Source organism: Ammodytes marinus (genome assembly GCF_949987685.1).
Source record: "Ammodytes marinus genome assembly, chromosome: 7".
Lineage (NCBI taxonomy): Eukaryota > Metazoa > Chordata > Actinopteri > Uranoscopiformes > Ammodytidae > Ammodytes > Ammodytes marinus.
The window spans coordinates 21,873,425-21,944,724 of NC_137211.1; the positions used below are offsets into that span (position 1 = coordinate 21,873,425).

Sequence of the window (71,300 nt, forward strand, 5' to 3'; positions counted from 1 at the left end):
CCATGCTGTTCTTTATCTATGCTGTAATTGGAATGCAGGTAATATGGTCTAAAAAAAACGTGGAAAAAAAACAGAATCAGATTATATGGCCGAAACATGTTAGACAACTTGCAGGATATGTGTTGCATTCAGGGACCGTTTTCTATCTTGAAACACATATTTTCACAATTATCGCAGAATTTGAGTTGAGGTTGCTTGATTCTTTGGACGATATTTTTCTTTTGCTTTTAGGTGTTTGGGAAAATAGCCATGGTGGATGAAACACAAATCAACCGCAACAACAACTTTCAAACCTTTCCTCAAGCTGTCTTGATGCTCTTCAGGTGATTGCATCAGTTGAACTTAAATTGTTTTCTCCAAGCCAGTTGTCATCCTACCTAATACCATCCCTCATTGTGCTTCTGTGTTAATGTTCTATGTTAGGTGTGCCACTGGTGAGGCCTGGCAGGAGATCATGCTGGGCTGTCTGCCAGGGAAGCTGTGTGATCCAGAGTCAGACTACAACCCCGGAGAGGAGAGAACCTGTGGAAGCAGCTTTGCCATCATCTACTTCATCAGCTTCTACATGCTCTGTGCTTTCCTGGTAATCTCTTCAGACATTTTCACTGTGTGTTATTGCTAGTCATTTTTAGGGCACAGACTTGAGCTTCCATATTCCTGTACACTTTTAAATACAACTACAAATATAAGTATTTCCTGTCCCGGTACTTTCAGATCATCAACCTTTTTGTTGCTGTCATCATGGATAATTTTGACTATCTGACCCGTGATTGGTCCATTCTTGGGCCGCATCACTTGGATGAGTTTAAAAGAATCTGGTCCGAATATGACCCCGAAGCCAAGTGAGTAATCAAGATTCAATTTAAGATAGAACTATCAACAACATATTCCTTTTATCTTCCCTTTATAATGTTTACTACTGCCATTTTATTTTCAGCACTCATGGGATGGGGATTGTTTTGAAACAGCCATACTACTAGTCTTGACGGCTGTCTGAAGTACAAAACATGATTAAAAGCTGTAGTGAGGACTGCTCAGTGGTATAATGCCTTCCATTTGTACATATCTTGTCTTCAGGGGCAGGATAAAGCACCTTGATGTAGTGACTCTGCTGAGGAGGATCCAGCCCCCGCTGGGCTTCGGCAAGCTCTGTCCTCACAGAGTTGCCTGTAAGGTGGGTTTTCAAAACTCACATCTGTACAGATATAGAGAAATGCATAGCCACTGTTTTGGTGAATGTTAAGGGCATCTAGCTAAAATACATGAAAGCTTTTGTACATGGTCGATATATGAATATAAGTGAAAGGTTTCACATTTGATGTATCTCTGTTTATGTGAATTATGTTACAGCGTCTGGTGGCGATGAACATGCCCCTGAACAGTGATGGGACCGTCATGTTTAACGCCACATTGTTCGCTCTGGTCCGCACTGCTCTCAAGATTAAGACCGAGGGTGAGTCTGCAATATCAGTAAAACTGTGTTTATATAATAATTATTTAAAATATACACATAGCTATATATTTTCCATCAGAAAATTATGTTGACTCAAAAAAACACATCTGAAAGATGTCTGTGTTGGTATGGCATGAGCTATGACACTGGAACTTTGGCCTTGTCAGGGGGCCAAATGTTTTTGCTCGAGGGCCAATCTGCTTTCCCACACAAACAAAGAAAAAAATCCCCCAAAGAACATCATTCAAATACAATATGCATTGTCATTGGTGAGATAAATACACCTTATAAATAAATTCACCAGCCAGGATAGAGGCATGAAAATGAAACCTTAAAATTGTGCATTTTCATTCATCCTATGGTTTTTCTGTTTATAAGACCCTAGACATGCCTATGCGATAAATTGTACTTCATCCCATTTTATTCATTAATCAGTAGGTAATTATGTGTATTCGATATAACTATACTTAATATGTGATCTTGTGTGTCAGTGCTAAAGAGAGTTAGAATAAATGTAGTAAATTCAGCTAGATGCCACTTAATATTAGATATATATTGGAGGCTTTTGACAAACGTCTAACAGTTCACATTTTCTTTTATTCCACAGGTAATCTGGAGCAAGCCAATGAGGAGCTAAGAGCTGTGATCAAAAAGATTTGGAAGAGGACCAGCATGAAGCTACTGGACCAAGTGGTTCCCCCTGCAGGCGGTTAGTGGTCATTACACACACACGCACACGCACGCACACACACACACACACACACACACACACACACACACACTCACTCACTCACTCACTCACTCACTCACTCACTCACTCACTCACTCACTCACTCACTCACTCACTCACTCTCTCTCTCTCTCTCTCACTCACTCACTCACTCACTCACTCACTCACTCACTCACTCACTCACTCACTCACTCACTCACTCACTCACTCACTCACTCACTCACTCACTCACTCACTCACTCACTCACTCACACACACACACACACAACCTCCTTGTGTCCCTCTCCATTCTGCCATCAGTTGATTTGAATAAGCACGGTTTCTCATTTGTATTTTCCCAAGAAATAATTATGCAGCCCTTACACGTGAACTACTGTATTTTTAACCATGCTGAACCAAGCTTAATATTATGCAACATTCATTTACATCCATAAGTGCAGATTTGCATTGACTGAAAGGAGGGAATAGATCATAGTGCAAAGAGTTCTACGTCCGTGTATTAATATGAGCAGGACGGATGACAAACAATGGACATGCATCTGAATGCAAACATTGTATTCCCTTCATTTGAATTAAAAGAGGAAGTCTGTGATATTAACACACTTTTCCTTTTCTGAATTATGATCACGCTTCAGGATGCAGCCTCGTTTTGCCACTATAAAAAGTGCATTACACTTTACACTTTTTTTTCAAAATTTTATTTGATCAAATCATTCTGGTTTCGGAGACGGAGATATACTCAGAAATCTGTCGATTGTATTATTACATGTAGACATACACTAGTTTCCCAATTGTGAAATACTTTGTAAAAAAGGTGTGCATAGTGGTCGTGTTTTATACACACACACCAGATTTTTAAAGGTGTATCACTTTAAGAGACACACGTTGAGGGTTTCTCTGAGGCCTTCCTTTCTCTGCTTTCCTGGCTAAGCGAGGCCCACTCTCTGACCACAACCAATAAAACAAGATAAACAGTGGAACAAGCCTTTGACTTTTAGCGCGCAAGGCACAGAAAGTTCACAGAAACTCTCCTTATCTCTTCCAGCCACTGACAGTTAAACTGCTGTCTCTGTCATAAATGTGCAGCTTTTTTAATCATTAATCTTGCCGTCTCTGGTTCTGCATTCTCTCTTCCTCTAGCTCTTCCTCCCTGACACACAAGTCTAGATATAAGCTAAAAACACTCAAAAAGACACAAAAGTTTGAAAGTATTTTAAATAAAATGCTGATGTTTGATGTTTTTCTATGTTTTATATATGTTACATGTATGTTGACAGCATACAGGGGATCGAAATCATTTCTCAGTAATCTTTATCAGCTGATTGTTAGTTGTGATAAACTCTTAATGTAGAATTTTATTTTAATTTTTTTGGAAGTACGTGAATTTCCATTTTGTTTTGTCAGAGTGCATCGAAATTTGGATATGCACACACAACAACAACAACTTTATTTGCAAGCAGAATGTTTACCGGAATGAAGGCCAAGCTGGGACATGCCAGTAACTGTGTTGGACTTTGTCTGTGTGATCTTTCATTATTTGTTTAATCTCTACTAAACCAGTTAAGACCAGAAAGACATGAAAAAGAATTGCTGATAATGAGCATTAATTCAGAGTGTCCCCCCCAGTTCAAATATATTGTACGATCTTGCAAAGCTTTCCAAATTCCATGATTATATTTAATACTCTTGTTACTATTGCTATGTTGCAGCTGTCCCTCTCTGTGTTTCTCTCTTTCCCCTCTCACTCTTAACCCAACTGATTAACATAGACGGTATATGAGTATGGTCTACTCCGGCTATATACGTATGAAAAGTGCCATCAATCAGATAACTTCTGTTGTTTAAATGTGGTATTTGTGCTTTGTATTATGTTTTCACCTTACACAAATCATTATTATCATCAGAGGGGTGGATGATAGGTTTTTGAATGACAATGTTATATCTGATTCTTAAATAGGTATAAATATACCTTCAGTGTAGTATGTGCATACAGCTTCCTATGTATGAGTCCATGTAGCTTTTTCAGTGTCTTTGTATCCTCACAATGCTTCAGCCCTGCTATGTTTTAGAGCAGGGGTTTTCAAACTTTTGATAGCTGAGGGCCAATTTAGGAACCCAACATTGGACCGAGGGCCGCCGAAGGAAAAAAATATATAAAACTGAAATAATTTCAATGGCCAGCGTCTTTGCGTCTTTACAGTTTACATGTATTGGTCAGCATCCAATACTGTGTAATTAACACATTTAAAGTAATAAATGAAGGGCTAGGTCTCATTTCAACATTGGGGAACACACACTAAAAGCGGGGGTCTGGGGGTTGTCCCCCAGAAAAATTTGAGATTCGAACACTTCATTTTGTGCATTTTGGTTAATTTTTATGCAGTAATTTGTGTCTTCTATATTTATTTATGGTGGAAATTTTAAGGAAAAGACAACTCGCTCCCATTGACACACATCTAATGGAATATAAATCAAGGCACTGAGGCATTCTGTATTGCATTCAAATATTTATTCTACTTTATTGTTCAAAACTTTCTACACATTGAAAACGTATCACCTTTTGGAGTGTTTTTTTGTAGGACTCACTACTCATGATGCAGCAGCAGTGTTAACTATTATGACACTATACATTGGAAATAAACAGGGTGGGCTATCAGCAGTCAACTAGGCAGATAGTTCCATGGCTATCAGCAGCTAGCTAACGTTAGTTTGTTAGCTAAACTTTAGGCAAAAGAGTTAGAAACCAGATAATGTTAGCATCCATCCTTAGACACTTGACCTAATCTAATTCACCTTGAATGTGAGAAAGTGCATCGTATTGGGCTTGACAAGCTCACTATCTAACAACTTACATTGGGACCACTACACTGCCTGCTGCACTGTGGGAGGCTGACCAGCCGTCTGCAACGAGAGGCAGAGGCCAGCCGAACTTCGCAAGTTTAATAAGTGGGGAATGAATACAAACAATTAGGAGGGATATTTAAGTGTTCCGACCCCTGTACTGTTTTTACTGTTACGGGGGACGCATCCCCTCCGTGCGTTTCAAAAAAAATAAAATAATAATAATTATATATATATATATATATATTTTTTTTTAATAATTCATAATTCAATGCGGGCCGCGGGCCGCCAGATATGCTTCGGCCCGCGGGCCGCACTTTGAGAACCACTGTTTTAGAGCTTGTGAAACTGTATTGATCCGCATGTGTTTGTGTGCATTGGTTTGCTAACCCCTATCTGCTTGTCTCTTTGACCCTTTCTCTGCCAAGCCTCCCTCTTCCACAGCTTCCTGTGCTTTCAGTAGAATTCTGCTCTTCTATTTCTGCCGTCCTGAGCTCTCTGGGCCAGTTCTGTTTTAGTGTGGTGGCATGTAACTACTGATACCTCTTTCTGATAAACTTTATCAGCCTCTGTCCAAAATGAAAAACCCTGTATACTTTACAAGTGAGTCGGTTAAACGCAGTTCTAACATATACTGTAACTGCTTCTATGCAGTATCACTTGTGTAGACAAAGTTATTTTCTTTAAAGTAAAACAAATATTTCCCAATGGTGCAGATCACTTCAAAACATAAAAATCAGAGCGGTGTGCTATGAAAATAGGCCCACACATTTATGTACACATGGTAGTCTGTATTTCTTTCTGAACAAAGCCTTTTCATAGTTGTGTCTGGTGATGTAGCATAAACTTTAAAAAAAAATTGATGAAAAGATGCTTCAACTTTAAAGCCCACTGACATTCATGGCCATTCAGTAGATTCCAAAGAGGGCACACACCCATTTCCTACACACCATGACTCAGACTCCTTATTTTCTGGTGTAGCTTCTCTCCCATGTCCGCTTTAGCAACCATTCATCAGAGTGAATCAGACCTACACTCTATTACGCTCCCTGCATGACTGATAATATGTTCTGCAGAGGCTTTCTCTCTGGCTCAATGCAGTTTGCTTGTCCTCCCTCCAGATAGGAGCTGTAGATCTGACCCTCACCGCTTCTCTGACTTTTGAACTGTGCTGCCTTCTTGCCACATGTGCTTCTTGCCCCAGATCATGCTGTGTTCTGCTTGTCTGCCTCTGTATGTTAAATGAAGTCAATTCTGCAGTTGCTGTAGGATATAGCACTGGTATGTCTGGTAGAAACTGATTGAAGTTATCACCAACTTTAGTCTGGTCTTGGTACTCTATAAGGGATCATTAGGGTTCATATGCACCCGCATGCATCAGCAGTTGTACGTGTGTGTTTTTTACTGTGTGGGTGTATGTGAGTGTAGCGTTATAGAACCACACAAAATATGTATTCAGAGATTAAGCAAGATGGGAGCTGCAGGGGTAGATGTTATCTGCTCTCAGGTTAGAACCTGCTGCACAGCGCCGTGGGTGTGTAAATGTCATGGTGCAGATTATTTTCAATGCGAAACTTTGGAGACTACACAAAGCTTTGTCATTTCGAACACGAGAACCGTTGTCAAGGGCAATCAGCTCTGATATGTAAACAGTGCCGGCAATAAGGTTGAGCCGTGCCTTTTTTGCTTTACTAGCCATGATACAGTGCAATGGGTGATATAAAGTCCACAGTTTCTTGATGGTCAACTATATGATGCTTTGGTGTGTGTGCTGGACTGTTAAAATTGTGACTCCTACAATGGACAGTTGTAATGCTTAAGTAGTTATGATTTACTAGGTGTCTTTTGGTATTGTTTTCACATGGATTATTACAGAACTGTATTATCAATTTATCAAAGGTGGACCTTCATCATTATGGTGTTTTACTATCAATGGACATGAGTTATAGCGCGATGTGACCTGTCTGCCATGATGTGTGTCTGTTCTCGTAGATGGGGCGATAGCAGTGGGCAGGATCTGCATTGGGATTTAATCTCTATCAATGTTATGGTTGCATACATCATTTGTATCCCAAGGTGTTTCAGTGTTCCAGTGTTGACCTTGGTGGCTTTGTTGTGTCTGGTCTGTTCACTCAGATGACGAGGTAACAGTGGGGAAGTTCTATGCCACCTTCCTGATACAGGACTACTTCAGGAAGTTCAAGAGGCGCAAAGAGGAAGGTCTTGTAGGACGGTGCTCTTGGGAGAAGCTGAACACCACCATGGCTCTACAGGCGAGTACCGCACAGTGTGTCGTGCTTGTGTTCATGGCAGTACAAGTCAGTGTTTAAATGTTAATAAACATGTGATTAAGAGCCAGTACTGTGATTATCTGTAATCACCGTTAAAATGAAGGTACTGTAAAAAGCCTTTTAATGGCCGCCGGGTTTGGAATTACAACTCCTTTCTTTGCAGGCCGGCTTGCGCACCCTCCATGATATTGGACCAGAGATCTTTCGAGCCATATCATGTGACCTGCAGGAGGAGGGGCTAGTAGACGCTAGCGGGGAGGAAGACGAGGATATCTACAGGGTAAACCATGTGGAGACATATCTAGACATATTGTTGTTCTTGTAGGGACACTTCAGCCTGCCTGTCACAGCTGCAACACCTGACCAACACATTCTGCCATTAATAAACGACTTAGTGCATTAGCAGGGACATCGGATCAGAAGACTAAGAAATATTGTTAACATGTCGAGGCAAAACATCCACAGTTCCAGGACGACTATGATATATTGTTCAATCACCTTTGAGGTTCGATGAAGGAGCTTGAGCTCATCTGATCAGGCAGTAAGACCAGAAAAGTGTACTTTGCCTCACCATCATCATATTACTATTATTAATCCTGCATAGTCACATATAGATACATTGCCTCATCGCGATGCATCCTGTGATTTGTCTTTCACTCACATTCAAAACCAATGCACGCGCCACCGCTGCACACTCTATCAAAGATCTCTATGACAGCAGGCCCTGGTTTCCTATATAAACCCTACCGCTTTTGTTCAAAGAGGCAACTAGGATCAACAAAAACGGAGTCACTTTTACTGATGCAAGTTGCCATGTTTTTTTGGTTTTGGCCAGCATCTTTATGAGCTGCACTTTGAACTGTCTGCTATGTTTTTATGATGTTGTTTTGTCTCTGCAGCGTAACGGTTGTCTCTTTGGAAACCATGTCAACCATGTGAGTGCAGATCAGCAGGGCGACTTCCACCCGACCACTGTCACTCAAAGGCCCCTACAGATCCTGCCCCTCTTCCCCAGTGCCTCCATTCAACCTAACCAAACAGGCAGGAGAGCCGCAAACCACCAAGACGACGGAGGAGAGGACACAGAGATGGACTCTCTGCCCAACCAGTATAATCATCACTGTCACACCCGCCATCCGCACAGTCCTCCTTACTGTATTTCCACTTGCCATCAATCGCCAATACCGTCCAATGCCAACCTCAATAATGCCAACATGCCCTCACGCCAGGCGCCCGTGACCAAAGGGAGGCAGCAGAAGTGTTTGTTAAGGCGAGGCTGTTGGTCCTCCGCCAAGAATGGATCGTCAGCATCAACTCACAGCAAAGGAGTTCACGACAAGCGCCGGAAGTCCCACTCCACAAGGTCAGTGGGTTCAAACCTAAAGTGACCTTTAAAATGTGCCAAACAGAAAAAGATTTCCATTATTGCAGTGATTTGCATGTAACTAGCATGTTTCTGTCAAAATAATACTTCTCCAAGTTAGCATTGAATTAAATTGATGCAACAGGACCACATACAGGATATGGTAATAATAATAACCCACAAAAGCAACTCGACCGCTCAAAGTTTGGTTGGAGAATCAGGTGTGCTATTACCAGCAGCTAACGTAGCCCGGAGCCATGAGTAGTGGGTTACAGTGGTCTGTTAGCTCTCTTCTTTCTAACTCCAAATCTACACATTCTATTTTTTTTATTCGTAGTATTCAAACCAAACCTATGCCTACTCAAGTGACATCACTCGAGATGTATCAAATTACAAAAAGCTCCATGCAACTGTTGTACAACTGTATACATCTTTTTACATAGCCAGTCTTATTCAGCAAGACCTGTACCCACACTTTGATGTATAGTTCCCCTTTAAGTGAGAATATTGTTTTGTTGTATACCAAAGCAGCCTCAGGTGCATCTCATATGATAGTTACAGAAGTACAATCACATTTTTGATGCTCACTTTTATCCTAATGATTGAAAACTGACAGCCAAATTTCAGAGAGTAAAGAAACTATGATTGTATGCATATCGTTGAAGACTAAGAAAAGCATTACAGTTACAGCTGATATGAAGGAACTAGTTCATTCTGTGGCATGTTTGCTTGTGAAAAGCTCGGAAAATGAATACTGGAACTATCCACGATCCTCCTGTGGAGCATGAGCACATCTGATTGTTCTATGTCAAACCTTGTTCATCCCCCACTGGTGGTCTCTGCCCACACAGCTGATTGCCAAATAACTTTAGCTGTGCATGCTACCATGGCAATTGGGAGTAGAAACAATAAAGAAACTATTTGTAAAGGTCTCTTTTCCCCGTGTATGTATCTAGTCATATAGTTTTCTTATTAAATATCAACCTTGTCAGCTTGACACCAAACAGGAAGGTGGACTATGGTTCATTTTGTTTGCAGCATTCAATATGTCTAAATTACTAATTAGCAACTTCCCCTTTCAGAAACAGTGTCCCAGTTTCTCTGAATAATGCACTGGCCTTACTATCAACACCAGTTTCCATTGGAATTCCTTTTTTTCTGAAGCAAGTTTGAGAATGACACCATTAATTCAGTAAAACTGCCTTTCCCACCTCTACAAACATCTATTCTTAAAAGTCTTTTAATAGGGGCCCTCTTGTCTTTTTTCCCTGCATGCAACCATTTTCTCCTTCCTTTCCTGCTGTCCTGTCCGTCTGATCAACCCCTTCCCCTTCTCGGAGCAGAACACGCTACTATGAGGCCTACATTAGGTATGTCCATGATGTCACTACTTGACAGAGCATCATTTGCAATATGTTGCATTTGGTGCTAGGTGTGCTGTGATGATTTCTTACTTGCAAAAACAAAGAGAAATCTTTTAGCAGTATGCATGCATGTGATGGTGAATGAGCACTGTGGGGAAATGCAACCCTGACACTTCATGCTGTTTTCCTAAAATTGGTGTGATAATGTGTAGTCTAAAAGCACTGAATGATAAAACTTCTGGCCAAATTCTTCAAATATTTGTGAATAGTTGTTCAATCTCCACTGACTGATCTGTGACGTTTGGTTGGTAGGTCAGAAAGTGGCAGGGGTCTCTTCCCCACCATTCGTCGAGAAGAGCAAGGGGGCGGGGACAGTGATGACGAGCGAGGCTCAGGAGAGTACTACAGCGGGGAGGAGTTTCAAGAAGACGACATCATTATCACAAGGGACAGGTACCACGGCAAATAGCTACAACAGCAACTTGACCTGACACACCAAATTCTTTGATACAGCGGTGGCCAGTGCCACAAGTGTCCAGTTGATATGACTTTATACAAGAAGCAGTGGCAGCCACTTTTACCAACAGTTGATCTAGAATTAGTACTTGTGGTTTTATGGTGCCTCACTGGCAATATACTGTATACAACATAGTAACAGTGCACATGTTTTCAACTCGTTTCTATCCTCCAAATATTTGTTTTAATTTTAGAAATTTTTTAAGTGTAACAGTTGCTACTTTTATATCTTATATAAGTTTCAACTTTTTGTTTCACAGGTTGTCCAACAAAGACCTCCTTGATGCAGATGGAGTCTTTGACTTTGAGGTTTCCAGGGGCGACCACCAGCCAGGTGGTTACTATGACGATGACCAACAGCCGATCTGCCGAGATGGCAGGCGCTCCCCCAGGAGATGGTTTTTACCCTCGCCTCAAGGTGACATTTCTCTTGAGTTATAGAGAAGTGATTGAGATTGAATGTACAGTACGTCAACGTTACGTCATTCAGACTAAATATTACTCAGATGTTTGTTGACAGAATTCTAAAGATTTGCTGCACAAATTGATAAACTGGGCTGATTCACTCGATATTGAGCTAACGGAGTCGTGTTACTGTCATTCAAATTCAGCCTCCAACAGACCAACGTTCAATTTTGAGTGTCTTGGCAGAAGAGGTAGTCAGGATGAGGCTCCTCGCTCTCCAGCCTGCACATCTCTCCCACTACACCTAATGCAGCAACAGGTCAGGTGTATACACACACACACACACACACACACACACACACACACACACACACACACACACACACACACACACACACACACACATACACACACACACACACAATGATTACAATGATAAGAACTGCAACCGTGAGAGACCTTAATTGATTATCCTTCGTAACATTGATCTGTGATCTCTATGTTAAGGTAATGGCTGTGGCCGGCTTAGATCCCAGCAGGATTCGGCGCCCGTCTTCTGTGCGGTCGCGGAGCTCCTGGAACACGCCTCCTGCCTCCCCCATCGGCCGTGACGGCTCGCCCTGTTACACACCACTCATACAGGTCTGCTTCACCGTGTGATAAGAGCACAATAACATCAGCCAATCTGATGACAAATTAGCATGTCGATCAGCGCCTGGTGACAAAGATGTAGGTTAAAAATGTGTGTGTGTGTGTGTGTGTGTGTGTGTGTGTGTGTGTGTGTGTGTGTGTGTGTGTGTGTGTGTGTGTGTGTGTGTGTGTGTGTGTGTGTGTGTGTGTGTGTGTGTGTGTACACAGGTGGATTGGCGTTCGGGCAGTGCTGGCAGCATCCCTGGGGCAATGAAGAGGAGTTTGTGGTATACAGACGGTCAGGACGGTCCCTCCAGCCGCAGCCACTCTCCACCACGTCTGCAGTTACCAGCTGAGAGCCACTCACACTTTCTGCAGAAGAAAGGCAGCGCCCACAGTCTAGTGGAAGCCGTGAGTTTAAAAAAATAATGATATACTGTATAGGCCTTAGTACACATCTGATAACAGATCTTTTATTTCTATGTTTTTTGATATGGCTTCTTGGTCATTTTTTTTGATTGTTTAATCCATTAAACATATTTATGAAGATAAACTGAAAACGAATGCAATGCATTGGCCGTTTGAGTTTGACACACTGTCTCAGCTTTACAGAAATTAAAGTATTATTCTAGTTCCCTTTGGAGCCCTTGAGGACCCTTGGAGGTCCCTGTTGTTAGAAACACGTGTGCATAAACTGGCCCAAGCAAACACACACACACACACACCTGCATGGACACACTATTTCGAATGGCACAACTGTTTGAGATCAACAGAATCTGACACTTAACGAATTCACTGTTCGCTTCACCCTTTTTTTATTTTGATTATTTTTCCGTGTGGTTTCCCAGGTGTTGATCTCTGAGGGCCTGGGGAAATATGCCAGGGACCCCAACTTTGTGTCAGCAGCCAAACAGGAGATCGCGGAGGCCTGCGAGATGACGGTGGACGAGATGGACAGCGCTGCCAGTAACCTGCTCAACGGGAGTATGAGTAACGGCAACACAGGGGGACTGGCGAGCGTCAGTTCGGACCCGCTCCTTAGAGACCAAACTGTCTGTGACTACAGCGACGAGGATCCCTACGTGGCTGTCAAATGCGAGGAGGACCTAACAGACGAGATGATATGCATCACAACGCTATAGCAGCGGCTCACACCACATCATTTTAGGTTTTTTCAATTGATTTTCTACTACTATTTCCACAGAGAAGGGATGTCTCTGTTCTAGTGCATCCTTCAATAAACACATGTAAAGACTGGGTGGATAAGAGAACAAAGTGCCTTGTTTTCTCCTTCTGTGCGGTGGACAATGGATGGACTAATAGAGAAAGCTTAGAAACCTTCGTGAAACACACTGATCTATCTCCACCTCCCCCCCCTAAACTGCTGAAGATGGTTAGCTTGCACCCTGCGTGGTAGCCTGCTGCGTATAAGAGTTTATGTGGGATTTTTAAATGTAAAGTGCTTTGAGTCTGAGACTCTGGATACAAGCTCTATATAAATGCAGTCTATTTACATTCTTATTAACAGTGGTTTGATACCTGGCTGCCCCGCAAAGCCGGCCCACTGCGCGTGAAGTTAGTTTTTCCAATCCGAGGCTGATGTCCACCTTGGTCAATTTCAGGGAGTACATTACAGTAATGATGATGTAGTAACATTAACATTAGGTGTGTGGTCCATAGGTACTTGGTTAGTCATATATTTGTATTGTTTTGGCTCCGTAATTTGAGGATGTTTGCATCCATATTGGGTGGTCACATAGATTTCTCAAAGAGTGAAGCTGGCTTTGCAAAGCTGCAAAATGTCAGGCTGTCCTGTCCACTGATTCCAACATTCCCTGTATTCAGCTGAGCTTTATTTCATGTACTGTATATATAATGTCTGATTTTAACCTTCAGTAGTCACAACAACAGACCCAGTTTTGATTTGATCTGTTGCTTGTTGTCATTACATTCGGCAAATAACAAACAAAGAAATGTGATGCAAAATTATATATGTGATTTATTTATTTTTGTTTATTTATTTTAATCTCAGTGCAGAATTATGATCAGGCTAATTGGAAGCCATCACAGCCATTACAGTCTGAATCTGGAGACTGCTCCGGTTCACAGTCAAGGGTTTTTCAGGGTCAAACGTTGCATGTCTCAGTGCTCGACTTGAACAAAAAATCACATATCAACAGGAAAACCACTTTGTCCTCAGGCATATCCGTCTGTTTCACATGGATGCTGTGAAACAGTGAAACATACTGAAAGTCCTTCCCCATATACACCAATATTAGGGACTGTACTTCATCACTTTAAACACCTGGACATTTCACATGCTCATTTCCTTAGCACCGTTTAACTTTTTTGACAAAAAACCCTTTAAAACTTAATGGAGAAAATGTCATTGTTACAAACTCACATTCAGAATATAAAATGATTGACTTTACTCAGACCTGCTTCAGACTAATTTAATGTGAAGTTATGAGTGTTCACAATGATAAATGTTTATATTTCTGTATGAGACATAGAGTATAATGCTATGGCCCATTAGTCAATCTGGGATTGGAAACTGTTGCATGATACTTTGATAATGTTCCCTCATATGTGACCATCTGCTATTTATGTTAGCGATCGCAATGCATGTGTAGGGTTTCATTTGGGTTCCCACACCACTTTGAGTGCACAAGATGTCCAGAACAGCCACAGTCTTTTCATCAAATTCAACATTTCTCACCTGCTCTTTTTCACATTTGTCCCACTATTACCCTGTGTTCGTCTACCACTATGAACTGTAATGACGTCTTCAGCTCAACTTTTAGCCAACACTGGGTCCGGACAAGGCAATCTTGTTTTCTTATTTTCCTCAATCTAAACACTATTGTCAGGGCAATTTACATGCGTTCTTTGGAAAGGGCTCCTTCAGATTATCAACCGAAACTTGGGATCTAATGCATTTACATGCACAAAAATATTCAACTATTATTCCAGATAAGTTGTTGTTGGAGTGTGTACACACTTTCTTGTGTGCAATAATGACAAACGTTTGATGCCAGAAAAAAGACAGTTTGATGTTGTTTTTCTAAAGTAATAGATTCACGTGAGCTTGTATTGGAATACTCTTTGCATGCACTATGAATGCACTCACCACATCTTTACAAAAGATTCATATACAGGTTTTATTAGCTAGCACAGCTGATACAATGACTTTTGCATTATTTAACTGCATGAGAATTTTAGTTGAGAAGATTAGTTAATTAATAATTTCATAAAATGTCATTATTATTACCTCTTACTATCCAGGTGTTGCTTGACGTGTCAGGGAAACAAATGCTGCATTTGCACAAGATGGAAAAACGATAAGACGGTTCCGGTGTGAAACCATCATTTCCTGCTGTGATTAATCTGATCGGCCAAAATCTGTGTTTGGTTAATGGTGAACTCAGACTCACACCGCCAAAGACAACAAAGTCCTCTGAGTGTTTGACAGGTGATCACTGGAACGTGTAGCACTGAAGTCTGAACAACCAACGACAGAACAGAATCAGGAATTACCCAAAAAAATGACCACTTTAAAATTCCATTATTTTGTGTTAATACAGCCAGAGATTTGAGTTTTAGACTCCACTGACCTTTAAGCAAAATGATATGACAGTTATAAGAACACTACAAAAGCCATATTACACACATGCTGTTAGCAGAACAATTGTATATTTGCTGCAAGAGAAATTCTGAAGAACCAATAATGCAGCTTAAATCTCCTCCCACTCAAGTGTCAGCCATGTTTTCCTCAGCTCCTACAGCAGCTTCTCTCTGATGTACACTACAACCTTCAAAGTGGTGATGGAGGAGTCCTTCATCACTGTTTTAATGATATGGAATAGATTGGCTAATACTGTATGACGTTGTACAGTCCTAATTTACGTTGTGAGTTCTTGTGGCTCTCAGTCCCAAACTATTTAACCTTAACAGCAGAAAAAAATCATCGTCTTATCCTCAACTATCCAAATACAACAAAGTTTTGACTCTTAATCGAAAGAAACTGACACAACACAAGGTTTTCTTTTCTGGCAACCGACAGCTTTATTTTTTCGTACTGTTCCGCTGCTGTACAGATGTCTATGAGATGACAGCAATGTATAAAATCTGTACAGCGTTTGTAAAAAGTAAAGTGATGAACTTGGAGATTTCTGCTTTCTACCCATTTGTTGTATGGAAATGTAAAATATATAGCTTTATATACCTTGTAGCATAAGTGCTAGTACCTTATAGATTTTGTACCGATGGAAAACAAAAAACCCTGTTTTGTACATCTGAATTCTTGCTTGAAATGACATTGGACCGGCTGTGGATTTTTTGTAAAGAGACCACTGAATAAAGTCACAAGGACGAGGTGTGGACAGTTTGATTTTGTTCCCATCGATCCAAGAAAATGATAAAGACATGCAAACATAAAGACTGGAAGAATCTCACAATACATTTTTTTCCCTCTTCAAATCAAACATGACTCCATTAGGAACAACTGAAAATAAAACATGACTTCATTAGGAACAACTGAAAATATGAATTATACAACACTGCATATAATGTAAACAATAAAAGTAGGCAATAATGATACTTCATAGTGTAGTTCACAGCTTTATAATACATCTATAATTCCTTCTAGCTGTTTTTATTAAAGCTAACACCTTTTTTTTTTAAATTTGATCTAAATTAATACTTAATGTGTAATTTGAGGAAGATTTTCGTAGCAGCTGATTCTAAAATCTACATTGACTTTTAGTTCCGGCTGGACCACAAACACTTTAAATCGGTCACATACTGTACATTCAGTAACTCACATTGACATCAGGACATAATGAGCTTATAGGCACTTAATGATCAGGTAAACGCAACCAGCTTCAAGAGCCTATTTTTAAACAAAGTAAACATTTTCATTCGCAATATGGAAACTGAAGATGTGTTTAGTGTTTAATGTACAACGGTCCTGAACTGAAGGGCAACGAAAAGCTGTGAGCAATACAAAAAGGCACCTCAGGCTCTTTTATATTCTCTCCTCACTCCCATGTACTCCTGTTCTGATCCACAGTGCTCTTGCTTAGTAATTTTGGCTGTTGACCACGGTTCCTGGGAAACGAGATTATAGTGCTGTACTGAGGAAACTGTGGCGGTTCGTGCAATCTCCACTGAATCAAAACACGCTTGTGTTCCTTGGAACAATTAACTTAAAAGTGTTTTTCTCTGTACGTCATTTAAACTCTGCTGTTCTCTTGCCAACGGTGCACGAACACAAGAATCCTAGCACACCTAAACTGACTCTAGTACGCTTCAGGCACTTTAACCTGGGTTTGGAAACAATGTCTACAACCAAATTCAAATTAATTACTATAGTTTTAGGCCAACCACAATTTTTTTTCCATACATAAAAATAATTGCAAGTGGGTTACAGTTGAGTCTGACACAACATTGATGTTTGCCCCCTATCCGTTTTCATATTGGCTTAATCTCTTTTATTGCTTCTGCAGGTGACGAGATGAACTTCAACGTGCCAACCAAACCAGTATCAGACTGATGAATCTGCATGTTATCAAGATGGAAGAGACTAAAACAAAGCTGAGACTCTTTGACGTAGGCATTCTACATGACATCCTAGGGTCTCATTACCTCAGAACTGGGCTCATCTGCTTTACTTGATTTAATACCAGTTTGTTTTTACATGAGTCACAGTTTATAGCTGTTTTTGTAACTTTGCCACTGTGTCACTAGAGTATAATTACGCAATGGAATTATCACGTGAAACTTTTCTGTCGATTGTCTCATGATAATATAAGTCTGAAATGTTATATGACTAATCTATGTTTCAATGGGGGTGAGGCGGGGAGACGTTTCATATGTTGAATCACACTTTTCCATTACATTCACAGTGACTTTGCAATTGCTCAGCATCTTTCCCCAGCAATGACGTCATGCCATCAGGGAGTGCCAGCCAGTCAGTCAGGCACATATTTACATTCAGAACATTCTATAAAGTTCAGGCATCTCAGTGAACCTGTGCAAACGGTTGTTTTAGTCATTGAAAGTTCACTAACAAGGCAGAAGGGGAAACCATTATAAGGGTGCCCACATGTTTCACATTATTCACATTATTATTAAAATCGCAATGAAGACGCAAAAAAGAGCAAAATCATGTTTGAAAACATAAGTAAAATGACAGAGCCACCGTTTCCAACTGAGTAGGCACAATGGACGGCAACTTAAGTTTGTGTAAAAGATGTAAAAAAAAAATCACCTGTGTTCAACACCATAAAGACCTTGAGTAGGTCATACATTACCACTGTTATTATTGTTAATCTACTATCCATCTAACAAGGACAGAGGGTATGCTGTAAATATAGTAAGGCCCTCTGAGGCTACTTGTGAGTTTTTAATACTGTGCTTTATATAAATAAAATGTATTGACTACTAGACTACATTGTGTGCAAATCAGGTGTGTTAACATGACAACATGATCACATAATTAATATAACATTTTAAATGAGGATGACGATCAGCTCACTATATCAAACACACAATAAGCTGTTACCGATTATGATTGCAGATTGTGTGTGAACTGTACTCTCCTGTATATCCGTTTCATCTCTGCATGTCGATGCTGGGCGGCTGGTACACGGGAACCCCGGGGTCGGAGAGAGCAGGGCGACCTCTGATGATGTCAGCGGCCTTCTCTGCCAGCATGATGGTGGGCGCGTTGAGGTTGCCGCTGACGACGCTGGGCATGATGGAGGCATCGACAACGTGCAGCCCCTCCAGGCCCAGGACTCGCGTGTCAGAGTCCACCACCGCCATGGGGTCGGAGGGCGAGCCCATCTTACAGGTGCAGGACGGGTGGTACGCGCTGTCGGCTTTACGGCGGACGAAAGCGTCGATGTCTGCGTCCGACTGAACCGCAATGCCGGGCTGAACTTCTGGACCACGGAACACATCGAAAGCCTTCTGGGCGAAAATCTCTCTGGAGAGTTTGACACTTTCCCTGAACTCCCACACGTCAACGTCTGACATGAGAGAGGAGAAAAAAAGTAGTAAGGAAGATGCAAGTAGTGTATTTATTTTGCTATGTTAGCAGTATGTCAATGAAACAAAGTTCAAGCTTCATCTTCCACATCGCTGACATTCACCTGGCACTAATTGATTGACACATATACAGAGTTGTAGTAATAGAGACAGTAGCTGCACATCTGTCAAATTACAATGATGCTTCCAACTGGTGGCTCAAGCAAAGTCCAACCAGATCTGAGCAGGGAGAGAAAGATGTTTTCTAAAGTATATTGTCTTAGAAGAGAGAGTCACGTTTTTAAAACCGTTACTGCATAGGGTACTTAGTAAAGTGAGTGGATCTTACCGGTGGAGAGATAGTTGGGCTGTATAATGGGATGGTCCAGAGGGTTTGCACTCTTCAGCTTCATCCAGCCGATGCTGGTGCTTCTCATTGGTCCAACATGGACCTACAACGCAAACGGAAAGACTTAGTTCTGAGGGCTGTTTTATATTCACAGTTACATGTAATCTGTACTGGTATTATTCAAGTCACAGAGCTAATCATTGTTATTTCCTCCTCAAATACTTCAAAGTACCTGGCTTCAAAAATATTTTGTCTGCTGCATGATAAAAAAAGATTATTTTTATAGTTGCCACTGTAGTTCCTATCGAGGTAGCTAGAAATTTCATATTTTCCTTGCATCAACACACGTCATATTGTTAAGTTGAGCACAGACATCATTAGGGTCTACAATATTTGTTTGGATGAGAAAAAGGAGGCGCAACATTAGACATGGGTTAAAAAAAGTGAGAACTATATTAAGAACCTATACTTTAAACTTTTTTCCAGAGAAATACCCCATGTGGCAGGAGCTACACAGATTTTCTTCCAAAACATATTGCCGCAAAGCCCTAGAGCTAAGACTCAGTACATTATTGCTGAATGGCCGATGAAAGGTGGTTCAAGTAAAACAACCACTGTCAGTTTTTTGGCAATTACTACATTCAGTATAACATTTCTTGGAAGCCCCTATTGTTTCATCAAATGCCTGAGGTTTTCCATATCATTTTAAGTGTGTGAATGGCCTTGGGGCAGACCTGGAGATTTAATACGCCGGGGGGTCTGGCACAGTATAGTTCCATGGTGTCTTTTTCATATTAAAAGGAGGAGGTCTATTCTACATATTCTAGTAAAGTATTTTAAGTGTACACAGGAGTGCAAGTGTGTACATGAGTTGATACCTTAGTTGGAAATAAACTCATGTTCCTGTGCAACACAATGTTACTGGAATCACACATTCTGAAAGCTTCATGTGAAATAGAAATGATACACTCTTCTTCAAAAACATATTCCTGCTAAGCCCTAGAGCTAAGATTCAGTATAATTATTTTTGAATGACAGATGAAAAGGGGCTATAGTAAAACAACCGCTGTCAGTTTTTTGGCAATTACATTCACTAAAATTTCTTGTATGCCCCTATTGTTTCACCAAATGCCTGAGGTAACGGTGGTTTCCCATAGAAAGTTAAGTGTGTAAATGGCTTGTGTTACAGATACATTGGGCAGATGCCAGGGGGATCTGGCAACATGTTTCCATTTTGTTGTATCATAGGGGGAAGTCTTTTCTACATAGTCTAGTGAGGTATTTTCAGTGTTCACAGGAGTGCAAGTGTGTACATGAGTTGATAGAACAAACACACACCTGATACGCCTCTATCTTGGAGGCAACTCGTCCGTGGTCGATGACCTGCGAGGGCAGGAAGTGAAACTGGATGTCGGGGTGGGTGACGTTTGGTCGACTGCGGATGAACCCTCCGCTCTCCAAGTGGGCTGTTGCTCCGTAACCTAGGGGACGATCGTCATGGTAAGTGAGACGGTGGGACAGTGTGTCATCAAAACAATGCAGCGTCTGATTCAAGAACACAGGTAACAATATCGATACTAGACCACTATATTATTACTTAGTAAGACGTTCCAATGAAATGCAGTACAAATCCTTCAGATTCCCTTTGAAGGTGCAGTGGATTAGACCTTGACGGCAAATGGGACTCATTTTCTGTCATGTGCTTCAAAGAGGAATTGCACATTTGTCAGAAATGAAAAAATATATAAATTTATAAACATTACACAACTAGCAATTTTTTGCTGCCAGCATTCTTCTCTTGCCCTACCTGCAGCCACCAACAGTGTTTTGAATTTGGACATTTTATACTTCAAACTTCACTGATATTTGACATATATTGTATAATACTTACATTTTTTTTAAACAATATTTTTAAATTATATTCTTGACTTTGAAGTGCTTGCTGTTCCATGATATAAACCCCCAGAAATTCTCTTTTTCTATTGAACATTTGGGATAAGGAGTGTGTCGTCTTGTATGTGTAGAATGTTGGTTACCAGTGAACACAGAGAGCCACTCCAGGCCTATCTTGACCATGTGAAAAGGTTTCTGGGCCTTGTACAGGGTGATGGGCTGGGTGCACTGCTGCTGGACGTACAGCTCCAAATGATCCTGCAAGTTACTGCCAACACCTGCAAACAACAGCGTGAATAGAAGAGGACAAAGAGAAGCTATAATACAATGCACCTCAGCTCTGAGCTCTCATTATTAGGTGTAATATGATGTGTTTTAATTTGTTCATATGTTTATATTTTGTAACTACAAAACCTGCGTCTTCCTCAATTTATATACAATTTCTGTTTGTTGAAACGAAGCCTTTTCAATGCTTACATAGACAAAACCATTGACAATTGCAAAATATACCTGGCAAGTGCTGAATAACAGGGATGTCGTGTTGTTTCAGGTCGTCCGCGTTTCCCACCCCGGACAGCATGAGAAGCTGAGGGGAGTTGATGGCTCCTCCACTCAATATCACCTTTTTCTCTGCAAACACCTGGAGAGAGGCAGCAGAAACTGATGAGTGATTATTGAACGAGATTAGCAGTCTATAGCAATGCTAGCTCCTAATGATTAGGCACGCTGCGCTTTGAGAACAATGCCTACCTCAGCTGCTAAAATGCTCACTATGACAATTATAACATGGAAATGTCAACGTCATGGTGCAATGAGAGGAAGTCATTTGAATACACTGACTAGGAACCAAAAAAGTCTGAAACCGCGACTAGTCGTTTTAGCTGGATAAGTTATCAGCCTAGCAGCACCAGATGAAAAGTCAGAGGATTTCCTCTGAGCAATATCAACATCTGGCAACCCATTCATAAATTCAATATTTAAAAACGACAACGCAATGGTTCTAGAGGAAGTCAATGTATTGTCAAGGTTACAAGGATTCATTCCCGGAGGAAAATAGATGTCAATAGTCAATCCATCCTAGAACAGTTTAGATGTTTCAAGTCTGACTCTGAACCAAAATTGTGGAACAATAGTCCGACATTGCAATCCCTCGAGCCATGCTGCTAGCATAAGTTTAAAAATAAATCTGTGTACACAATAAGACAGAAAAGGAAAAATATAAATTAGGGTTAGACGATTGATTAAAAAAAGATCTTATCAATTCTGTGTTACTCAAAATGTATTTTATTAATAAATTAGCAAAGGTAATAATTAACCTTTTGCAATAGATTTTGAAAACCTTTTCCCCCATCTTTTAAATTACATCTAGCTTACCCTTTTCCTCTGTCCGTTTTGTGTGTACTCCACTCCCACGGCACGGTTGCCATCAAACAGGATCTTGGTGGTCAGGCAGCGCACCTCCGTCTTCAGGTTGCTTCGACCCAGTACAGGTCTCAAGTAGGCACTGGCTGTGCTCCACCTCTTTCCTGGACAGATTTGAGCAGTGCGATAAGGACAATGTTAAAGGGATGGTTTATAAAAGATGGTAGAAATACTCTCGAATGTACACGTGTTCTCAACAGTTACTATACAGTTATAGCAGTTCCTTTTTTTCCTTGAACCTTTATAAATGGTCATGTCCATCCAGCCCAGGCCCTCCTGTTGGTGTCCATTCATATCATCAGTGAAGGGGTATCCTGCCTCCTGCCCCGCCTCAATAAAAGCCTTGTGAAGGGGATGGTTGGTCTTCCCTCGAGACACATGAAGGGGTCCGCTGCCTCCCCGGTACCTACAGTATCCACAAGAAAACACATGTGTTTTAAGTCCCAAAGCTGGGAGCCATTTCATTTCAAAATGCAACATTTCTCTCTGTCAATAGGCATACAATGATCAATGATGTAAATATACAAAGAAACACAAATTGTATATGTTAAAAAGATGAAGTCAATTCCATTTTAAAATGCAACATTTCTTGTAAGGCACCTGTCTTCTCCCAGCTCATGGCACTGAGCCTTCCTGAAGTAAGGCAGACAGTGTTCATAGTCCCAGCCCTCTGCGCCCTCTCTCTGCCAGCGGTTGTAGTCTTCTGCATGTCCACGGATGTACACCATGGCGTTAAGGGTAGAGGACCCGCCCCAGACACGCCCCCTCGGCCAGTACATCACACGATTGTCCATGTGGGCCTGAGGTAAAGTGTTGTAGTACCAATTATACCTGAAGGACAGACGTAAAGAAATACAGCATGACATCAAAACAGAATAGATATCCATCTTCTTATACGATCTGGACAACAAAAATTAAAGGTGGAGTCAGCGATTATGGAGAATGCTTGATGTTAAATTAATTTGTTGTCAAAATCAATGAATATCTCCTCACGATCCACTACCTGGCCATACTGTGTGTGCACTGAAAAATAAATGTAGTGTTAATACACAGCCTAGGCTCCGTAAACGGATATGGTGCTAGCTACAGTGGGCCCCCTTTGTTAACATTACCTTTGTTTACATACCGGTTTAAATGTTTACAGAGTATGGAGTATGGCAGATCGTGCACTGATTTTGACAAAAAGTGATTTTGACAACAAGTGTTTTCCAGAATCGCTAACTCCACCTTTAATATGTTACTATATTGTGGCTGATATCAAAATGCTAAATATACATTACACAATTGTGATACATGGATGATTCACTTGTTAACATGATCACGTCAGTAATTTGTAGAACACAATTAGTGTAGTTTGAAGTGATGAATGACAGACAATACGTTAAATAATATAAACACATCTGCTTTGTAATAATGTATATAACTACTGTACTTGTCATCACAGAGGTTGTAGGTGAGTGCAGCTGGCATGTGGATCTTCCATGACAGTCGTGGGCTGCCTAGCAACATGTCCTTAGGCCCAGCCTCCAGCAGCAGCACAGACTCCTGGGTGTCCTCACTGAGGCGGTTGGCAAGGACGCAGCCCGCTGAGCCCGCCCCAACAACCACATAACTGTAAGAGGGTGTTCTCTGATTGGCTGTAGGCGATGACGCGTCCCAATGAGCAGCAGAGGCACTAAAGCATCTGTAAGGGATGAGGGAGGAGGAGTAGGACCCAAAGAAGGACTGGCCCGTGTTTCTGGCCCTCGGAATGACTTGACATTCTGGCAAACAGGTAAACAGGCACCTGCCATCCTTCTTAAATCTCCCTCCAGTTGTTGTCACAAGTCGTCGGGCTCCAGTTCGGCCTAGCGCGGCCAAAGACAACATCCTGCTTCTGAGAGGGTTTTCTTCATTCACTGTAAATCACAACAACAACAACAACAACAACAACAACCCACATCATAAGAACCCACTGAAATAGGACATGCTGGAAATTGTATTAGTATCTGATTGTATTAAATGAGGTCTCCAAAAGTTGTACTAATTGTGTGTGTACTGTGCTGTTATGTAGGCCTATGCAAATTGCTGTACACAGAGGCATACTTTAGGCTGCATTTGACTATTTATTACTTGATCCACACCTTCCTCTGTTTTTAAATCAAACTCTTAAAATTACTAGCAGTTAAATAAACAACTACAAATGCCTGACCTGGGGGCCCTGTCATTTGGCATGGTTCACTGACTGCTGTTGAGACACTGTTGCTCATTGCAAACAACCAATCATATACTAGATGGGCCGGGACTGGTTACCCTGGTAACTAAGACAATGGAGGAGACTCATGTTCTGGCCTCGTCTGTCTATCTAGCCAGAGTAACAAGCCCATACAGACACAGTAGCCTATGTGTGAGCAGATCGGTCAGAAAATGAATTATACTGGTGATGATATCATCCATCCATGTGTTATGCTACAGAAGAGCCATATGGCATACTTGATGTCAATGCATCAGATAGTGGTAACTTACAGTGTTTCATAAGTTGAGATACGTTTTGATACATTTTCACATTACTTTGAGAAATGAAACCAAGAGATACTAAGCCCTTGTTTTATATAGTTTCTCATCATAATGACACAGGGGCAGAAATGGACTTCCATAGGCTAAAACCCCAATATCATGACTTGTAAACTTTAAAGGAAATGTGATCAATGGGTGCAGAGGAAGCACACAAAAGACTGTGTCTGTGTAGGCTATTATATCCACTGTGCATACAGTAAAAGTTGCAAAAAGCTGGATGGACAACCATGTGGACTGGGATAGGAAACCCACACAGGCTGGGACGGAGAACACGTCAACACCTCTAATTCAACAAATGCCAGATTTATGTTCAATTTGTTATAGGCCTACCCATTTACTAACTTCACATAATGTTCCCAATACCTATATTTTCTAAGGCTACTCTGGTGCACCTGCAGTACAAAAACAAACAAACCCCAAAACACTATCAATTGGGAAAGTACGTTGGGAGACGTCTATGTGGCCTAGTATTACAACATGTTGGCTATATGCTCGTTTACTCCTGAAGAGAACCGCTGTCTAGTCATTTCAGGACAGGGCAGAAATATAACTAGGTCAGCAGTGTCAATAAACCAGGCACTCACCAGCAGCTGTCAAAGCTGAACTCTGCAAACAAACTGACTAAAAAGTCTGTAAATAGGCTACCTATTAATAACAGAAACACGAAAACGCCATAAGTGGGAAAGAGTAGGATAAAGTGTTACTGTAGCGTTTTAAACGTATATTTCTTCAGGTTAGCGTGGTTTTACTGTAGACGAGGCCATGCAGTTTCTCATATCGCTAGCTTGCAGTTTCAGTTAAACAGGACCTAGCAACATTTCTAGGGCAATTTCTGCTCGATTTCAAACGCCTTCGAAGGATGCTTTAACTGTATTTATTTACACTATTCGCGGGACCGGTGGTTCGTGTTGACAGCGCGAGACAGTTCTTTCGGGACTTGAGCGACGCTACGTAACGTTTGCTCAATACTATTTTATTACCCAGTTGTGTCTGAAGCTCTGCAAAAAACAGAAGAACGTTGGTGAAGGTGGTGTTATGACAACACAGACAGAGACAGACAGTCTACAGTTTAGCAGCAGAGGAAAGCAGACCTTACCGTTTTTTTCTTTTGCAATGAAAGTAGACACCCGGACTAGTGACGGACTACCCCTGCAGGCTGCTGCTGTTGCTGCTGAGAAACAGTGGGCGGGGTTTACTGGCATCTATTTAAAAGATAACGGGACGGGACACAAAAGCAGGATTCACTAGAACCAAGAGTTATTTCAGAAGTGCACCGCAGGTAGGGAGATGCTGTGGATTTTAAACATCCACATATTTCTTTGTGTCTGTTTTGCTTAGACCAGCCAGCTGTTTTTTTTTTTTTTTTTTTTTTTTTTTACCTTTATTTATACAGGTAGCCTATATCCCATTGAGTCCGAATACTCTCATGATGATGTTCGAAGTGGAACTTATTTTTTTCTCCTGCGTCGTGGCCCAGGTGGCATCACATGCAATTGTAAGTTATTGATTTTAGTAGGTGAGCCATTCATTGTTTCACTTTAAATGAATGTTATTAACAGACCATTGAAGTGATATTTTTTTGGGATTTATTTGCAGAAAGTGGAGTGCGAAGAAGATAATGGTATGTTTTGATGTTTAATATTCGTTTCCCTTAAATGTGTTTTCCCTTTTGAATTACATTTGGTATTACATAGAATTTAGACCATGAATGATTATACACATGCAGAATTGTTTATAAAAGGACATAGGCTACATGAAAAGAGTTTTTTGGGGGGTGAAATATTGCATGTAGATCAGATAGTGAAAAATACCCGACATTGTAATGATTTTTTTTTTATCTCAAGGTGCTATTTAATCTTCTTTGTCAAATCACACTTGTGATAAATCATCTGAAGTTGATCGTTTTTGAACTTTAAGAGTCATCAATGTCTAATTGGACTCGGTATTGTAGCATTTCTTCGATAAGGTTGGTCTGAAATGTATAAGGTTTCAATGATTCCAATTTTTCTTTGTGGATTATTTTTAAGCCAAAACTACACAGAATATGTACTGGTCAGACCATTTGGGTTCGATCTCCAGAATATAAGGTTAGAGTGTAGAGATGCATCACATGTAATCATTAAGGTTCAGGCAATTCTCGGTGGTGAGGCAGAATTTGGCTCATCACCTGTTGCTATTTCAGCTAGGCTGAAAGTGGAAATGTCTGTAAAGACTGATTCATATAGAAAGAAGTTTAAATGAATTAAAGTTCCATCAACAGTTTTATATTGCAGGCGGGCCCGAAGGAAACAGCATCAGTGTATTCACATAGAGATGTAATACAATAGTCACATGGTTTTACTAGTTCCACCTCCAGACCTGAATATTCTTGAGAATGTGAGTATAATGTTCCACATAACACATGTACACATTATCAATGTGTGTGCTCCAGGTCTTTCTCCCACTTCTAATGAGTCCCCATCTTTCCTGGCGGCCTTGAAAGTGGAGCAGGTGTCATTGGAACGAGATGAATTTCTGAACATAAGCTGGGCAATCAAGGTTGATGGTAGGAGACAAGTTTTGTAATGCATTTAATTCCACATGGAAACTCATAAAGCCACTTGATGTTGTTGAACTTTTACAGTTCTTCTGATACAGTTTACCAAACACAAATGGTGTGGCATATTCAGAATGGATTGTTGGACCATATTTTGAATACAACAAATGAAGCGTACTGATTATTTCTGAGTACAATCAAAAAAGATACAGTTGTTTGACTTACAATAACAGAAGAGATTCATCAGACACTAGGAACACATTTTATTGACTTGAAAAGCAGGACTTTAGTTTGAGGTGGCACTACACCAGGCACAAGGTAAACACATTTGAATTTAAATATGTTTGCTGGTACACATTCAACAAATAAAACTCAGGAATAATAACATCATAGATTGTATATACTGTAATGAAAGTAAAAATACCCATGGCTGGGCATAATGAAATAATCTATTACAGAAAATAATCAAAAATGTTCAAAGTGTTCCTTAATTAAAAATACAAGATTATAGCAAACAAATGAGAAATAAAGCAATAAGAGCAACATAACAGATCAAATTCAGATTTCTTAGGCTGATACCAAAGATGGCATTAGAAAGCTTAAACAATCTTACAGGATTATATGTACTAAATACTTTAGAAAAACCCATCACATAAATAAACATTTAAGTTGTTAATTAAATGTTTAATTTGAAACCAAATAAAATGATAGCGACAAACATTCTAGTAATTTTGTCGCATTTTGTGTATATGAATAATTAACATGTTAATACGGTAATTGCTAAATAAGTTGTTAAAAATATCTGAATAAAATGTGAATAAACTGTAGATTAGTCATGCAGGATGCCTGTTTCTAAAGGCTAACATATATTTTGGACGTTATAAACCCTGACACTTTCTGTCTCTCTGCAGTCAGTAATCCATCTCTGAAAGGCACCCGGATACACATTCAGGGGGAAGGAGTGTACTACTGTGAATACAACCCACCTTTTGCAAACCAAACTGACGCGGCGCAAACTAACACTACGCAGGTATCATACACATGGAATTGTGACTAGAATTGATGTTGTTTAATCAGTGCTGGTCTGCACAGCATGACTACAAAATGACAGACTTACCGTATGTATGGGTATATCAGGATTGAATCCAGTAGAATAAATGAATGCATATTACTTTACTTCTAGGTATGGTTTTATTATTTGGTAAGCGTCGGCTGTGGACCCTACCACATCCAAGCTGCTAATAACCCTTTGCCTCCATTGGGGAGTGGCCTCGCTTACAAGAGCACCAGCATCACCATACCTTGCCAAAAAACGCCCTCAAAACCACGTAAGTCCTTTTTCTAAATCTCCACATTTTTGATACTCAGCAACAAAGTGTCAGAAAACAAAGGAATTAACTTTTTCCAAGTATTTAGTAATTGTCTCCCTAACATTCCACTCAAACTCAGTTGTTTAAATGGCACCAAGACTTATTATCAAACGTGGTACATGGTATTTTGTTAGAGATATAAGTTTTTTTTGTAATCTTAGTTGCATTCATTCATGCAGCATGATGTAAAAAGTATTAAAATGTTTACACCCCTCTTTTCTGTTTTCTTATCAGGAGTTATACCAACCACTAGTCAGGTTCCTCCAGGTGAGCGATCTCATTTGCCTCTGCATGTGTGTAAATAATGCACAATTCTTTATGACAGAGATGTTAATCAGTCTATCTTTATTAAGAAATATGTTATATATATTTCCATGCAGCTGATACCTTTACTGCAGGTAAGACTCCACAGTCCCTGTCATTTCAGACACTGACTAGGTTTAATCTTTAAATAACCATGTGAATATGAATTGTGTGTGTATGGGTTTGTCTGTGCAGCCCCGACTCAAGGAGGTGCCTCTGGTATTGTAAACTCCAGCATAGTGGCGGCCATTTTTGGAGGACTGGCCATTTTGATGATCCTGACTTCCTGCTACATAATCTGTAAATACAACACTTTTTAAGCAAACATTTAGAGGGACCAGGAGGGCCTATGCTCCCTTAAGTGAAGATGATTCACGTGACTAGATGCTCAACCTAATTCACACACTTTGAATTAAAATGTGCAATGGCAATCTTTTACACATGACTTGGCTGATCCCAGTGAAATGGCTATTTGACCAAAATATTTGAACCTTGTAAAAATGCTTCCGAACCTATGCACAGCAACCTTTCTGTCACATTGCAAATAACCTTAGTTTAAACTACTCCACCAGCTTAACTTTTTTTACAGTACTTGAAATATGCTTCCCCTCCCGGATTTGAAGGTTGGATGAAAGAAGTGCTTAAACGTATTAAACTCATTGGGCTTACATTACAAACTCTCCTCGTCCACTCTAGATTATATCAAACATTTGGACAATACTGCCTGGTGCTGAAAACAACTAGCCTCTCCGTCTCAATGTTTTCTTGCTCCCCAGATAAAAGGGTAGGAGCCAAGTTTGCCACATCATTGGGCTTCAAAAGGTTGCCTATGTCTACCGTGGTTCCCATCCCTGTCCTGTTGGTGTACCCGGCTGAGAATTCCTCCTTCCAGAGGGCTGTGGTGGCCCTGGCAGAGTTCCTGCAGTGGCACGGTGGCTGCAGTGTGGCTGTAGATGTGTGGCAGCAGGGCAAGATAGCAGAGCTGGGGCCAATGCGCTGGCTGGCAGAACAGGCCAAGGCTGCACACCGAGTGCTCGTCGTCTGTCCACAGGTAAATATTGTAATTTGTATTTGGTAGTTATCATTTTTTCTTGCAGTCTGATTTTTAGTGAGGACCAAATTTCAATCGTAATTTTGGTAGTATGAAGTCCCCTCATCACCTGGATCTTAGAAAGCAAACTTTTTTCATATAAATGTAAAGTCGGTTACATTTGAGCCATCACCAAACGAGTTGACAGAGCGTTGATTATAGCCTATCAGCTCCACAAGACTCTCGCTGTATTTCTCAGTATGACAGTGTTTTACAAAAATCCAAAGAAGCGCCGACAAAATGTCTCAGTTGTTGATTTTACTGCTTATAGAAAACCTGGATGTCCAGCAGCATGTATAATCGAAGTATCATCGAAGGCTTACCTCATGTAGATGCTCAGGCAGGGTTGTACTTCCTCAGAAATTTCTCATGGAGAAACTGAAGCTTTGCAATATAGCTTTAAAATAAGGACCTTATTGTCTTATCCTCGGGACACTTGGCACAACAACAGCATGTTTAATAGGCCTACAGTATGTGTCTGCAATTCCCTTGACATTTTCGTAGTTGTGATTTATTGTCCTCCTTCTCAAAAATGTCACATAAATCAAACCTCTCCTCTTCTCTTTGCTCAGCCCTCTTCCAAGCCCAGCCACTCTCCCTCTCACCACAGCTTCCCTGAACCCTCTATCCCAGCTGCCGCTCACGACCTCTACCCTCTGATTCTCAACATGGTGGCGAGCAACGCAAAGAACGCCAGCGACCTGGCTAAGTTCTGGGTGGTGCAGCTGGGCGAGCAGCGGGACACCACAAGGCCTTGTAACCGGGCACCGGAGCTGAGGGCCTGCAAGGCGTTTAGTTTGATGAAGGACTTGAACAAGCTGTGCAGCAGCCTTCATACCCAGAGGCAGGGCAACAAGAAGATGTCCGATATGATCTTCAGACCAGCGCTGAGCGTCAGCGAAATGAGCACAGTGAAGTTGAGGGAAGCTGTTGAAAAGCTAGGGGGACATCACTCAAGCATTTCTAAAGAGGTGGAACCATTGAAATCTGTGGTCACCTCAATCTGAACCTCTGTACATTTTCACACTGGTGGATAAAAAGGATGGGTCAGAATAGTTGTAGAGTTTTTAATTGTGCATACTCTTATGCCTAATGTTTTCTAAAATGCATTTATTTATGTTGGCGTTTATAGGTTATACCTGACCATAGACCTGTGATAATGTTTGTTACAAAAACACTGGTGTGGACATGGCAAGGTGGATTTGTGTCTCTGGCTGCTAGTATTTAATAAGTGGTAGGAACATAATATCAATTCAATATAATTTTTGTTTTCCAAAGTTGTGGAAACCTGCCTCGAACATGTTCTGATAGTGTTTGACCTGTCATCATCAACATCATTTAGTAATTAACTGTTTGCTTTAAAATATGGATTTTATTTTCTACTTTATGTTTATTATCTCTGTAGGAGCCATATTCTGTTTATTCATACTTGTGTGCAATATTTGTTTTTTGGCGACCTCTACAGGTCTTGAGTGCCTATAGGTAGGCTTATATAAGCCAGATGGGCAGATGCCAGGTGTGGCTGATTAGACCAGCAAAAAGTTTTCTACAAGAAAGAAAGAAAGAAAGAAAGAAGAAGAAGAATGTCTTCGTCCACATCCTGCTCTTTTGTTTGTTAGTTTTCTTTGATTTTTGTACAAAATAAAACCAATACTTTTTTGCCAACTCAACAATACCTCTGGACATTATATTTTTTTGGACTAAATCTTGTTAGAATCTAGTCTGCAGTCAGTCACCAGTGATGTTTATTGGAACCAACAAAGCTAGAAGAAATGTCACTACAATCTCTTTTTATACTTATAATCCCCTTTTTTTGCTACTTATATTTACTGTACTTTGTGCACTGACAAGAAAGGAATCTTTCTATCTCGACAGCTCGTAGGATTTCTTCTTGTAGTCTCTGTCTCTATTTATTGAACCTTAACTTAATTGGTGGCCAGGTGGGGCTTTTCTATATGTTGATACTTTGCCTGTTTCCTCGCACAGTACACCGGAAGCTCTAAGGTGCCTGTAGATGTGAGTGTGTTTTTGTCATGTTTTATCTTTCTCTGCAGATATACAGTTATATGCAGCATTCCAGTGTACCCTATCAGTTTATGCAGAAGTGAATATAAAGATAGATGGTCGTATTTTACCCTACAAAGTATGTTAGTAGTGGAAATATTCATATTAAATACAATGTTGTTATTTATGTATTGAGTCTATTTGTTATACATTGTACTATGGATCTTCATGTGTCCTGAATAAAATCATATAATAAGAAAAGTAAAAGAAAAAAAAGTAGAACATATTCTAATATCATTATATTATATTCACTATGCATATGATAAACACGTGTGTCCACTGTAGAAGTCAACTGATAATACTGGACCCTCTGAAAAAAGCAATAAGCAGCAGCTGTAAACACCACGCATATGCACTTTGACATCCTGAGAAAAAGGCTGCTCTTTCTTTAGTCATGCACATGGTCATGCAGAGTTGTTTCTTTATAATTTATAAGTCGTCAATTTGAGAAAAATAACTGACAATAAAAAATATCATTAGCCTTTAATTATATCTATAAGCTATGCTGTTTACTTCAATAATTTTTGATGCAAATTACGCTGTTTAAAAAATTTGAATTATGCAAAACAACATTCGTGGAGGTTGCACTTTATTCTTAAAAGCTCAGACCGGAAGTACCAGCTGTAGCCTCAGTTGCTCTCCGGCGAAACCAAACAGCTCAGTGAAAAAGTGCGTGTGGCATGACAATTTTAGTTGTAAGTATAACACACGCGCTAATGTGTTTCATTTGTCTTTAAATGGCATTAGAATGGTAACATTGTATTCTAAAAACACTAGCTGGTTTACTATCTTGTTTAGTAGCGTGTTACCTGGCTAGCCAAATTACAGCATTACAAATGACCCTCGAGTAGATGGAAAACCTATGGCTGTTAGAAAAAACTGAATAAACGCTAATGAGTTGTTCTTTTCAGCTGCTGCTGGGTAATTGTGCGGGTGTGTAAGTGTTTTGTGTATTTAGTCCAGCCCCTGTAGCTATTCATTGAACGCCTCAGGTAAATATTAGCATCACACATGGGGGTATGTGAATCCTGCTACTGGGTTCAGTTTAACAGGCCTTCATAACTACCTTTGCACACTAAAATGTGGTGTTGTCTAAAAATATATTTTGTTTTAATTCCTGGTTTTTGTTGTCTTTATTTGTCATCTATGTAGGCCTATAGACAAAGTGCACCTCAACAGCATTTCAAAGTGGATCTCTCCCAACCTGCCCAGGATCTCTCTGCTTGAGTGTACAAAATAATGGAAACGCCACATGATACTACTTGAGGGCTTTGCAGCTCCTAGGTAGACATTATAGAGCCTGCTGTCTGCCTACCTGCCTATGCTTTGGGATTGTCTTTTGACTCCAAAAGAAAAAAAGCAATATGAGTGACTTAACAGAGTTTGAGAGATGCCAGATAGTTGCTGCTCGTCTATCGGGAGCATCCGTCACAAAAACTGCACAGCTTTTCAATGTGGCAAGGGGAACGGTGTCCAGAGTCATGACTATTTACGTCAAACACGGACGGACAGCGTCAGCAAAGAAAAACAGCGGGCGCAAGTCCAAGCTCACCGAAAAGGACAGACAGACTCTTCTCAGGATAGTCGATGAACACCCTGAGTTCACGGCCTCAAAAATCACCTCAGAGTTGAATAAACAGCTCTCGCACACGGTCTCAGTAAAAACTATACGGAGGGAGCTTCATAAAGCCGGTATTTTCAGGGGAGCAGCCAATCGGAAACCAGAGGCAGAGACTGACCTGCAAAGCCAAGATGGAACAAACACTGAACCTGAACCTGAAAAACAGTGTGACACACACACACCATCTGAAATGCAGACAAATGACAGAGTGGGCCTCACAAAAGCCAATGGGAGAATAAACAATATGTGAACCCCAGGCTAGTGTCCAGGAGAACAACACGGAAAGCTCTGCATAGAGATTACAACCTGACTCCCATGTCAGTAAAGAGGAGTACAATGCACATTAAGACTGGTGGAGAGAGCACAGACCAGCAAAAAGTGTTTCAACCTTTCTGATACATCCACATTGGTCATATAAAGGGAAAACCACACAATGTCTTTTCCCTTTCACGTTGCCAACTGTTAAATGCGCCCATGGATGTGTAGTAATGTTTCAGATTTAAGATTTTGATTATTTATTTTTGCATGAATGCATCATGGTGTTATATTCAGGTTTTCCCCACTTGTTTACAAGCAAACATAACTTCTATGTAGACTGGCATGAATCAGTCTAAAATAGTTTGATATGATAAATATCTTCAGTATGAATACTTTCAGAGTATAACAATGTAGTTTAATGCAAAAGCACGTCAATGCCATGCTAAAAGGGTATCTGCAGTTTTACACCATGTCTTGATTGTTACTTTAACAAAATTTAAAATGATACAAGCAAATTAAAACATTAGGCACAAATGCACATTCACAGGCATTTCTTACTTTTTGCTAAAATGTATTGAATGACAAGGTATTGGATGTGAATCATTGCATTCCTCACATGCTACCTTCTGCTATTAATATTCATGCACCTGCATGTGCATAGCTGTGATATGGATTGTAATGGTACACAAAGCATCAGACAATGTGTAATGTTTAAACTGCATATTAAAACATTACACTGAAAAATGTATAAGTTGTCTGAACTTTCTGTTGCTGAACAGAAATACACTCTGCTCTGGTGGTGGAGTTTTTTAACAAAGGTGCAGAGTTCTGATTCTGGAAAGACCAAGAACAGTCACCTGCAGTGATGATGTTTGCGTGATTGATTTTTTTAGTTATAGTTTTTGAAGTTGAAATTGAAATTGAAACAAGGTGTACATTATTTCTCTATAAACCATTACTTTTGAATGGAATCTTTTATATCCCAAATGAATTATTCAGATTGTATATCATTGCATTAAATATATTTACATATGATCGATAAGCCTAATTATTTATCCCCGAATGGAAATTGTGTTGTTACAGTATAATCAAAGTCATTAAGCCTAGTGTATACTAGAAAAACCAAATGCATCTAACCAGAACCAGAAGTACAAAAAGCAGTAAAGTACTGTCATTTCTTCACACATAGAAAGCCCTTACATTTATTTATATTTCGAAAAAAAAGTCATACAAATTTAGGTGACTTTTATTTTTTAATTTTGAGCACATACATTAAATGACACGTTGCTGGTTTTAATTGGTTCGCACGAGATTGACGCAATGACTATAGACCCGGAAGTGCGTAGCCACTGGTAAACAGCTGTAGATTGTTTGTTGTTACTCTCTGAAAGATGGTGTACGTGTCCAATGGTGAGTGGTTTGTCCTGTGTCTTAAACCCTTTTCTCATCTTGCTAAAAATAATACGTAGCTTTTTTTTGTAGATATGGTTAAACATTTTCAGTTGATACTTTGGTATACATTTGAGAGGATCGAGCTTTAAACACACTCAGCTAGCTACTAGCTTGTTAGCACGCTTGTCCTGGCTGAATCTGCGCAGCGGAACCAACACTGAATTAATCTAGATTGTTCTTCTTCTTTAATAGGATATGTAGGCTAGTAAATTTCCTTATTGCTGGGGATATAATTTCAGCAGTGTGCTGTGTTGAACATTATGCGATGTAACGCTGTGCCCCGCATCTTGAAGCTACGCCGACCTCAGCAATCAGACTTGAATAGGACTAAAGATCATCTTAGTCAGGCCCGGTTCTAGAAAGTCAGACTTGGGTGGGCCTGCAGAAATTTTGGGTGGGCACACTGGGCAGGGAGACCGAAGATGCGAGCGCGCGCAGAATTTTTTTGCCGATGTAAGATCTCTGCGTCTGCTTTTTGGCACATTTACTGTGAATTGTGTAGAACACAATATGCAAACAAACTTTGAGTGTTGTTGTGTGGGAGATTTGATTCTTGGATATTTTTTTTCGAAAATGTTTATGAATAACATATAATAATATACATTATATACAACATAATGTATCTTTTTTTATTATTATTATTGCAGTATTAACTGTAGGCAGCCTGAGCTGATAGAAGAGAAAGCTTTGGGACTGGGCAACCTGGATTGTGGTAGTCCAGAGCTATATACTACACACTATATAGATAAAAAGTCCACTATTGCGATGTCCAGCTAGGTGAAAATAGTAGCCAGCCGAGGTCACAACCCTGCTAGGGGGGTCCGGGGGTATGCCCCCCCGGGAGATTTTTTTTTACCTTTTTAAAGTGAAATGCATGAATTTGGTAGCCTGGAAATCCTGACCCTGATATCTTGAACGATAGAGGGTCTGGCGACGATCAATAGTAATTTCCAACTCTAGGGGCGGCTCCTACTCGTGCATTTCAAATGCCACTGCACGCAGTTGGATAGCACTACAACCAATCAGAGCGATGCACAAGTGACGTAAGCCCCGTTCGTTTAGCGAACAGCTGTTAAACTGTTCAATTAAACGTTTGCCGTTGTCGGTCGGCAAAACAGAACATTCCACTTACTTGCTAGTGAAAGCTATGAGTCCCGTCTTCCAATTCGTTAAGGGTCGAGGCCAAAGCAGTCTCAAACTCACACAACATATCCGCAGCCATCTTTGATGTTTACTATCACAGCTTCGACGTCGCATGCACGTCACTGTCGTCATCCGGTTACGTCCTCCCCAGAGCACCATATAAAGGGCTCTGGCGCGCCCATATTAGATAGAACCAATTGAAACGTTATACCAGATTTCTGGTAGTCTTGATAAGCTTCAACGGAGCGTCTCCAGACCAACACGCGCAGCAAATTTAATTTGCCAGCTCCTAGTGGCAGGTCTGGGAATGCCAGGCTATGAATTTGGTGCACTTTGAGAGGAAAATTAAGAGACTAAATCTGAGGAATTTTGTGTGAACAAATAATTTGGAGACACTGGGTCGGATGAATTAGAAGCTATTGAAGAAAGACACATGGATTTTCCATAGAAATATAAATTAGAAATAAAATATTATGCAGGGTCCTCTGGGATGGGCTTGGTGCTCTTTTTCTTTTACGGGACATATTTTTCTGTAATATAATGAATTCATTTAATGCAGTGAGAGGAACGAAGCAGAAGAACTCTGTTGTCCAGTTATAATTTTTTTCACAGACGAGGCTGGAATAGGCTATAGACTATACACAGTGCATGGGCAACTGAGGGCAGCCCCATTTTCAAATATTTTTAAATAAACTCAATACACACTGTGCATGCCATGGACTTGAACGTGACGTGATCAGTTAACCTCGGATTACCTCCCAGATGAACTGATTCAATCATTAAGCTATTAATCTACCAAACCATTGTATTCCTTTTATTGTATGATAATTTACATTTACATAATATGATGTTGGTATCAAACATACAAACTAAAAAAAAAAAAAACTAAAAAAGAAATTGGGGGGGAGGGGGGCCTGGCAGTGGGGACCCTAAGCAACCGCTCATTTCGCTTATGCCTCGGGCCTAGTGGGTCTGGACGTCCACCTAAAAAAAAAAAAAAATTTGATAGGGGGGGCACAGCCCACATTTGGGGGGGCACGGCCCACCCTGGCCCCTGGCTACAACCGGCCCTGATCTTAGTAATAAAATGCTTAATAGGAGACGAGCCATGATGTGTTGTTTCTCACATTTAAGTCCATATTTGCTGTTAGCCTATGTAATACTGAACTATCACCTGATAAACAGTGGAGGAATTTGTACACACACTGTTGCTTTTGCTTGTTGTGTCTCCCATCGCCTCTGATCCCTGCTGTGTCTTCCACCACCTCTCTGTATCTCTCAGGTCAGGTCCTGGACAACAGGGCCCAGTCACCATGGAGAATGTCGTTACTGGTGGATTTCTTCTGGGGAGCAGTGGAGTTTTTCAGCCTGTTGTAAGTCAATTCAGTAAACCAGACCAAGTTATGTACCCAGATTGGATTTTTCACCCTTAACACATGTGATCTACATGTGGACTTCCTTTTGAAAGTTATTTAATGAGTTTTATTGAATGATTTCAAAAGCTGATGTTACTCAGTTGGGTGATGAGAGGAGCCAAATCATATTGGATTTCTATTGTCAAGTTGTTAACCTGTTGCTAAAAGTGAAGGAATAGTAAGATACTTAAAAGGCACCAGAGGATGTGCTTACATCTTAATGCTACTCTCAGCATCCTGACATACATTCGTTTTACTATGTAACACTGCCTTCGACTGATTTGATCTTCTTTGTTCTCAGTTTTAGGACAATGATTAACCCAGATATGACAAAGAATGGAGCCAGTGGTACATCCAGCTTCAGTGATGGCAGAGGGTAGGACACCAGTGCACAGTAATTTCTCTAGTACCACACCCTGAAAACATGCATAATTGTGTAAAAAATGTTTACTGTATATTTTGTTTGATTAAGTTGCATGTCATATAATTGTTGATGCCTTTATGAAACCCACCGGTTACTAGAAGCCTAATTTAAAAATGGTTCCTAGTCCAGGCAAAGACTTCACCTGAGAGCTACATAGTTTAATATCATCTTAAGATGTTGCCCGACAGTGAGAAGTGCATTTCAGGGAAGGAGTGTTTCTCATTTGTTTTGCCTGTCTTTTGCACTCCGATTTCAAATATCTGATATGGGCAAGAAAATGACACAAACAATAGCACATACTTTCTCATAACATTTGTAAGACTTTTCATTCGTCTAATTGTATACCATTGTTCCCTCTCATTTGGCTTCTGTTGCTTGCTTTTGCAGTCCTCCAGGTCCCCCTGGTGGCAGGAGAAAGATTGGAAGGGTAAACCACGGTGCGGGTCCCAGCTCTCCACCAATGGGTGGAGGAGGATGAGGAAGGTGAGGGACAGTTTTCCCTGAATTAAACAGTACTCATCTGATAAAGCCCTGTCACACCTTCAGTGTTTTGAGTCTCTATCACAAAATGAGTTAAGGGGTTGAATCTAACAAGTTGCCTATGAACATATTACTAAGTTGTTATGAATGTCAACATGAAAAAAGCTGTTTTTTTAAAATACCAACAGATATTTGGTCAATTGAAGAAACAATACTCCATAATGTAACTCTCTTCTCTTCAGGTAAACGCCTACACGTCTAGTGTAGGCCGGGCCTGGCACAGTGTTTGTCTTCTAAGAACATAAGGAAAGACAGTGACGTCATGGTGCCGAGGCCCCTCTTCATGGATGCTACTGCCACAAGCAGTTTATTGACGTCTTTCTGGGAATTCCTACATGTAGGGGCCAGAACGGCTGATACAGCATCCGCATCACTTCCTCCCCTTTCCCCGTTACACCTGTCTCCTGGAGATGTGTGTAACAGTCTTATCTACTGTAGTTATCATCAGCCTCCCTCCTGGTAATTAGGAAGTTAGTTTTTCTCTGTTTTGTGTCCTTCTGTTTGAATAAACATTTCTTATTAAACATAATAGAGAGTTTGTGGGATTGTCTTCACTATTATTATTGAACTGGTAAATACTGACAAAGAAGAAGTGGCATACTTATGATTCTGTTCTTCCATACTGCAAATGTGTAGATATTATAAAATATAAAGACTTTGTCTGAAAATACAATGTGGTTATTGTGGTGGGTGGAGGTATTTGGCATTCTTAACTTATCAAGCATTGAGTTCCGGGTTAGTGAAGAGAGATTGTGTGTTGGAATTAAATATGCTTATAACTCCAAGAAAAGTGGATTTAGTTGCAATATGTTTATTCACACATATCCAAACCTCAATAAACATTGCATTATTATTTACAGAATATTAACAAGCACCTATTTTAGGTTTTTATGGATGAAATTGAAAATCAAGATTGCTTGACGACTTTCTTCAATTGTCAAATCGATATCGTTTTCTTAAGTTTAATTGTGTGTTGGGCTCTGCCAAGACATAGGTGACTTACACTTAAAAACTGCCTGAACATATCTTGAGCGGAGATAGAGGGAGGACTGAAGCTTCTGCTAGCCAGCTCAGGCTATGCCTCCTGTGTAGACATGCAGTTAGTCAGGTAAAGTCTTTTTGGTTTCACCAGACGAAGGCAGCTCTCTCACGGAGCATTCGGACACCAAATCGCTGCCACTCCCTCTGGTGGATCCACATCTCCTGGGTGGTATCCAGACAGGCCAGCACTGCTCCCCCCTTCCACGATATCAGCTTAGGGTCCATGTCCTAGAGCACACGCACACCACAGTACATTATCAGAGAAGCATTGCATATGTTATATGTTGCATCTTAACAACTCGAAGCCTTTGAAATAGATACACTATCAATAATCCGAAGCCGAAGGCAATTGTACACCATGCGACTTTGCCTACACAGCAGACCTATTTTATGTTTATTGCTGCAAATGGTTTTGGACATGAGTGGGTAAATGCATGCTCCAGTCTGAAAAACAACTCAGAAACCCAGAATAGGTTTTAATGCGAGACTTGCTGACTTGAAGTCATTGACTGTGGACAAAAGCAGCATTTTTTCTTTCGATTGCTAAACCACAGTGGGCACAACTGGAGCGACATGTGCAAAACTCTAACAACAATATGCACCGCAACGGTTCATGTGGACCGAACTGTAGCTCGTTTTTCATTGCTTACACACTTATCACATGGCTTAACCACAACCTGCACAACACTGTGGATTTCTAGCACTTTGTTCAAATGCTAACACACTGCTGTCACAACTGTAAACCACACATTCAAAACAGAATGGATTTCAGACAGTGCATTTCAAACACTGCGGATTGCAATTTTAACTGAAACACTAAGAAGGTGTCTTGTTTTGGACTTTTTAGTGAACATACTGTATATACAGTAAAGGGAAGGCACAAAAAATTTTTTTTTGGGAATGGACCAATGAATGAGAGTGGTCGAGAGTGTGTGGATGTGTGGAGGAAGACCTAGAAGACATTGAGCTGTAATTTCTGATGAAATACAGGAAGGGCAACACTGTTGTGAATCATGGTCTCTCATTGAGAGAGGCAAGGTTGAGAGTGCAACCCAATCTACAAAGATCTAAAGTTGCATCTGTAATACGGATTTTCCAGCAAACGAACAGCTTACAGTTGCATCCTCTGTATTAGAATTATAGAATATTTACACAGATAAATATTACATTTTGAAATGTTTTCAAAAAAATATAAAATACGTATCTATCAAAGCAAACTTCTGATTTCCATTTATTTTTGTTTATACGTAAACATAACTGCTATGTTATAAAGTACCGGTAAACAATTTCATGTGAACTAATGTCAGTCTTTCCTCAAAGAAAATATTACGTCATTTGTGTGAAGTAACTCAAATCATTCAAACTGTAAAGATTAAAAGTTTGTAATTTGAGTATTGGGGTTTGATGCTAGTGTTTATACTCTGAGTGTGTTCTGAGTGACAGTATGCGTTATCTCAATGAGGCTGGTTCATAGTGTTAGCTGCACTGAGCCTATTTTGCAGGTGAAGTGAACTGTTCAGCTCCAGTGACTGTTGGTAGTGCAGACTGTAGTTAGAGTTTGGCACATTGAGCTACAGTTGTGCCCACTGTGGGTTAGCAATCGAAAAAAACTGTAATGGTAGGAAACTTAAAAAAATATATATGTGTTTATTGCATATCAACTTTTTGCTCAAATACACTTTGTAATGTGGTATTACTGTAGCCTGGTCCTACCAGACCATCGTACATCATTTCATTTGTACAGAAGGTCTGGAATCGTTCAATTGACGTTAAGTCACTTGAAGACGGGTGTCTGTAGAAGTTTAAAACTATTGGATCTGTCCAGTGCCAATCTGGATCTGCCAACCAATCGCATAACATTTGATCGTGACGTATGTCATGCGCCGGCTTCTGAGCCACTCCTTCTGTTCGCTGATTGGACTGGCAGAAATCTGGCTGGAGAGAACCCACTAATATACCGCACACACAGACTGACTGCTGAAGGGAAATGAAAATTGAGCGGAAGTATGTAGGCGGGCAGTGCCAGGCTAGTATTACTGTTAGTTTTTGTCCAAATAGTGTGATGTAGAATATTTAGAGAAGTTATTAATAAACGTAAATACAGTATTCACCCTTTATAAATAAATCAGGTATGTTAGCTTAAGCAATGGTATTTCTTAGCTTTGAGTCGTAAAAAAAAAAAAAACACTTCCCAACTTGGAAACTTGCACCATCTGAGGAGCGCATGAATGCAGCACATGTACAGAGTATACCAGTTTACCTTTGGCCGTGTGATCACTTCTACGTTGTCCACCAGCCTTCTGAATGAGGGCGGCATCTTGTTGATGATGCGGTGAAGCAGGAACTCTCGAGCGCCGTGAAACAGGAGCCCTCCTCCCACTACCAGGATGGAGCTGTACATCTTACGTTTGGTTTCATCTGACCCTGTCAATAAAAACATTTGACTGGTGAGCTTAAACAGGACATTCCTAGCACCATGAAACATCTGTCTTCCTCTGACTGCATACTTTATATTTGACTTCATTTCAAAATACCAAAAACAATTTAAAGTTATAGTGCGTTACTTTTTCATATAAATGAATTTCGGTTACATTCAAGCCATTGCCAAATGAGTTGACACAAAGTTGATTAAGCCCATCTGCTCCACAAAACTCTTTATGGGCCGGTTTCACAGACAGGGCCAAGATTAAGCCAGGAGTAGGCCTTAATATGGACTAGTTAAACTGGGACGTTTAAATCACTTTCATGGATATGGCTTAAGTTTGACTTAATTAGTCTGAGACTATGAAGTCCTGGAGTAAGGTAAGTAAGCCTGATTGTGAACACCTGCCCATGAGCACATGCTGCTGGTCCAACGGTGATAATAAACACCCGGAGTGGAGCACAAACACCATTGCTTGTGAGAAAAAACAATGGCAGAGGCTAAAAAAATCCCATCAATAAACTTTAATGAATTTAAAAAAAAATCTCTTAAAAAAAAATTGTTTGAAACCATCCGGTTATTGAATCTAAAAGCCATACTGCTGGGACTGAGCAAATAAATAGTTGGGTCGCAATTTGAAACAAATTCAATACTAATGAAAATGTTACTAAGAGAACAATACACCAACTTCAGGTTATCTTCATTATTATCGGTATTTCACATCTTTCTCATTTATAATTTTGACATTATATTTAATGATATCTGCACTGATAGACTGTAGAAAAACCCAAATCTCGTTTTAAAGAAGAGCTTGCCACAACCTTTCAACAAAGGACAAAAAAGATGACGTTGCATGAAAGTTAGCCCGAGAATTCCATGAACAGAAAATGCAATATCTGAAGGAAGTATGACATAAAAATTTTAACTCTACAGGTGGAATTGGACATGAAGTTGGAAGAGAGAGCTATGATTCAAACAAGATACGTACTGAGAAAATTGTGATTACTAATCACAGTGAAGATATAAGTAGAAAATAAAAGGTGTTCATGTTGTTTTTGTCATTTTGTTATTCATGTGTGTCAGTATTTTAATCACAACAACCACATTTGGAAACAGAATTGTTTTAGACACTAATTTTATTATGCTGAATACATCTTCAATTTAAATGCATCCATCTAATAAACTCGAGCAAAGTTATTTTCAGTGCATTTTCCATATTGAAAGCGGTCTCGAAATGTAAGTTCATCAAATAAATGTTTTGGATAAAACCTATCCACAAGTACTCTTCTGGCTGGCCTCTGCAGTGGGAGTTGGTCTTCATTTAGATATTCCAAATAGTCCATGCTCTCTTACAAACACCACTAAACTGAAGTTAAACCTGCCTCTTTGGAGGATTAATTTAAGCTCAAATTTAGACCTAGAGTAGCTCTAGTCGTCCGTCTTGCAATTGGCTTTGTTTAATCCAGAATATCTTTAATCTAGGACTATTTTAAACTGAGTCTGTGCAAGTAGCTTTGAATTAATCCAGCTCAAACAGGCATTTTAGTCTCGGACTAGGTTTAAGCCTCGTCTGTGAAACCGGCCCTATATTTCTCAGAATTACACAGTTTACATAATGGTGTCGTCCCCCGACACTGTCGCTGGAACTCCACAAGTGACCATGGAATGTTTCAGTTGTTGATTCTACTGCTAAGAAAAAACTTGAACGTACAGCAGAAGGTATAAAATCCATGCGCGATCACCGAAGGCTTACCTCATGTAGATTAACCGACAGTGTTGTTGTAATTACTCAGAATTCCTCATGGGGGCGACAGAAGTTACACACTATAGCTTTAATATAGCAGTTTTCCTCCCCATTTCCATTGTGTGACCCAATTTCACCTTTACCCGTCGGTCCTTACCACAGCAGTCGATGCTATGCAGGATGGCCTTATCCAGGCCCAGTGCTTTGCTCTCAAACTGGCTCATGATGGCAGTCTTCCTGGAGAGGTGAGCGGACAGGGACTCTTCAGCCTCCCCGGTCCCCATCAGACACTCCCCCTGGGCAGGCCCGAGCTCCATCTCCCCCTTTGTCCCTCCTCCTCCTCCACTGCTGCCTACGCCACCACTCCCACAGCTCCTGGGCAAGTCAGAGAGCTCCCCGATCCTTCCCTGACCGCTAATGTCACCGTCCAAACCTCCACCTGGTCTGGAAACACCCTTGCGGTCTGCAGCAGATTTGGAGGACTAAGAAAAATATAATTGAGTGACTAATCAATCAATTACAAGAACCACAGTGATCTTTAATTCAATGTGAAATGTGCGCATATCTCTGTGTGAGTGTATCTTTGTGTGTTACCTGGTCCTGTTTGCTCTGCGTGGAGAGCAGGTAGTGTTCATCGTGTGGATCCTCTGAGTCGCCTTGGGAGCGGTACTGAAGCGATGTCATCTTCTGACCTACGATGCCAAACGTGGTCGGGTAGAAAAGACCCATGGGTGCCTAATATATGAATACACGCATACGAACCAGAAAATATATGAGTGAAAGAGAAAAGTAGAGCAGTAGAAGGTAAGTAATTGTAGTACACAAGCTGGAGAAAGAATCATGTAAAAAGTATTTCAGCACCAAATGGTATTTTAAATGAGTACCTCCAATTTCTCATCTCCAAGTCGAACTTGGTAGAGAAGAGCTGGGGCTTCTGGGAAACGTGTCTGGAACTCGTGGTCTTGTAGTCCTGACCTGTCCTGTTAAGAGAGAAGTAAAGTAAAAACACATTTTGAAAATAATCTCAATAAATGATTTCCCTTTCCATTCTTGAGAACAACAAATGGTGATTTAAACAGAAACAAAGTTGCAAATGCTGATACAGGTACCAGCTACAGTTTCCTAGTACACCCTCTCAACACAAAGACCCAGAGAATACCATCACACACTTGGTCCAGATGGCAGAAGGTCTCTTTGAGGTGCTGCAGGAGATGACAGTCCAGTCTGTTGGACAGCTGACAGTCTCTGTAAGGGAAGCCCGCCCTCTGCAGGAGCCAGGAGAAAGTACGTGTCACATCTGAGCCGCCGTACGCCAAACACAGCCTAAAAGGAACAACAGACAGTACAATGAAATGCTAATGATCAACTGTGTTTGCTTTGTTCCATTTGTAAAATGGATCCATGATATCTCCAATCAAAATAATGGAGTAATACATTTTGAAAAGCGTTTCTCAGCCCCACCTGGAGTTTCTGTGGGACACTCCGTCCTCTACACAGCAAATACTGGTCTTCTGGTCTCCCACATCCACAACACAAGCACTGCTCAGCCCACTGCCAAATGTGGCACAAATGGACTCCTGGTGCACGATAATCGCTACATACAAACATAGACAGACACACACACAACAGCACAAAGAGTAAGGTAATGGCAAGAGAGACTGATTGGATATTCAGATCTACTGTGAAAATGCAGAAAATGTGAGTTCTTGCTGTGTGTACACCAATGTTTATGTGTTTGTGTGTAATACCTGAGAAGCCCATATTAAGCAACAGCATGTTGACCACTTCTTTAATGTGCTGCCTGTTGTAGATGTCGGGGACCAATAGGACGCATCTGTAATACTGGCAACCAGTCACAAAAGCAATGAAATAATGTGAGAAGAAAAGTGTTTCTACCATCAGCATCAGTTCATTCTAATGATCAAGTTTTATTGTGTACACCTTTATTTATGTATTACTCAACCCTCATTAATTAACTCAGCAATACCTTTTTGAGCAACCATTAAATATTCCTTCCTATACATATGCTTTTGAGTAATGCTAAACATTTTGCACGGATAAATGATACTTTTTCATTTTAAAACAATACTAAAATATATGAATACAGGTATCATAAATATAACTTGTTAAAGTATGTCTTTCATCGCTCTCTTATTCCCATTCATTGTCTAGTTTCAACGTGTTGCAGAATACATTCATCTCTGCCCTGGACTAGAAGGTAACCCGGGCAGGTGAGCTGTTTTTTTTCCCTACCTTTAAGTCTTTGAGGGGGATCTCCAGTTGCTTTTGGATGACGTGGCTCCAGATGGCTTCGAGGTCAGCCAGTACAGCGGTCTGTGAGCCTCCGGGACCGGTGTGCACATTGAGCTGACCTCTGACTATAGGCCAGTGGATGTTGTAGCAGTCGGAGGGATTCACATGAAGAGCCTGCATTATGGCAGGACAGAAGGGTGGCAAGAGAAAGCAACATATAGAGTAGAGTGGAAAACAGACAATGAGTTTAGGTTATGCATACTGTTTTAGATGGCATATTGTTGTACTCATTCAGACACTACATGAACTGACCTCTTCCCCCACCACATAAGTTGGTTGGTGGGCTGTGTTGGTCCACTTCACCTTGGAGCTGCTGTCTAGTACTGCCGGACGGATCTGACAGTTATATGCTCTGGCCTTAACACACACACACACACACACACACACACACACGGTTATATAAAAAAAATCTTCTATATACTAGCACAACACTATAGTCCCTATCTATACTTTGAATCCATCAATTATCCCTTTATTAAATGCAGCACCCTTCATACACTCAATGCAGGTCAAACAGCTTCCCACTTCAAACTTTTAAAAGACTATGTGCCAGTTACGGTTACAAAGCAATTTTTTGATTTCTCTTTACCATAAGAATGGTATATGTTACTGCTGTTGATTCATATGCAACTCCCTCTCTCTTCCATAACTCACCTGTTCAGCAGACACAGGTGTCCTTCGCACTCCATTGGACATCTTCTTGGACCAGATGGCCTGGTCCACCATCTTCAGCCCATTCTGCCTCTGCTCATTACTCTCCGGTTTCTGTCAGGACAGACAAAGAAGCAATGAGGGCAAGTGTAATTTGAATACAGCGCATTCAGACAAAGAGTAAGTGGAAGTGAGTGACTTACGTTTAACCCTTCTCTTAAAAGCCAGGCGTGTTCATATCTGGGCTGTCCGCTTTGCTTGTGTCGGCGTGCTATCACATGCGGGATGGTCAGAGGGAGATTGTCTGTTGCTCGGCCAATGCGGAGCGTGCTTGAACCAGGGTGGATGACGACTACAAAGTTGCTCTGAATTTGCTGTAACAGAGAAATAAATATATTTGTTACTTGTTACATGCAAATGTAAAAACCTTAATAAACAACATTTGTACATGTTTGAGGTTTTATGGTGCACCAGGAATAAGAGCTTGTAACACCGATTCTGAGGCTAAGAAAGTATTATGATCATAAGGAGCAACGTTGGACAATGCCTTATATGCTATTGCCTACTAACATGTATTGTCTACAGTTAATGTGTGTTATATCAAAGTGCTATAATAGCTGTCAATAAAATGCCTATTCTCAGTCATGTCGTTTACCAATGATAAAGGCTCTTGCTTTTGCAATTAAAACAATTAAAGATCTACTGAGAATCAGAATATTGTCTCATCTGTCACAGCATCAATGTTTAGGCAAACTCATTGGTAGGCTACTGATTTTAGTCAGGCAAGGTGGTGCATGCACATTGCACACAGGTGAACTAGAGCTTTGGTTAGGATGGCATGCTCCTCGTGAATTAAAGGTGTAGTCAGTCGACTGGAGAATGCTTGTTGTCAACCTCACTTTTTGTCGATATCAGTGAATATCTCGATCCTCATGATCCGCTACCTGTCCATACTGTGTATGCGCAGAATAGCGGGTAGGCTACCAATGAAAGCTAACGAAGATGCACTACGGTAATGCAGGAGGGATATTCAGCAGCATTACAGAAACATGTGCATTTGATTAGATAACAGTTCCCATGTCACCTCCTGAAGAGTCTCCGGGATGGACGGAGGAGCAATGGCTCTTTTCACCCCGCGTTGTTGCTCCTTCTCTTTCTCCTTGTCTCGCTCCTTTTCTTTCTCCTTCCCGTTGTCCTGCTCTTTCTCAGCTTGGGTCATGGTTACTGGTGGTTCAATTAAGTATACTAAATAGTTATGAATAATAAGTCGCGACCTTCTACACTAGTGCTTTTTAGGTACTTCCAAAATGCGACCACAAGCAAGGAGAACCTTTTATTCTGAATGAAAAAAGTACTGGTACCACTGGTACACTCTACTTCCGTGTTTGGTCTCGTGGTACAAAAACTACGGAAGCCCATTGGCACCATTGTGCGGAATAAAAAGAGAGACCAACCAAACCGATACAGCACGTTCTTAAAAACAATTAATTAGTAGCCTATCTAAGAATAATTTTCTTAGTTAATGTATCTTCTCAAACACTGTAAACTACCACTAGGCTATCGGACTTGACTAACATCATTAAAAGTGCAAATTTTCAGGAAACTTACAAATCGGATGTTAAAGTATTTTCAAGGAGACATAGCCTACTCTTGCTCGATTCCACAATACAAGCCACCACACAAGCAGACTGATGCTGGACTGGTTGAAACTCAATTGCTAATATTCTACTAAACTGAATATGTAGGCCTATTCAACAGGATGATTTAAGCAGGCCATTAAATAGTTGTTTTTGGCTATGGCCACTAGAGGGAACTAGAGTTCAGACATTTTCTTAAAAACAGTTCAAATGTTTCAGCAGAACCTGCAAGTATTTTCTAAATAGCCATTTGTCACAACATGTTCTCCTTTAGCAGCTAAACTAATCAGAGTGATTAATACAAATTTAAATCATTCAAAAAAAGGGAGCTGAACTATTGCAGGACCACAGGATAAGCCTATTGCAACTTAAAAAGAAGAAGAAGGAAACCTGCAAGATGAACTGGTTACAGCTAAGGTCAAGACCATTATAAAACCCTAAACTTTAAGATAAAGAGGATTTCATGCAGGGACTTGGATGTGTTCTTTACCTCTCCTAGTGCTCGAGAGGTAGTGTAATAAATACATCACAATTATTCCAGCCAATGATTGCTCAGGTCTGTCTCATGTAGAGGGGACTACATTTTATTCCCAGAAGAACTAACAGTTTTGATCAGGAGGAGCCACAGAGGGACCTCCATCAATGCCATGAGATTATAAAACTCAAATAATGACTTCATCCATATCCCCTTCAGCTTTCATTTCAACTGGGAACCACAGTGATATCAACTTTAATTCAATGAATCAAAAGGGATAGACAGATCCTGAGTCTGTATGAGGGAGAGTCGAGACTGCACAGATAGTCTCACAACTGCAGTCCGACCTGCACTACAAACACTTAAGATATAACCCCAACATCATTATTAAATCCTGCAGACAAGGGATCCAAGATAGTTATTTTGGTCAGCAAAAATATGCTCTGCAAACCCATTGTCATTTGGAAAATGTTAAATATTACAAAATAAAAGCAGGCATACAAATAAAGACCCAAGATAAAATCAGAAATAATATCAAGTCTCTCTACAATAAAATGTATCTCAGAGCCAAACAAAGAGACAATCTGTCCACAAATAATAGAGAACCAGAAACATCAGCGGTTCGAGGTCCTTCCTGACGGACCGATTGTCTCAGACTGCAGGAGCAACACATATAATGTATCATCACAATATAAAGATCATTACTTTGGTCCCCTCTCCAAGAGACACCCCAGCTACATACATGAGCAGTGAAGGCTGTTTTTCACAGGTACCCTGATCCTGATTAGACCAGAGAAAGAGATCCTCAAACTACTCAAGTGATGTCCTATATATAATGACTTTCTGTTTGATGAGCAGTGGGTCTTACAGGTGGAGGACACCATCATGGACCACCAATATACACCCTGCCATGCTGACCTGTATATGAGTGAGTGGGAGTGAGAAGGCCTGAACAGATATTGCCTAAAACTATAATTTTATCTTAACTTTATCTCATCGGTTTTTAGACAATTTAATCGGTGTGCGGGATTTGTGAGATTCATTGATTTAATTGATAACCATAAACCATCAATCAGAGAAGGAAAATATTCCATTAATCAACAGCAGGTTTTAGTTTTGGACACAACAGTAACACTTACACCTATCCATGACACTTAAAAACAATTATATTCAAAGTATCTTTGAAACCTATGGACACACCTGGTTTGTTACACACGGCCAAGGCATACATTCAAAGATAGATTCAAATCCAAATATACATTAGAAGGGGATCTAGAAGCAGCCATTTCAATTCTGTTTGCCTTATTGCAAAATAAATTACTCCAAGAGTTTCGTCCGCCAGTGAAGTAAGGGGGGGACTCGTAGTCGCATGGGGACAGACTGAGGACCAAAAAGGTAATTACTACTCCACATGGTGTACTTAAAGCACCTGTGACAGGAATATACACTCAGTTACTAAACTTTACATAAGTGAGACTGAATTTAACTTTAACTTTAATTGAAATACATTGCTGTTAATGGGATTGCTGCAATGCAAACCGGTCAGACTCAACTGTGTACTAAGACAGGAAGTACATTTATTTATTATTTTAGTGTCTTTTAAGCACTTTAATTGGCTGAATAAATTCTCCTTTACAAAACAGAGCCCTGGCCGAGGAGACTATTCCAGCAAAATAACGAGAATCCTCCCAATTTAGAGTGTTTCTGTTTTCATAAATCGCAATCATTAGGGAACTGGGCGCATGCACAGGGTCTTATTTCCACACCCTTAAATATCCATTTAATGCTTGTGCCTGTTCCACCAGTCATTAGTTCTCCAGCTGAAGGTTACATATTTCACCTTTTATCTTCATGTCCACCCCCTCATTTCTTACATGTTTTTTTGGTGTTTAAATGTCTAGAATTTTAATAATTTCAGTCACGGCAAGTAACATGATGGTTTTTTGGGAGGACTTGGATGACTGGATTTTACACCTCTAGTGTTTTAATTTTACTACTATTTTTATGTGTATTCATTATTTAAATGTGTTGCCTCTTAACTTTCTCTTCTTTACCAAGAATGTTGTGATACATTGGACAGGAAGGAGGGTTGTCTGTAAATGTCTCTGTTTCATTCAAAATGAACAAAAAGCCAGTGGATGTAGCATTCACTTTATGTCAGTGTCTTGCGCTGCTCAAAAAGCCTGGGGCAGAATGAGGCACAGCCAAGAGCCTCTGCTTGCATGCCTCTCTATGCCCTATCTTCGTGCGGTGGCAGGTTTGGGGGTTCTATGGTCATATTTGGGATTTACATGACATTGGATATGTATATTGTTGGGCAGTAGATTTGTCAAACTCCTTTCAAATATCTCATGTTTACTGTGCAAGTGAAATCTGTTTTTACTGGAAGGCTGCCTTCGGTCCATGGGCAAGTATATGTCTACAGGCATTCTGAATACATTTCTGTCGGGAGAGAAATCAGCTGTCACCCTCAGGATTGCTAGAAAATGCATTTAAAATAATGATAAATAAAACCTCACTTTGTTCAAATGCAGCTCATGTTATCAGTATGTATCCCGATACTTACAGATGCTTCATTTAGAAACGTAATAGAAAATCCATTATTACACCACCTTGCTTTTCACTAATTTGTTCCTAAAAGTATACGTTTGAAAAAGGGTTTGTAATATTCGTGAAAATAATTGATTTATTATTTATTTTAAATCCTTTTACTTGCAGTTTTTCAGCATTAATTCAAGCTGCCAGTGTTGATGTTTATACAGATTCAACAGCACATACAGTGCAGCTTTAACAGCACTAAACTTCCATTAATTAAAAATGATAAGCAATCCTGCTACAACACTATGGCAGAAATAATGATGGCAATTAAAACTAATCTGTTAGATGCAGTTTTGAGTAACTTGGGTCTTAAGTGGGCTTACGTGAATGCAAGCAAGCTGTTTAAGAGGGTAGATAGATAGAGGGTAGAGAAACATTGCTATTTACTTGTGTCAGGTCGAAACACTGGCAATGGTCAGAAGAGAATGCTTGACTTCACTGCACTGTGCAAATATCCAGATGGCCTGGTGTTTGGTTCCCACACAAATGGTTTTGACTGACCCCTTACCCTGTACATGGGATGTGTCCTCACTCAGTGTTCACATACACACAAATTGCGCGCGAGACAAAGAGACAGATCGAGAGAAACCTCCATACTCTCAGATCATATTATCGCACATTATTAACAGTATTTAAAAATATCTTAATATAGCTAAGTTCATACTGAACTTTTGCATCATTGATTATTTACATTGACAAAATATTGTATTCCTCACACAAAAATGAAGGAAGAAACTTATTCAAAGAAAAAAAACACTTTAATTGTAAAAATTGGGCTTGGCCTCTATAACATGTATTCCCAATATATGATTAAACAGAGATTACACATATTGAGGCAAGGCAACAGGGTCTCCAGGGCAAAAATAATAAACAAAACCCACCAAAAAAGGGAAATGACTCCACTGATCTAACTCAGTGTTTCTCAAACTTTTTCAGACTAAAGGCCAGGACACACCAGTCCGACACGTTCCGACTACCCAAAAACTGGAGTCGCCGTTTCAGGAAGCTCCAGTCTTTCCGTCGCGGCCAAAAAACACACCGAGACGACTTCTTATTTTCCGTACGTCCCGCGCTTGTAATGTCTCCACAACAGCAGGCGGCGCTAATCTGTATTGTGGCCCGAAAAAATACGAAAGCCGGAAATGATGGGACAGCTCTCTAGAGCATAAACATAGATAGAAATACGTATTTATATTTATGGACCATAAGAGCACAATTTTTAGCAGAGAGTGTCGAGCATGGTGTCGAGCAGTCAACAAGGGTTGATGCATGTGAGTACTCGCAAAACGAAACGAACAAACACATTAAAACGATGGCTAGCTGTTGTTAGCTGTTTGTGCTACCCGCCTCACTTCCGGGCTTCACTGATTCGCTAGCCCTCCACCAATCAAATTGCTCCAAATGAAAGACGGTCGGCCGCCGATTGAACATGCTCAATCGGCGGCCGACAGGCTCAAAACAAGCCCGACGACCTCTACGTCGGCCGACGTCACGGCACACACCAAACAGATTCATCTTTTTTTTTGACGACGGCGATTATCGGGCTGGTGTGTCCTGGCCTTGAGGACAAACCACTCTCCTGGGACTCTGTTATTAACATGGCATCACTTGGTGTCTCTGCAGTTGAAACTGCATCAAGAAGATGTAGCTTGCCTGTTGTATAGGGGTGGCACCTATGCGTGCATTTCAAATACCACTGCACGCAATTGGATAGCACTACGACCAATCAGAGCTTAGTTTAGCGAACAGTTAACTGGTAAATTAAACTTTTGCCGTGGTCGGTCGGAGAATTGTGCCGTCTTCCAAATTGTGGCAGTTGTGTCAGGGCCAAAGGCGTTTCAAACTCAAACAACCTACTGTATCTGCAGCCATCTTTGTTGTTCACAATCATGGCTTTGAACGGCGCATTCACAGCACTGTCGTCATCCATTACGTCTGGGGCTCTGGCCTGCAAATATCAGAAGGTAAGATTTAATTGGGAGCTCCAAATTTTCAGACATGGTTAATGAGCTCCAATGGATCGTGTCCAGAGCAACAGGCTGAGCAATTTAAATTTGGCTACTACATCTGTGCTAGTTTACTCAATTATATTCGCGGACCACTAGAGGTTGCTCATGGACCACCAATAGTCCGCGGACCACACCTTGAGAAACACTGATTTCTAACTCAACGAAACAGGAGAAAAGGAGGAAAGCAAAATAAAAGGCAGACAACCCCTAAAAGGTTTATCTAACTTATGAAAACTAGTCATCATTTATATACTGTATTTATATGGTGCACATTATCTCTACACTTTATCGTCACTGTGTCCTTGCACTACTTCTGTGTTTATTTGTATATCAGGTGGCTCTCTTCACTTTTTTTTCTTCCTGCTCTATATTGCATTGCCAGTGACTGCTGCCGCAATTGTTGTGCCAACCAATAAACATCTTGAATCTTGAATCATCACAGGTAGGATAATGTAAACAGAGCTGTATCAAGGGTCCAACATACGTAAATAACAATAGGGATAAGATAAGATGCACTAGCCCCCCCAAAAAACTGCAAGTGGCCCAGGAAAAGGGGGAAGGGGTTTGTTCTTCATCTCCACTGATGAAGTAAATCCTTTCGTTTTGCCGCCAACTTCAGCATAACCTTGACAGTCTTTTCTCTTTTAGATTGATACAAAAACTATTTCATACAGTGATAAATCGCTCCAAAGTGAAGACAAGGTCATTCATACTAATTCATGCCAAGCAGAAGAGAAGTAGAAATGTAAATGCAATATAAATATTACAGATAAAAAAGAAGAAACCTTTCTGCGATGCTGTAACATGAGATAACCTTGCCGATGATTGTCTGCTTCTCTACCTTTGATGTCTTGTCACAGAAAATGTTTAAACCAAGGATGTGAGGACCTACATAGTTTCTATGGCAACGGCCAATAAAGTGTTATTCTCTTAAGTGGCCCGTGAGCAACTAACCATTGGTCTGAATAGCTAATGAGAGAAGAAAGCAGAGCTTGATGGTACACATGTGCTTGTTAATCTGGTATGTCTGTGTGTGTGTGTGTGTGTGTGTGTGTGTGTGTGTGTGTGTGTGTGTGTGCGCGCACGTGCGTGTGTGTGTGTGAATTTAACCAGAGGGGCCATGTAAGCTCAAAGGCCTAAGGAGAATGGGTTACCTTTATAGTCCCAGCAAAGTGATAATCTCCCAGCCTTTTCTTTACTCCCTTTTCAGCTTTCCCCCCTCCAGTTTCTCAATTGCTCAGGCAGCACAGAAGTTCATTCGTATTAGGTTTTCTGGTAAGTGTGTGTTTGTGTGTGTGTGTGTGTGTGTGTGTGTGCACCCTCCTCTTCTCCTTTTTCCCATTGCAAACTGAACATAGACTTCAAGCATCACTGAGCATACTGTTGTCTTCTGTACAAAGTGTTCATGAGGCGTAGCCTTTTTAACAGTAACTGTTGTTTTAAATGTGAGGTAGTGTGTGTGTGTGTGTGTGTGTGTGTTATTGTGTGTAGGAACATTTGACACACTGTCACAGCCTGTATGTTGTTTGTAACCCGGGTAGACTGAGAACATGATTTCTTCACACTTTCATTTGCCACCTTGCCAACTTTTCAAAAGAATAAAATAAAGAAAACAGTAATATTTTTTGCAACGTCACTCACCTCCTAAAACTTCAAAATTGAAATTGAACTATGGCCGTGCTTAGTCAGAATTAATGTCACATAAATGCTTGGTTTGATAAATCATATTTAATTTGCATTACTTTTTTTACATGCTGAAATCAAACCTCATTTGAATTAATTATTACATCTGGAAAAGTGAGAAGTGTATAGCAGGGGGCAGGGATAAAAACTGAATGCTGAACTAAAGCAAGTTCTAATTTAACATGACAAGTCTTTTGATCTTTCATGCAGCACTCTCTCCAACACTGACAGATGTAGGCACAGGCAGAATAAAAAAGTCAATACATAATCAAAAGTTACAGCCCTAAATGAACAACCTAAAAACAGCTTATCTCCAATATAAAGCATTTTTCATGCCAACACTCAGAAAAGTTATCTGCTCTACAACCCATTGAAATGTGCTCTACCAATTCAGGTTCTCAGTCTTGAGCTTGTTATGCTCACACAGTGACATATTCAGCCTTACTTTTGTAAACTTATAAGGTCCAATCTAGTCTCGCAAAGCCAGACCAAACGTAGGTCCAATCTAACAGTGCAAATTTTCTTGTCAAAAAATAGTTTCAAACAATGACTCACAACTTGACGTCAATGACCATGGTTGTTCACCAAGTTGTGATTCACATTCATGAACACGCACGCGCACACGCACACACACACACACACACACACACACAGAATATGTGGAGATAGTAGCTCAAAACAGGTGGCATGACAAAGCACACCTGTTTTCAATTTCCCTCTCCCCACTTAATATTAGCCAGCTGGGGGCCAGAGGGTCAGACAAAAGAGCATTAATTATTTGATGAATCTGTCAGCAGTGCAGCTCTGGGTTGTGGCAATGCTCTATGCGTTGACAATATAAAGTAGTCCCGTCTTCAGTGTCATTGTCTGGTGCTTTTCCTGATGGTTGTTTTATCTCAATGTGCCCCGTGCACCTTTCGAACCAGATTCACTTCTCATCCAGACACAGACATCAAGACAAAGTGTCGGCTATAGAAAATGTGGAGCTGCTGTCTCTGTATTGCATTCAACAAACGTGAGCAAATGAGGTGCTTTCATCTCCCAGTATTTAACATCGGTTCTATCAATTTCCCTGGCATCTACTCTATTTGACACCCTGAACTTCAACTTATTTTCTCAGTTTCTTCTGTCTATCTGCCCTTTCATCTGCCTCTCAGCTGTTTTGCTACTTGCAATTCTCTGCCTGCTGTCCTATCCCTGTCACATTTCCCAAACAGAAAAGCAGCTCTTTCTTAAGATGCCATAGAAATAAATAGGCAGGTGAGGAGCCCATCGTCAATTCTGATTAAGTATCAAGATGGCAAGAGGTAAAGTTTTAAGTGACTTTGAAAGAAGGTTAATTGTTGGGGCACGGTTGGCACGAGCTTCAGTCACAAAGACTGCTCAACTGGATGTGTTCCAATAGTGACATTGATCAAAGTGATATCTGGATTTAGATCTATGGGAAATATGTGAGTAAATAGGGTTTGAAATCGTGGTTGATAGTACAAAACTGATGAGTATGATGTTCGTCCATGTGTGTGATGTGTAATTAAAAGCAATAAAAGAGGAGCAACTCTCCCTCAGTTGACTGAGTATGTCAATGCAGGACGTGGTCAGGCTGAGTCAGCAAGAACAGTTAGTCCACAGTTACGTAGAGAGGGACATTAAAGTATGGCTGCCGGGCACAAACCCCTCATTACGAAGATGAATGCACATTTGCGAGTTCAGTGGTGCAGAAACTATAGGTACTGGTCTACAGAGATGTGTAAAGTCAGATGAGTCAGCCTTCACTATATTTTCCACAAGTGGGTGAGTGAAAATCAATAAAAAGTTGTTCTGATTGATCACCTTTATCTGATGATAAACCATTTTTATCCTAATGGGAGTGGTCTCTGCCAGGATGGAAATGCTCCCATCTATAGGGCAAGAGAGGTCAATGCATGGTTTGATGAGTATGAAAATAATGTGAATCATATTCTAGGGCCTTCGCAGTCACCACATCTCAACCCAGTCGAAAATCTATGGAAAAGTTTGAACTGATCTGTTAGACAAGGCTCTCCACAATTTGCATCAAAACTCCAAACAGGGAATATCTTTTAGAAGATTGGTGTTCAACCCCAGAGAATCAACGCCATGCACTTTGATGGCAGCACAACACTTCTATGACACTTATTGTTAGTGTTTCCTTTAATTTGTCAACTGTCGGTATCTCAATAAATGTTTGCTAGGTACTTTCTTATCAATTCATTTATTTTGAAAGTACTTAAATTAATATAATACAATTATATAATGAATATTATATACAGCAAAAAAACGTTATGCTGTTTCAGTCTGAGGGATGCTGCGTTCTCCAGGCTGGAGTCAAATAATAATTTTTTGTAATTTCTCTTTTTCATTTTCCACTCTCCACATTAGAAACCACTTCTGATTAAACTTCTGACAACTACAGTCTGCTGCATATATCTTGACTGGGTTGTTCTCCCAGCTCAGTGGGCTGTGCTCCTGAAATACACATGAACCAATCGGTATAGCAAACGACACCCTTTGCTTTGACCCTCGATTCGGATAAGGAAAAAGTAAATAGAGCCTGAGGAAGGATTTTTCTCCCCAGACCGACATACCGAGATGTTGTGTGTACAGAATAGACCCACAAAAACCTCACAGTGTGAACTAATTGTGATGGCAAAATGAACTGTTCCTCTGGACTTTCATTTAGAACCACTGAAATGCTATAACCTGACCTGGACAATTTCCTTCAGAGTATACCACATTTTCATTCCAAGCATAGTTTCTTGTCAAACAGATTTTCATCTCAAAGATAAATTGAATTGACACTATCCCTTATTAAAATGTATTTTAAGTTACACACCTCGTTATTACCATTACATTGATCAGAAAGCAAAGCTAGCTAATGCTAAATCAAGATAATAGACAGTGTCAAGTTCAATGTAAAAACATAATAATCAAAAACTGTGTATCAATGCTGAGCTTAAACAGATTCTCTGTGTTGAATATTATACCTTTTTCATTTTGTCATTTGGATGTAGCCAGTAGCCAAGTCACCAATATGATGCCATATGTCTATTTGTATTTTGTCACCATTCCCCCTTGCATGACGCTTTGTGTGTGGGAGATAAATGTGATTGATTTGTAACGGGGAACACTAGATGGTACCCGCTGCTGTGGAGCTTGTGCAGCTCAATATGTTTAGGCCTTTTCATCTCTATTATAGAACAGCATTATATCACCTCTTTATAATGGCATGGCAAAGATAATGGCCCTATGCGGGTGCGCTATATGTGGGTTGAGGGCTCGAATCGGGAGAGTGTTTCAGCGTCCTCGTAACGATAGGTATTCACTTTCCCTTTGTCTAACCCCTAACCCTCACCACGAGAAGGTTTGCTGCCAGACGAGATGCTAAATGACATTATTTTGAGCAGCATGCATAACAATAAATGACAATGTATCTCTAAAGAAAAGAAAGACCAACAGCCCCTTAGCCTGGCCCTCTTGCTGAGTTGGTATATGCTGCACTGTGCTTTTGAAAATGTACAGTCCCCTCCATAAGTATCGGAACAGTGAGGCCAATTCCTTTATTTTTGCTGTAGACTAGAAACATTTGGGTTTGACACCAAAAGATGAATATGAGACAATAGATCAACATTTCAGCTTTCATTTCCAGGTATATACATCTGGATCTGATACACAACTGAGAAGATATCATTATTTGTAAAGGAACACCACATTTTTAGGCGAGCAGAAGTATTGGAACAGATTTAACACTTTAAATAAATTAAAGTGAATAAAACGTAATATTTTGTCGCACATCCTTTGCTTGCAATAACCGCATCAAGCCTGTGACCCATTGACATCACCAAACCTTTGCATTCTTCTTGCGTGATGCTTTTCCAGGCTTTCACCGCAGCCTCATTCAGTTGCTGTTTGTGTCAGGGGGTTACTCTCTTAAGTCTCCTCTTTAGCAGGTAAAATGCATGCTCTATAGCGTTTATGTCTGGAGATTGACTTAGCCAGTCTAAAACCTTCCACTTCTTGCCCCTGATTAACTCCTTTGTTGTGCTTTGGGTCATTATCTTGCTGCATGATGGAGGATCTTCCAATCAGTTTGGTTGCATCTTTTCTTAAATTGTCAGACAAAATGTTTCTGTAAACTTCTGAGTTAATTTTGCTGTTGCCATCATGTGTTACATCATCAATGAAGAATAATGAGCCCGTCCCAGAAGAAGCCATGCAAGCCCAAGCCATGACATTGCCTCCACCGTGTCTCACAGATGAGCCTGTATGTTTGGGATCATGAGTAGATCCTTTCTTTCTCCAAACTTTAGCCTTTCCATCACTTTGGTAAAGGTTCATCTTGACAACAACACAGTAACACATGATGGCAACAGCAAAATGAACTTAGAAGTCTACAGAAACATTCGGTCTGCCAATTTAAAGAAAGATGCAACCAAACTGATTGGAATATGCTACATCATGCAGCAAGATAATGATCCAAAAAAAACTGCAAAAACAACAAAGGAGTTCATCAGGGGCAAGAAATGGAAGGTTTTAGACTGGCCAAGTCAATCTCCAGACTTAAACGCTAGAGCAAGCATTTTACCTGCTAAAGAGGAGACCGAAGGGAGTAACCCCCAAAACAAACAGCAACTGAATGAGGCTGCGGTGAACGCCTGGAAAAGCATCACAAAAGAAGAATGCAAACGTTTTGTGATGTCAATGGGTCACAGGCTTGATGCAGTTATTGCAAGCAAAGTATTTGCAACAAAATATTACGGTTTATTCACTTTAATTTATTTAAAGTCTATCTGTTCCAATACTTTTGCTTACCTAAAAATGTGGTGTTCCTTTTCAAATAATGATATCTTCTCAGTTGTGTATCAGATCCAGATGTAAATACCTGGAAATGAAAGCTTAAATGTTGATCTATTGTCTTATATTAATCTTTTGGTGTCAAACCCAAATGTTTCCAGTCTACAGCAAAAATAAAGGAATTGGCCTCACTGTTCCGATACTTATGGAGGGGACTGTATGTGTTTATTGTGCAGATGTGTTTCTATGCCAGATTTTGTACCTGTGGTCATTCAAATTCATGAATACAGGCATGGTGAACAAGACAACGTTCCACAAGCTCCATGATCCTTACTGCATTGACACAATCAAAATAACTCTGGGAACACAACAAGGAGTGAGATAATCACTCGACTCCAAACTAAAAACTATGTTGTGGCCTGGGGTAAGAGTCCCAGAGAAGAAAATCTCAGCATGATCAACACGGTCAAGAGAGAAACTGGGAGAAATTCCATCATTACAGAGAGGGAGGCAGGCATTCATCCTCACTCTTGACATGCTGCGAAGAGAACAGAAGCTGTCAGAGTTTTTGCACGTCATGTCAAAATCGCATCTCTTTTTGGTAAAACATACTGTTCTTCTTTCTTTTTTCCTTTTTGCTGATGGTGTTCTTGCTAGTAAAGGGCAGCAGTCCCAAAAGATTCATCATGTTTTGGATATCAACCAGGTAATACGTTTCCAAATGGTATTCATAGCAGCATTGTCTATGTTAATTTGGTTGACATTTTCAGCCAAAGGAGAATACAAAGACAGCAGAATTCATCACTCACTTGAATGTGGAATGAATCCACACTCCGTTAAACACCTATTACAATAACAGCATGTATCTTTTTGCCCAAGATTAGAAACTGTTTGAAATTTGTGCAATTTATGTTTGGATACATCTGTAGGCAGGTCAGCAGAAGGCCTGCCCACCCCTACATTTAGAGAAGGTGAGTTATGCAGCTCACCTTAGGCGATAAAAGGCGTGAAATGGGTAATGGAAAATGTCTTGACCCCAAACATTAGCAACAATCTATTTGACAATATTGTAGACATTCAATGTGAACATATATTTTTTTATATTTAGGCAAAAAGGTTCCCTGGGTTCATGTGTAGTGTAATATGGATATAAATATGTCCCCAGCATTTTAAATACTCATTATAAACCCATAATTTCTATACACATTGCAGCCTTTTTTCATAAATGGAATATACTATCGTTTTGGAGTTCAATTATATTGTACCCAGCAAAATGATCCGCTACGCAGTATGTTAAAAAAGGAAGAAAAAGGAAAATGCAGCATGAAAACAACTTGCTCAGCATGCTGTTTTTCTGAGAACTGTTGTAGTCGTAGCTATCTGCCAGGAGGAAATCATCTCTGGGTGAAATGATGCTGATCCCACAACTGTGAGATCAAAGCCTGTTTGAAATGGAGGGAAAAGTGATTTGTTGCTGCTTCAGGTCAAATTTCTCAGCAGGATTGTGGATGAATTTAGTCCATCAATTCATGGCTGACATTACTGGCACATACAAAGCATAAATGACCTCCGAAATGCTGCGTATTAGTGCGACAGGCCAGGCAGTTTTTGAAGAATATATGTTAACGGTGACAGAGGATTCCATATGGTCAAAGTATGTGTCATCCTAAAAAAGGTTTACATTGACCATTTCACTAAACCTCTTAAGGGAAATGCATTTTAATGTTCAAGGATGAAGAAAATATCAGTGTGTTACAAAATCAATTGAGATGACTTTCCTTGTACCATTATGTGCAGTGAAACCACTTCAAACTGATATGGTCACACTCCAAATCTGATCCAGAGATACCCACCCACTACCTGAGCCTCTTAAATGAGATACCACGGTCTACAGTATTTATGCTTAATTGAGATCTGATAGAACCAACACAGAACATTGCCTTGCATCATCATACATCAAGAGATTGCTTATGACTCTATATGAAGAGCTGATCTTTTGGCCTAAATTCAGCTTGGGTGGATCACATAACCACTTTGTGTGTGTGTGTGTGTGTGTGTGTGTGTGTGTGTGTGTGTGTGTGTGTGTTTGTGGGGAATGGCGGACCAAGTGGTGTGTGAATCACGCCCTTTTTCCACTAGCTATAGCTCTAGAGGGCAATATTTTCATAGCTTAATTTGTGAAGTATCAAAAATAAAATGACATTTGAGTGCAGAGAGGCACATACATTTTAATATAAAGACCACACCAATTGTATTCCTCTCTGCCGTAATATACACTCACTGGCCACCTTACACGTACATCAGTTAATTTTCTTGTTAACACTTATCACATGGCAGCAACTCAATGCATTTATGCATGTAGACCTGGACAGGACAACTTATTGAAGTTGAAACCGAGCATCAGAATGGGGAAGAAAGGAGGCAATGTTGATGGTGCCAGACGGGCTGGTCTGAGTATTTCAGAAACTGCTGATCTACTGGGATTTTCACGCACAACAGAGAAAGGGTTTACAGAGAATGGCCCGAAAAAGAAAAAATATCCACTTAGTGGCATTTGTGTGGACGAAATACCTTGTTGATGTCAGAGGTCAGAGGAGGATGGGCATACTAGTTCAAGATGATATAAAGGCAACAGTAACTCAAATAACCATTCGTTACAACCAGGGTATGCAGAATACCATCTCTGAACGAAAAACACGACCAACGTCTAAGCAGATGGGTTTCAGCAGCAGAAGACCCCAGCGGGTGCCACTCCTGTCAGCTAACAACAGGAAAACTGAGTCTACAATTCGCACAGGCTCACCGAAATTGAACAATAAAAGATTGGAAAAGTCTTGCCTGGTCTGATAAGTCTCAATTTCAGTTGCGAAAGTCAGATGGTAGGGTCAGAATTTGGCGTAAAAAACTTTAAAGCATGGATCCATACTGCCTTGCTCCATCAACTATGCCAAGTTAAAAGTCGCTTAAATCCCCTTTCTTACCCATTCTGATGCTCGGTTTTAACTTCAGCATGTTGTCTTGACCACGTCTACATGCCTAGAGCTGGGAACACACCGCACTGGCCGCGCGGCGAGATTACATACAAAGTCAATGTACTAGCGCGTGGCCGTGCGTCCACCCAATAATCGGCGTCCAGCGGCCGGGGCTTGCGCGGCGCGTGGCCGCGCCTCATGAGAGGCGCGTGAATCGGGAGCGCGGCCATTAGCGGCGCATAGAAATTGTGTCATCGAAGGAGCGTGAATCGAAGGCTTGTGCGGCGAGCACGGCGCCGCAGAAAAAGATGAAAATGTTCATCTTTTTCTGCAGCGCCGCCGGGCGCCGCGCCTCCACAGCCAATCAGCGTTGAGATTGCCCGGTGGCGGTGGTCTGCAAGACGAGGTGGGCGTGTGGAGTGAGGACATTGGGCTTCCAATACATTCTGCAAATATGTGTATTTTGCATCTGTTTAGCTGTTGGTTGTACTTTAGCCAAGGTAGCGCCGGTTAGCATAGTGAAACTCACCCAGCTGTGTGCTGCTCCTGAGGATAATATGAACCCAAAGTTGATGGCAGTGTCCGTGTGGAATTCCATATAGTACAGCGAAGCACCGGTGTTGTCCTCCGTCAGCCGGCACACTTTCACTTTCAGGTAGGCTGATGTCTGCCTTTATTTGTGCTGCTGAGCACACACTGCTGTTGTTAATGTGTTTAGTATGTTGCTGAATTGCTGTTAATGTGTGTGTATTTGCGATCGGGGTGCGTGTTCAGGCTGTTTTAATGATATTTGTGACATGACTGCCGCTGGTTACACAGTGAACCTACATCTGTATTTTTTGGCACAGCTGGACCATGTTATTGTTGTTGTTGCACCGTAAGTGTGACAGGTCTGATCTCGGCGTCGGCGTCAGGAATATATGGCCCAATATGATCAAGCGGCGAGCCTCCTGCTGTCACGCGGCCAACCGCCGCCTACGATGAGGCGGCGGTTGGCCGCGGCGGCGACTGCGGTGAACATGGCCCAATATGACCAAGCGGCGAACCTCCTGCATTCACGCGGCCAACCGCCGCAGGCGGCCAATGCGGTGTGTTCCCAGCTTTAATGCATTGAGTTGCGGCCATGTGATTGGAAGATTAGCTTTTTGCTTTTTTTTTAGCAATTGAACAGGTGTACCTAATAAAGTTGCCAGTGAGTGTATTGGCTCAATCGCTCACTCCTGATAGGACTTGATAGCTAAATAATGAACTTTATCCGCAGGGAGCAAAGTAGATTGGCAACTTTTAACATCAGGCAGACATCCTTGATTTGGCAAGCGGATACAATCTTAATCCTCTCTCTGTATGAGAGTAATGAGAATAGAGAAGCTGAGATGGAACTTGGTGTGCCTACCTTAGAAGAGGCCTGTGGAGACCCAGCACTCCAATAATGCCATTATTATACCGGGAGAGAGAGACCTGAGACAGTGGAGATGGTGAAGGGGCTGTGTGGATGTTGGTGGTGGGTTTCCTTTACATACTTATTTTCCTTGTGTCTAAGGGCATCAGAACATCCTTTGAACCCCAAATTGCATGCGATGGCCAGTCCAGCAAGCAGTCCAGTGCATGGAAGCTTTCTGTTAGTGTTATGGTAGTGTGTGAGTGTTTGCCCTTATAGGTGATACGCTTTGCTTTGAATAGAAAAGTGCTATATAAATGTAGCGGTGAGCAGTTACATTGCAATGTAAAATGACTGCTTTATGTACAGTAAAAGCAATGGGAACCCCTCCTGTTTGATTGTAAAACATCTTTAAAATGTACATTCAAAGAGTTAGTGGTTGGTGTAAATTTTCCTTCTGTCCATACCGATATCTCATGTAAGCTCAGACAATCCATAGTTCCTCTGTTTGGTGTGAAAATGCACTTTAAAATTGAGCTGAAGCTAGTATAAGGCTTCAGCAGTTGTCATTTGGGGATACATCTACAAGTTTGCTTACGCTAATCCAGTAGCTATAGCACCTGCAATTTGAATCCACCTTCAGCGTCTCCCCTTTTTAATGAGTTTCCATAACGATGACACATCATAGCACACTCTCTACACTCTACATTTCAATATGTCCTCAAGACGACCAATTCAGAGCCTGTATTGTTCAAGTCTGTCTTAATTAAGTGCAGTATCATCTTTTGGGCTCAATGGATCTCCACCCACACCTCATGCATTTCCGTCATCCATTTAATGTTTCATTGTCCTTCATGTTTGCCCCAACTAAAAATCTAATGCAGTATAATTGCAATCATGGATTAATGGTAATGCCTGTTAATAACATCAAGCATATGCAAGTGCGTACAGGCTAAAAAATACCCATAAGAGCCACTAATTATGTCATTTACGTGTGTGATGCCCAAGTGTAAGATCTAAGCAACACTCCTTTGTTACAATGGCTATGCAAATTCTATCACTTTGAAAATAAAATCCAGTCTGTATATATGTGTGTGTGTGTGTGTGTGTGTGTGTGTGTGTGTGTGTGTGTGTGTGTGTGTGTGTGTGTGTGTGTGTGTGTGTGTGTGTGTGTGTGTGTGTGTGTGTGTGTGTGTGTGTGTGTGTGTGTGTGTGTGTGTGTGTGTGTGTGTTTGTGGGGAATGGCGGACCAAGTGGTGTGTGAATCACGCCCTTTTTCCACTAGCTATAGCTCTAGAGGGCAATATTTTCATAGCTTAATTTGTGAAGTATCAAAAATAAAATGACATTTGAGTGCAGAGAGGCACATACATTTTAATATAAAGACCACACCAATTGTATTCCTCTCTGCCGTAATATACACTCACTGGCCACCTTACACGTACATCAGTTAATTTTCTTGTTAACACTTATCACATGGCAGCAACTCAATGCATTTATGCATGTAGACCTGGACAGGACAACTTATTGAAGTTGAAACCGAGCATCAGAATGGGGAAGAAAGGAGGCAATGTTGATGGTGCCAGACGGGCTGGTCTGAGTATTTCAGAAACTGCTGATCTACTGGGATTTTCACGCACAACAGAGAAAGGGTTTACAGAGAATGGCCCGAAAAAGAAAAAATATCCACTTAGTGGCATTTGTGTGGACGAAATACCTTGTTGATGTCAGAGGTCAGAGGAGGATGGGCATACTAGTTCAAGATGATATAAAGGCAACAGTAACTCAAATAACCATTCGTTACAACCAGGGTATGCAGAATACCATCTCTGAACGAAAAACACGACCAACGTCTAAGCAGATGGGTTTCAGCAGCAGAAGACCCCAGCGGGTGCCACTCCTGTCAGCTAACAACAGGAAAACTGAGTCTACAATTCGCACAGGCTCACCGAAATTGAACAATAAAAGATTGGAAAAGTCTTGCCTGGTCTGATAAGTCTCAATTTCAGTTGCGAAAGTCAGATGGTAGGGTCAGAATTTGGCGTAAAAAACTTTAAAGCATGGATCCATACTGCCTTGCTCCATCAACTATGCCAAGTTAAAAGTCGCTTAAATCCCCTTTCTTACCCATTCTGATGCTCGGTTTTAACTTCAGCATGTTGTCTTGACCACGTCTACATGCCTAGAGCTGGGAACACACCGCACTGGCCGCGCGGCGAGATTACATACAAAGTCAATGTACTAGCGCGTGGCCGTGCGTCCACCCAATAATCGGCGTCCAGCGGCCGGGGCTTGCGGTGTGTGTGTGTGTGTGTGTGTGCACAAGGCTGTATGAGTGTGTTGGCCTACTGTCTTGGGATCTGATCGAAAAGACATTTTTATGTATATAGCTCAAAGTGACAAATAACAATATGTGTCAGGGGTATAACAATCTGTACTGCAACCGTTATTTGGATAAGGACTACCCTCTGCCCAGACAGGCCCGTAGGTGAGCAATGATATGTGTCTTGGTTGAAGCACCACTTTTAAAATATTATGTTTCAAAAGTTCTAAATACATTTTTTTATTAACCTATTACAATGCCATAAATTGTGGATTTATAATCATCAGTTTTAATTCCTGCTACACTTCATTTTCAACACAGCGCCTTCACATCCAGATATGTATCCGTAATGCTATTTATTCCCAAAGCCTGCGACAGAAACGGTTTCACTCCTGTGATTTGGAACTGAGTTACTTCACATTCAAACAAGCTATTTTCATCCGGTGGTTATCAACCTTGTCATCTTGCTTTCACTGTGAGGGTGGAACATATATACTTTAAAGTGTACATTTAAAGGGGATTTGTTGCTATAATTTGTATTAGCATGTTGACTTTTGTTTATTTTATAGAAACAGTACCATTTTCTAAACCCTGCTCAAAAGCAGTTGAAAAGAAAATGAATAGTTATTAATGCACCTTATCATTAAGAAAAATCCTGACATACCAGCCGAGTCTTTGAAAATGATAAAAGCAGCAGGGCTTGCTTATACGGATAATTAAGTTGTCCGCATGATTGATGAACCATTTGAGATTAGTAACATAGATCATAGCAGCTTGAGTGTGTGTGTATTCATGCATAGATGCACATTTTATTGCATTTAATTTAATTTAGTGTTTGGACAACTTAGCTAACATTCAGTCTAAAGGCTGACAAAATGTTTGACACCCTCTCCTGGAGAAAATCAAAAGGGCTGGAATGCATCCTTTTAGACTATGAGCCAAGAGGGGATTTTTTCTTTTGCTAGTTCAATAAAAACTTTTCTGTCTTCCACTAAAAGTGAACAGAAGACTCCAGACATCCATTCTATGTAGGAATGATCTCACAACTCCCTGGATGTTCTCGACAAGAAACAAAAAGCAAAACAGAAAGATAGACAACCACTTACCATATAAGGTTACTTGAATAAATTAGCACTTGCTTCCATATACAGTACAAGATAATGTTTATGACCCATCAGCAATTGGCGCTAACATATGGTTATTAATTTTTTTTTTACCTCTATGATCTGAAAATTCAATGGTAGCTGATAGGAAAAGTCACAATTATTTTTTATAATTAGCCCAAAAGCTGAAAGAATACGAAATTGTCGTAAATGCTTAGCAATCAATATATCTTCAAACAATTATGTGACAAGGTGTCCAATTATCAGGAATAAATGGACAACGTGGAGTCCAATGCACGGCGGAGGACAGTTGCCTTTGCAAAGTACATTAATTCCTGATCATTGGACACCTGGAAGGGCGTTAACCCGCTTATACCATTATAGTCACTTACTAAAGAAAATAATAATAAGACCTCATTTATATTTTCACGCCTTTTTGCGGTTAAATTAGAAAGTGTTCAACAAATAACAACTTGTTTCCCTAGTAACGCCTGAAACCTTGAATAATAACTGGAATACACATTGCAAACCCATAAGGTTCTTATGTAACGAAACATACTTAAGTACTCGTACAGATACGACTTAGCAATGGGAGACTGGGGCTTTAAGGTCAAACTAGAAAGAAAGTCTACTCGATAGACTGTCTGCTTCAGCTGAACGAAGGGATCGGCTCAGCTGTTAGCCACAGAGCTAATGTTATGCTAACAAGATTCAAAGTCAAAAACATTTCGCACGCTGGACATTTACATTAATGTATACGGCCAATATGTTTAACAACAGCTCCATGTAACTAGCAAAGCATTATCCCCAAAATCAATAACACATTTCATGGAGAAAATGACTGGTTTAAATGTGTATTATGGGCTGCAGCCTGAAGTACTTGAGACAGTGACTGATGGCATTAAGCTTAGATACCCCTTTCACACCAACAGGGACCAAGAGCCAGCTCCGGGCTGGTGCTGGGGCCACTGTTGATAAATCAGTTAACAGTGTTTAATCAGCGGTGACGCATTAAATTGGACAGAATGTTTAACAGTTCCATCTAGGTGTCCATATATACTATAAGGTTAATTTACACCTATGGAATGTACTCCAGTCAATCAGAATAGAGTATTCACAAAGACTATGGTATAAGCATTGTTACGTGTAGAAAGGCCCACGGGATTGGAGACAAGCATAGATTAATGCTAGCCAAATGCTTTAATTTTCACGATGTCTTCTTTCATTAAAAACAATTCACAATTATTTTATTGTGACCATTTTATGATATTTTCCCCAGTTTAACTGCAGGCTTTCCAGCTCTGCAGTCAAGAGTATCTGAATTGACGGCAGAAATGTTTTGTAATAACAAGTGTCAGTCGTTTAACACTGAAGGAAAATATGACACTTTACCCCCAGAAAACCAATTATTGACTCTCTCCATTTATCACCCACTTTATGCCATGTTATTCATGAGTTTGACTTATGCCACACCTCATCTTTTTCAATTCACTCTGTAAATATGCTTTTCTTTTCTTTTTCATGATTTTTGCTCAGCTGGACCGTTTTACATAATTTGCCTATCATATGGCCTGGTTTGTGAACGCAACCCCAAGACGCAGAATCCATCACACCCAGTCGCTGTCTCATTAGTGCCAAATGATTGTCAGACAGACTGCCATCAAGAAGGTCAACCAGGAATTTCATATCTAAGGGGTTAGACAAGGTTAGGCATCAATGGGTCTATATAATTGATTGACGGGTCATTGCTTCGTCAGTCTTCTTCCATCTATTTCTCAGCGTTGCATTGTTTCAATCTCCAAACAGTTAGTATGCCTGTTGTTTTTCAGTTCACTTGATTGTGATTTATTTCATACTAACTGCCTTCATGCCTGTCTGATATTGATTTCTTATTCCCTCATGTCTGTCTCTTCCTTTCTATAGAATTTACTCTCTCTTTCTGCAAGCAATTTAAATTGTCAAATGTGACCTAATTTGGGTCAAAGTTGATGGTTGTTGTTTTTTCTATTAGTGTCAAACTAAAATTAGATTGGATTCTCGGTGCTATAAAGCCAAAATCCAGTCTCATTTAGCATTTATTTCATTGAAAAATTAAGCATGTACTTTGGCTTGGGTTCCCATACTCAAAGAAAAAAAGCATCCACTTCAACACTCAACCAAATGAAACAATGATTGACCAGAAAGCCGCCAACACACTCAAGACAATACCACTATCAAACAACAGAGTATTTAATCAGATTGATGATTTGTCCATTAATATAGTTGGAAAAGTGGTGCATAAAAAAAAGCAAGCAGGTCAGTGCGCGTTGCAGTTTGATTGTGCGGAGTCTCAGCTCCTGGTTTTTGTGCGATATAAAGATCGGTTGAACATAAATAAGGACATTTAGTTTTGAATGAAGCTTACAGGAAAGATAAATGGCGAGGATGTTTTTTTCAGGTTATAAACAACAATCTGGGGTGAAAATCCTGAAGACACATTTGTACAGAGCTGCTTGGGCGTGTGAATGAGTCAAAAACCTGACATAAGGTGGACGCACTCACCAGCAAGTAAATGAGCTGTGAGTTAATTGCTCTTGTTTTGGATGGATCAGTTGGAGCACGAGCAGCTAACGCCACTGAAGTCTGCTGGCTCTCTTGTGGCAAATTGCTATAAGTTAGCACTGAGGTGTTAGTTTCCCTGAAAGAGCATTTCCTTTAGGACAGTGTTTGAGGATGCAAACTGGGTTCAATGTCTGGCATATCTAGCTTATAGTATGTTCACCAAACCTTTAAGCCAAGGACTCACATATCCTTAACATGTGTGACAAAGTGATTGGATTGAGGAGGGGAAATTGGGAGTTGCAGTTGTTTCCCACAGCTTGATAACCTTGATTTTCCTTAAGTGATAATGGTGAAAGCACATCCGTCCAAACTTGACACTGATTTCAACCAGTACTTTTATGATATTGATGCAAATCTGAAAAACTGACCTACGTAGGGAACCCATTCAGTGTGAATGAATGCAGCAGTAGCCTTCCTTCAACACTATAGAGAACATTTTAATGGATTTGTCCTCTGAGTGAGGGTTAAAGATAACACTTG

At 40.5% G+C, this 71,300-nt stretch overlaps 5 protein-coding genes across 6 annotated transcripts in view; 3 read left to right on the forward strand and 2 right to left on the reverse strand.

Moving 5' to 3' along the window:
• Positions 1-12,735, forward strand: part of cacna1db (calcium channel, voltage-dependent, L type, alpha 1D subunit, b) — a gene marked incomplete at both ends in the record, with an annotated part of 72,573 nt that extends 59,838 nt beyond the window's left edge. Inside the window, 17 exons of the mRNA XM_080031226.1 lie at positions 1-38; positions 232-323; positions 424-583; positions 715-842; positions 1,078-1,174; positions 1,351-1,453; positions 2,061-2,162; positions 7,161-7,297; positions 7,479-7,595; positions 8,215-8,699; positions 10,022-10,048; positions 10,355-10,495; positions 10,819-10,976; positions 11,170-11,282; positions 11,471-11,605; positions 11,822-12,004; positions 12,442-12,735. The exon at positions 1-38 is cut by the window's left edge and continues 28 nt beyond it. Coding sequence (XP_079887352.1) covers positions 1-38; positions 232-323; positions 424-583; positions 715-842; positions 1,078-1,174; positions 1,351-1,453; positions 2,061-2,162; positions 7,161-7,297; positions 7,479-7,595; positions 8,215-8,699; positions 10,022-10,048; positions 10,355-10,495; positions 10,819-10,976; positions 11,170-11,282; positions 11,471-11,605; positions 11,822-12,004; positions 12,442-12,735 — 2,510 coding nt within the window. The remainder of the gene's footprint in view (positions 39-231; positions 324-423; positions 584-714; positions 843-1,077; positions 1,175-1,350; positions 1,454-2,060; positions 2,163-7,160; positions 7,298-7,478; positions 7,596-8,214; positions 8,700-10,021; positions 10,049-10,354; positions 10,496-10,818; positions 10,977-11,169; positions 11,283-11,470; positions 11,606-11,821; positions 12,005-12,441) is intronic.
• Positions 12,736-17,126: 4,391 nt separating this feature from the next.
• chdh (choline dehydrogenase) lies at positions 17,127-25,884 on the reverse strand. Its single transcript, XM_080031272.1, has 10 exons — positions 25,826-25,884; positions 23,722-24,187; positions 22,890-23,120; positions 22,529-22,695; positions 22,242-22,393; positions 21,378-21,507; positions 21,011-21,145; positions 20,313-20,455; positions 18,975-19,077; positions 17,127-18,627 (listed from the first exon to the last, which is right to left on the reverse strand). The coding sequence occupies exons 2-10, from the start codon at positions 24,156-24,158 to the stop codon at positions 18,209-18,211; spliced, it is 1,917 nt and encodes a 638-aa protein (XP_079887398.1). The 5' UTR covers positions 24,159-24,187; positions 25,826-25,884; the 3' UTR covers positions 17,127-18,208.
• A 317-nt stretch (positions 25,885-26,201) lies between these two features.
• On the forward strand, positions 26,202-31,787 carry il17rb (interleukin 17 receptor B). Of its 2 annotated transcripts, XM_080031866.1 has the most exons (10): positions 26,202-26,340; positions 26,442-26,466; positions 27,277-27,390; positions 28,293-28,411; positions 28,565-28,709; positions 28,986-29,018; positions 29,132-29,149; positions 29,250-29,354; positions 29,831-30,105; positions 30,717-31,787. In XM_080031866.1, the coding sequence occupies exons 1-10, from the start codon at positions 26,272-26,274 to the stop codon at positions 31,149-31,151; spliced, it is 1,338 nt and encodes a 445-aa protein (XP_079887992.1). In that variant the 5' UTR covers positions 26,202-26,271; the 3' UTR covers positions 31,152-31,787. The 2 variants fall into 2 exon arrangements, with proteins under 2 accessions (XP_079887992.1, XP_079887993.1); XM_080031867.1 differs by lacking the exon at positions 29,132-29,149.
• Positions 31,788-35,422: 3,635 nt separating this feature from the next.
• Positions 35,423-39,599, forward strand: selenok (selenoprotein K). Its single transcript, XM_080031924.1, has 5 exons — positions 35,423-35,497; positions 37,965-38,055; positions 38,399-38,473; positions 38,909-39,004; positions 39,244-39,599. Exons 1-4 carry the CDS (start codon positions 35,479-35,481, stop codon positions 38,997-38,999), a joined length of 276 nt encoding a protein of 91 aa, XP_079888050.1. The 5' UTR covers positions 35,423-35,478; the 3' UTR covers positions 39,000-39,004; positions 39,244-39,599.
• Positions 39,600-39,824: 225 nt separating this feature from the next.
• actr8 (actin related protein 8) lies at positions 39,825-48,607 on the reverse strand. Its single transcript, XM_080031923.1, has 13 exons — positions 48,317-48,607; positions 47,436-47,606; positions 47,236-47,346; positions 46,834-46,938; positions 46,522-46,695; positions 46,017-46,110; positions 45,730-45,862; positions 45,438-45,591; positions 45,153-45,248; positions 44,863-45,003; positions 44,426-44,750; positions 42,363-42,526; positions 39,825-40,330 (listed from the first exon to the last, which is right to left on the reverse strand). The coding sequence occupies exons 1-13, from the start codon at positions 48,449-48,451 to the stop codon at positions 40,187-40,189; spliced, it is 1,947 nt and encodes a 648-aa protein (XP_079888049.1). The 5' UTR covers positions 48,452-48,607; the 3' UTR covers positions 39,825-40,186.
• Positions 48,608-71,300: the final 22,693 nt, after the last annotated feature.

Excerpts from the sequence above, each read along its gene's own strand:
- chdh (XM_080031272.1), bottom strand. The coding sequence starts at position 24,158 with ATGTTGTCTTTGGCCGCGCTAGGCCGAACTGGAGCCCGACGACTTGTG. Across the intron at positions 22,394-22,528 it reads GGACATGACCATTTATAAAG|GAAAGAGGTGGAGCACAGCC; the intron begins GTTCAAGGAAAA and ends AAATCTGTCCAG. Across the intron at positions 21,146-21,377 it reads TGTTATTCAGCACTTGCCAG|GTGTTGGCAGTAACTTGCAG; the intron begins GTATATTTTGCA and ends TGTTGTTTGCAG.
- il17rb (XM_080031866.1), top strand. The coding sequence starts at position 26,272 with ATGATGATGTTCGAAGTGGAACTTATTTTTTTCTCCTGCGTCGTGGCC. Across the intron at positions 26,467-27,276 it reads GGAGTGCGAAGAAGATAATG|GTCTTTCTCCCACTTCTAAT; the intron begins GTATGTTTTGAT and ends TGTGTGCTCCAG. Across the intron at positions 29,355-29,830 it reads GACTTCCTGCTACATAATCT|ATAAAAGGGTAGGAGCCAAG; the intron begins GTAAATACAACA and ends CTTGCTCCCCAG.
- selenok (XM_080031924.1), top strand. Across the intron at positions 38,056-38,398 it reads GTGGAGTTTTTCAGCCTGTT|TTTTAGGACAATGATTAACC; the intron begins GTAAGTCAATTC and ends CTTTGTTCTCAG. Across the intron at positions 38,474-38,908 it reads AGCTTCAGTGATGGCAGAGG|TCCTCCAGGTCCCCCTGGTG; the intron begins GTAGGACACCAG and ends TTGCTTTTGCAG.
- actr8 (XM_080031923.1), bottom strand. The coding sequence starts at position 48,451 with ATGACCCAAGCTGAGAAAGAGCAGGACAACGGGAAGGAGAAAGAAAAG. Across the intron at positions 46,111-46,521 it reads TCCCCCTCAAAGACTTAAAG|TATTACAGATGCGTCCTATT; the intron begins GTAGGGAAAAAA and ends ACTGGTTGCCAG. Across the intron at positions 44,751-44,862 it reads CGCAGAGCAAACAGGACCAG|TCCTCCAAATCTGCTGCAGA; the intron begins GTAACACACAAA and ends TATTTTTCTTAG.